The sequence below is a fragment of the Plecotus auritus genome, assembly GCF_963455305.1.
Source record: "Plecotus auritus genome assembly, chromosome: 6".
NCBI lineage: Eukaryota > Metazoa > Chordata > Mammalia > Chiroptera > Vespertilionidae > Plecotus > Plecotus auritus.
The window spans coordinates 101,169,463-101,240,086 of NC_137773.1; the positions used below are offsets into that span (position 1 = coordinate 101,169,463).

Genomic DNA, 70,624 nt, shown 5'->3' on the forward strand with positions numbered 1-70,624 from the left:
TCTTTCGGCCCAGCCTCTACTGACACAAATTCACCAAGATTCAGGAGACTTTCGTCCAAAGCCCTCATACCCATTTTCCAGAAGGACAGACTGACACCCAGAGAAGTGAAGTGATTTGCCCTTTCCTAGATATGACAAAGAAGTTTACCAGTCAGGCAGTTGGGACAGGGGTGGAGGGGGTTAGAATGATGAAAATAGAGAGGAAGCGAAGGAGGAGCAGGGGGAGGAAGGATGGAGAGGGGCCATCCAGTCTGAGCAGCAACCAGCGGGGTCTGGTGTCTAAACTCACAGCACAGTGCGCGTCGCTCTCCTACTTGGGTGGCTGTCCCTACGTAACCCCATATGCATAAGGCAATTTAAACTCAAGTGTTTCGGACTTGCAATTCCATTTCTGTAAAGAGCACACTCCTTTTCCCTCACAAATGGTGAGGCTCTTCATGGTCATGGCGGTCTGAAAAGGGAAACCAGGGCTTGAGGGGATTGATATAAAGTTTGGACAAAAAGCAGGAAGTTGACCTGTGGGGATGCGAGCTGGTAGCCACAGCATCAGCACCACCTCCTTAGGAAGCCATACCGCCTTGCTGATGCACTTGTGCATGAGTGCTTTATCATAAACTTGCTGATCTTGGACCAGCACTGCTCTGCTGTTCTGGCATCCTCCTTGCCATCCGGATGCTCCTGGACTTAAGAACTGACCCTCCTTCTCCGTGCCTCCTCACACTCCCCATCCCCCCGCCTGCGCTAGCATCTAAATTTGAGAAAGAAGTTCTACTGGCTAGTATGTTTTTCTTTCTCTCCTACAGCTGTGTCTGTGTTTGTATTTGGGGTTCGATCTGTTTTGTTCTTCAATTGATAAAACAGAAACTACAACCCAGATGATTCCTCCCAGCGCCAACACAGCCTCCCAGCTGCCTGCTTGAGTCCAGGAGCTGTCAAAGCAGGGTTCCTGGTCCTCGGCTTGGGAGGGAGGGAGGGAGGGAGGGAGAGCAGGGAGGAGGCGGCATGGTGGTTACCATAAAGGTTGCCCCCTGGGGAAGGTGAGGGTGGGGTGGAGAAGGGAGAGGAATGATGCAGTTACCCTGGAAACTGGGGAGGGGCCTGCATGGAGACCCTTGCTGTTCTGGGTCCAGATCCTGTAAAATTCCAAGGAGGAGGCACGTGTCTCATTGAGAAGTCCTTGCTGCACTTTTTGCTTAGGTCGCTGAGATGCATCCACTTGCGCAAATCCCAGTTGCCATCGTTACTTGGATATTTTGACTCCGCATTCCTGCATGCTGGCATCCAGTTACAGCCCGGCAGGAATGGCACTCCTGGGTGGCTGCTGGTGGCCTGGCGCTCGGACTGGGTGGCTCAGCAGTGAGGGCACCTGGACAGCCTCCAGACTCCTCTGAGCTCGGAAGGTTTTCTCCAAGTTGCTCCAGCCCCCAGCGGGTTTCATTCACACAGGGCGTGTGAGCAAGGGCAGACCAACGACACTGACCAAACAAAGGCCTGGTAGTAACGCCTCCAAATGATGCCTGCTTTGCCCCAGCTTCTGAGAGGGTGGTGCCAGCCGGGAGGCTGCCAGCGAAAGCCCCCTCAAGCCGCGGGCCCCCCCTGATGACAGCTTTTTAAACCCTGACATGACATGTGGATTATAGGGGTCCTTCTGTTTGTTCATTTGAGCCATCCCCTTCTGAGGGTGGACACACCTCGTCCTCTCTGCCCAACACAGGAGGAAACTGAAGCGAGCATTTGCCCAGAAACCCAGGCCCGTTTCTGACCCTGCACTCCCTCTCCCCAGCAGCCCCATAGCCCTTGCAGCCAATTTAGGGAGTCTCCTTCTATGAGTGTCAGGTGTCTGTTGGTGGGGGAGAGGGGCGGGCCTCCTAGTCTGAGAACCTCTCTCCCTAGGAATGGGAGGTGCAAAAGGGGGTGTAGCTTGCTCTTTAGGAGACTGGCTGGAGGATGTTTGCAGGGCAGGTCTGGATAGGGGATGGCAAGGCCCACTGGCCATGGAGTGTATCTTCATTGGCCCATGGTTACCCATTACCTCCATCTCAAAACTGGGCCTGCCGCTGAGTGAGCCAGCCACGCAGGCCACGTGATAGACCCACAGGAGGGACGGGAGGCCCGTGGGCTGCTCAGGTGCATCCAGAAGCCTCCCACCCAGACAGGTCGGGAGGGAAACTGGCATCGCCATAAAGGGAGCTGGGGGCTTAGAAACCCACAGAGAAGGAGAGAGGCGAGGGTGGAGGCCAGGGGAGCTGCCTCCCGGCTCTGACAAGTCCATTAAATTTTAAAGTGGCCCTGCCCTGGGGCGTGCTGGGAAGGGGTGGGCCCTGGCCCTGACTCCGCTTCCCTCAGCTGTTTGGTGCTCTGCTGGCGGAGGAGCGTGGACGATGAGTGAGCTTCCAGGGCAGGCTCTCCTCCCTCTGCGAGAGCTGGGACTGCTCCACCTGGGTTCTCTCCCGGGCCTCCTCCATGAGAAGCCCAGGTGGAGGATGGCGGCCACCAGAGGGAGACAAGTGGCTCCTCCGGTGGAAGGGCTCCTCTCAGCCTGAGTGGGCTCTGCTGCCCAGACAGCTGTTCACTCCTTCCTCCTCTCTGCTCAGCTGCTGGAAGAGGGGCGCCCTGGCCGGCCAGCCGAGGCAAGCTGCTGGCCCCGGCCCCGTGGGAACTGGTGTGCGAAGCCGTCTTGACCCCTCCTCTCCTCTCCCTCAGGTCCCAATTAATGGATTCTGACATGGATTATGAAAGGCCAAACGTAGAGACCATCAAGTGTGTTGTGGTGGGGGACAACGCCGTGGGCAAGACCAGGCTCATCTGCGCCCGGGCCTGCAATGCCACCCTCACCCAGTACCAGCTGCTTGCCACCCATGTGCCCACGGTTTGGGCCATCGACCAGTATCGGGTGTGCCAGGAGGTAAGGCTGCAAGGCCCCCGGGCTTCTTCCCAAGCCACTGCTTGGCGTCTCCAAACCTGGCCTGTGCTGAGCTCACGGAAGCCCCGTGGGGCAGGGTCGGGCAGCTGAAGAGGAAGGAGCCCTGGAGAGAGGGCTGAGGGCAGCCTACTCCAGTGTGGGTGGCCCTCCACCATTTGTGTTTAGCATAGCTGACCTGATGCCTAGGCACAGCATCTTGTGCAATCCCAGCCCCAGGAATGGGGAGCCCTAGAGGGTGGGGTGGGGTTTGCAGGGATGAGAGCTGAGAGTGCTGGCTGATACCAAAAGGTCAGAGGCTGGTAGACAGGTGATCTGCAGGTGGCGCTGGGAACCCCCATGACCCTCTGCCCGCTTAGACTCTCTTTCCTCCTGGGTGCATGGAGGGTGCCCTTGTTACTGAGTCTGTAGAGAAGGCATCTGGATAGAAAGGTTGTGTGGGGCACATGGGGCAGTGCTCACTGCCCTTCACCCCCCTCCCCATGCTGCCCAGGACCCTCCAGGGTGAGCTGGCACCACCCTGAGCTGACACGTGGGCCCCAAGAACTCCTGCCTTTGACGCCCATCGCACTTTCCCTCCCCCACAGGTTCTGGAACGCTCCCGAGATGTGGTAGATGATGTCAGCGTCTCCCTGCGCCTCTGGGACACCTTTGGAGACCACCACAAAGACCGCCGCTTCGCTTATGGGAGGTAGGAGGCCTCTGCTGCCTGAGGGAGCCCGGGGGCAGGCTTCCTTCCCTTCCCCCAAAGCAGAGCAGCTATGAGATACACTGAGTGGCCAGATTATTATGATCTCTGAATGCATAATAATCCGGCCACTCAGTGTATATCCTATATAATAAAAGGCTAATATGCAAATTGTCCCCTTGACCAGGAGTTCGACCAGCAGGCAGGCCGGCCAACCGCCCATGTCCCCTTCCCCTGGCCAGGCTGGCCGGACCCACCCATGCACGAATTCATGCACCAGACCTCTAATACACACACACACACACACACACACACACACACACACACACACACACACACACTGAGTGGCCAGATTATTATGCATTCAGAGATCATAACAATCTGGCCACTCAGTGTAGTCAAACTGGGAAGAAGGAGTAGTGCAGACAGGCCTGGCGGGTCCTCACGGGGAGCAGCCGAGAGGTGCGAGGAGCGGGTTTGGAGTCAGGAGGCCTGGTTTCAGTCCCGGCCCTGCTGCCAACTAGCTCTGTAACTTGGGGCAATTAGGGGAGCTGTTCGGAGATGGTTTTTCTCAGTCTCTAGATGCTAAAATCAAGAGAGCCAGTAGGTCAAAACGAAAGCTCTAAAACACTTAATTAGAGCTACATAAATTAGTGGTACTATTATTATACATTTTGGGTAAGCTCGTGTGCACAGGTCACATGACAGATGGGGGACTGCCGTGTAGGGCGGGGGTGGGTGTGCCTGTTCTCCCTGGTTCCAGGGGCAGGTACTCTGCCAGCTTTCTCTGCCCCAAACCTCACTCTCCCACCCCCAGGTCCGACGTGGTGGTTCTATGCTTCTCCATTGCCAACCCTAATTCCCTTCACCATGTCAAGACCATGTGGTACCCGGAGATCAAGCACTTCTGCCCCCGGGCACCTGTCATCTTGGTGGGCTGCCAGCTGGACCTGCGCTACGCCGACCTGGAGGCTGTCAACAGGGCCAGGCGACCCTTGGCTAGGTAGGGATGCTGGTGCCTAGGAAGGGGCAATGAGGAAGACAGAGTGAGGGGGGTGTCTCCATGGCTCCCTGCTGAGCCCTGAGGGAATCCACTTAGCCTTACATCTCTCCCTTCATTTGAAGCAAGTCCACGTAGGGAGCCAAGAGTGCTCTTTCATTCACTCCATCCGTCTATTCATTCACTCGTCTATCCGTTCATCTCTTACACACTATGTTTGCAATACTGAGCAGCATGAGGAGAGGAGAGAAGCAGTTTTTTCGTGAAAGGAGCTTATCTTGCTGGGAGATGGACTTAACACATTGCGGACGGATCACGAGAATTCTCGTGTTTTCTGTTCTAAGGCTTGTGGCCAATCACGAGACTTCTTTAAAAAGATATTAGCTTGTAAGAACATGTAATAAATAATTTCAAAATGCAGTGGGTATTTAATTTTAAAGCGTGCCTTTAATATTTATGTAAAACGTTCTTTGTACTCGTTCAATAGACACTTATCTGGCCACAGGGTAAAGCTAGCAATAAAACTACTGGTCCGCAATGTGTTAATATGAGAACACGTTAAAAACCAGTGTGGAATATTGCATGCTGACTGCCAGAGAGAGAGGTAGTGCTAACACTACTTTGAGCGGGAAAACACCGGGGCCTGACAGGTGCTGGAAAAGAGGGACCTGGAGGTAGGCCTTGAGGACCGGCAGAATTTGGTCAGACAAAGGAGAAAGGGCAGAGATTCATTAGGATTGAACAGGGCAGGGGTGAGGCCAGGGAGAGGCTCTCCTCCCTCCCCCCGTCCCCAAGCCTGGTAAAGAACAGGCAGGCCCTAGGGACCTGCCTCTCCCTGTCCGCCATCCTCCCCAACATGACTTTGCTTTACCCTCTTGAACGTCCAGGCCCATCAAGCCCAATGAGATTCTTCCCCCCGAGAAGGGAAGGGAGGTGGCCAAGGAGCTGGGCATCCCCTACTATGAGACCAGCGTGGTGGCCCAGTTCGGCATCAAGGACGTCTTTGACAACGCCATCCGCGCAGCCCTCATCTCCCGCCGCCACCTGCAGTTCTGGAAGTCCCACCTCCGCAACGTGCAGCGGCCTCTGCTGCAGGCACCCTTCTTGCCACCCAAGCCCCCTCCCCCCATCATCGTGGTGCCCGACCCCCCCTCCAGCAGTGAGGAGTGCCCCGCCCACCTCCTGGAGGACCCGCTGTGTGCGGACGTCATTCTGGTGCTGCAGGAGCGGGTGCGCATCTTTGCCCACAAGATCTACCTCTCCACGTCCTCCTCCAAGTTCTACGATCTGTTCCTCATGGACCTGAGTGATGGGGAGCTGGGGGGCCCCTCAGGGCCAGGGGGCCCCCGCCAAGAGGACCACCGGGCTCACCCTGATCCACACCACCACCATCACCACCACCACGGCCGAGACTTCCTGCTCCGGGCTGCCAGCTTTGATGTGTGCGAGAGCGTGGAGGACGGTGCGGGCTCGGGTCCCGCTGGGCTCCGGGCCTCAACCAGCGACGGGATCTTACGGGGCAACGGAACAGGGTACCTGCCTGGGAGAGGCCGCGTGCTATCTTCCTGGAGCCGAGCTTTTTTGAGCATCCAGGAGGAGATGGCAGAAGACCCACTGACCTACAAATCCAGACTGATGGTGGTGGTCAAAATGGACAGTTCCATCCAGCCGGGGCCTTTCCGGGCTGTTCTCAAGTACCTGTACACAGGGGAGCTGGACGAGAAGGAGCGGGACCTCATGCACATCGCCCACATTGCTGAGCTGCTTGAGGTCTTTGATCTGCGCATGATGGTGGCCAACATTCTCAACAACGAGGCCTTCATGAACCAGGAGATCACCAAGGCCTTCCACGTCCGCCGGACCAACCGGGTGAAGGAGTGCTTGGCCAAGGGCACCTTCTCAGGTAGGGAATGTGCTTAGGAACTCTTGCCCTCCCAGTAGCCTTCTGAGGAGCCCGGGCTCCGGTTAGCACTCAGCTGCTGATGCCCTGCGAGGTGCTGCTCTGCCTGGAGCCTGAGTGTGTGGCCACATAGCGCATCCCAGCTGTGGCTTCAGAAGGAAGCGTGTTGTCTGGGTGCAGGGTTGACCCTCGAGGTGGGTTGTCCCACATTCTTTCACCGCATCCTCATGTGATGCTTTGTCTCCTCCTGGGCAGATGTGACCTTCATCCTGGATGACGGCACCATCAGCGCCCACAAGCCCCTGTTGATTTCTAGCTGTGACTGGATGGCTGCCATGTTTGGGGGGCCATTTGTGGAGAGTTCCACCAGGGAGGTAAGGCTTCTTTGCATCTGAGATGTGCCATTTCGTGGTGCTTTCCTCAGCATTCACTGTGTGATGGGCCTGAGGGACGTTTTTGAGGTGGTTCCCATAGCCAAGAATTTACAATATGTCAGGATGGAATTATAGTAACATCTTGACTTTGTAGTTTAGAAAGCACTTTCAATACATTATCTCAGATCGCCTCACCCATGCCTCTTGTACATGGCTTAGCATTCCCACTTTATACATAAGGGAAGTGAGGGCCCGAGAAGTTAATGACTCGTGCAAAGTTGTCTAAGTAGAAAGGAGAGGCTAGAACTTGAAGGTAGAACCTCTGACTCCACATTGTACCTTGCTTTCTCCCTGACGCATATGAAACAACTAGAAAAAAAGTTCAATGTGTCCCCGGCTGAACCCATCACTGTTTTCAAATGTAAGTTTTATTCATTGAGGCATGGTGAACATAACAGATCAGGTCGAGACTGCCATTGAGAAGATACATTTTCACACTCACAGATCTAATCAGAGAACGCACACACATGGAGGGTGGGGGATGGAGCACACGTGGAGGCACCAGGGTTGGTCAGGAGACAGAGAGCAAGGGGAGCTGTGGGCAATGGCCTTTATTGTGGTTTCCTGGGAAGGAGGGAGAGGGAGAGGCAGGGTAAGCTCTCCGAGGGCTGGCTTGGTTAATTGGTTAATGTAGCGGGCTCCGGGGCATAGGGGCTGTCCTAGTCTTCTGGTGCCTGGCTCTGGGGCGATTAGGGCAGGTGGATAGTGGCTAGGAGTGCGAGCTGACTTAGGAGGTGGTGGGGGTATGGATTCTGGATTGGATGGTTTGCATACAAAAGGGATTCCCTTACTGTCTATAGGAGCTGGCTAGCCCTAGGAGGGGCAGGCCCTCCGGCTCAGCAAGGCGCCAGGTGCCACAGCATCCAAATACAGAAAATAAAAAAGGCTTCACATTGTCACCTTTCCCTTTGATCTTGGCCACTCCAGCTCACCTTAGGACAGAGAGTGTCAGCAGAGTTGGAAGGGGCCTATCAGGGTGTCCTTAGAGACACTCTCTCAAGTCAGTTCTTTGCATTCTCCCAGCTCAGCAGAGTAGCCTAGGCCGTGGCCTTGGTGTTCTCCATCTTCCCCGAACTTCTATTACATTAATTATTCATTAACGCAGCCTTGCAGTTAACAAAGTACTACTCTGTGCAGCTGCTTAAAGTGCTGAATGTGCACACATGGTTTCCCAACTGGTCTGGGATGTCTTGAGTGCAGGGACTGGGTCTCTGCTTCGGCCAGGCGCCCCCTCAGCCAGCGCTGCCCCTTAGTGAGTGCTCGCCAAGTACCTGGAGAGAAAACTGGACTGAGAGCAATGCAGCACAGTCCCTGCCACACGGAGTAGGAATTTCCTAGGATTTCCGGGAAGGAAGTCCTTTCGGAAGAGAAGCTAACCGGAGATTGAGATTTGAGTGAGTCTCTCTGATCCTTGAAGCGGGCGTGGGGTTGGGATTTGCTAAGTGAGAGACTAGGGACTCTGAAGCCCCAGGGCCAGCCAGTCCTGAGCACTTCTCAGTTACCATAGAAGCAGCTGCAAAGCTCTAGCCGGTTCCCAGCGCAGCCTAAGACTCCGTCTCAAGAGAAAGCAGTTGTTGAAGCAGCGCTGCTCTGAGCAGATCCCGGAGGCCCAAAGTAGCAGCTTTGAGAAGCCAGCTGATGTTGGCTTGCTTGTCCACACCCTACTTGCTCTGCTGCCTGCAGGGCTGGGAGGAGCCAGGGTGTGGGTGTAGGTGACCTGAGGACTGCTTCCCGCATCCTCTAAGTCAGGATGCTTTGGGAGGGTGCCAGTGAGAACCAGGTCCTTTTAAAAGCTGTTGCGGCCAGCAGATGGCCGTAGCACAGGTTGTCTCTCTGGGAGACAGGCCTTTGAGGGCTCCTCAGCAGGTACAGGGGCTGCACAGGGGTGGCTCCCTGTTTGGGGGAGACTGGCCGTGTGGGGTGGGGCCTTCTAAGTTTCTCAGAACTGAGTGACTCTTCCTGACGCCAACCTCACCTCACTGCAGCTGCTTCCTCCTGCCCAGGTAGTGTTTCCGCACACGAGCAGGAGCTGCATGCGGGCGGTGCTGGAGTACCTGTACACCGGCATGTTCACCTCCAGCCCCGACCTGGACGACATGAAGCTCATCATCCTGGCCAACCGCCTCTGCCTGCCGCACCTGGTTGCCCTCACAGGTGACTGACGAGGGGGCAGACCTCCCTGGGGGAGGAGGCGGGCACCCTCCAGCAGTGCTGGCCTCTCTCTCCTGTCTCCTCCTGGGGATACACCGCTAGCACCGAGGGACCCGCTTACCTAAAGGAAGCATGTTGACGTGTATGGGGGGTTGGGCGAGGACACAGATATAAAGAAGTGTGTGTGCGAAAGATGCTCGATGGAGTCATTGGTAGGTCGTATCCAAAGGCGATTCTTGTCCAACAAAACGGGTCTCCAATAGATGCCAGTGCCGGATGCTCCTCTCAGCGTGGCCCCCTCAGGCAAGCCTGAGGGGTCAGAGAGAACAGGACGCAGTGCCACGTTTCCACACTTCGGTCCTCCTCCTCCTCCTCCCTCTCCTTTGTCTCGTTTGGTCACATAAATCTGCTTGGTTTATTCTGTATTCTTTCCTTTTTCTCCTCCTCCCTTTTCTCTTCCTCCTCCTTTTCTCTTCCACCTTTATTTTCTCTTTCTTCTTCTAAAAACAGACAATGAGCATTGACCTGGCACTCCTAATCCACTGAAAAGATTGTGAGAGATGGAACTCAGCTTTTATTTTATTTGTTTGTTTGTTTATTGTTATTATTTAATCCTCACCCAAGAATATTTTTTTTTACTGATTTTAAAGAGAAAGAGAAACATCAATCGGTTGCCTCCCATATTCTTCCTAACTGTGGATCAAACCCACACCCCAGGTATGTGCCCTGACCGGGAATCAAACTTGCAACCTTTTGGTGTATGGGAAGACATTCCAACCAACTGAGCCACCCAGCCAGGGCTGGAGCTCAGCTTTTGGAAGGCATCAGCCTTAGAGGGCCCTCAGGGGGAACAGGGACTGAGGCAAGAGGGAAGCCAAGTGGCAGACCATGAGAGTCGGGGCCAGCAATGCAGGCAGATAGACAGCTCCTGATGATGTTGGAATTGAAATCTGTGTGGTATTGGTACCTAGACTGGTATTGATATCGGGGTTTTATTCTTGGCTGGTTGGCGGGCGGGCAGAGAGCAGGGCCTCTGACATTGGGTCGAGATTCAGGGAAGGCCCCAGTGTCAGAGCTGCTGGGGCCCGGGGCAGACGATCAAATCTGGGACTCAGATATAAGGGAAGCATCAATCTTATGATGAGAAATGGTCATAAGGTAGGGCTTGGTCATAGGAAGATGGCAGAAATCATTGATCAGAACCAGAATGGTAAGGGCTGAGCCTGCAGAGGGCGTCCAGGGGCCCCAGCTGGGGACACAGAGGGAGTAAGTGCAGGGAGCAAGAGGGAGGCTTCTGAAGATCACAGCTGTAGCAGTGTGGCATCCACGCTGCCCACGAAAAGTGGTGCGGTCTTCCCAGAGCACATAGGCTGTCCACATCCTTGGGCCAAGTAATTCAACTTTATTTTATTTACTTATTTAGTATTTTTATTGATTTCAGAGAGGAAGGGAGAGGGAGAGAGAGATAGAAACATCAATGATGAGAGAGAATCATTGATCAGCTGTCTCCTGCACACCCCCTCCTGGGGACCGAGCCTGCAACCCAGGCGTTTGCCCTGACCATGAATAGACCCATGACCTCCTGGTTCATAGGTCAATGCTCAACCACCGAGCCACACCAGCCGGGCAAGTAATTCAACTTTAGAAAGACTCTCTCCAAAGAAATGACTCAAAGGAAAAAAGTATATAAAGATGCTTCTATAAGTTTGTTTCATCATGGCAGACAATCAGAGACAAGTCAAATAGGCACTACTGGTTAAGCACACATGGGTAATTTTCATGAGGGAGCCATTAAAAATGTTAAATGGCAGTGATGCACGAAAAGATTCATAGAAAATAATCTTGAATGACTTTTCCCACGAAATGGTCTATGCACGCTAGAAATCATGTACAAAAATGTATTGTGTATACCTTGTCAAGGATCAGCAGAAAATGCTGGGTATGGTATAGCTGGTGACGCTTTATGTTTTGTGAGATATGCTTTCTCTGAAGTTATAAATTCAAACTTAAAATATTTTTATTAAATACTAGAGGCCTGATGCACGAAAATTCGTGCAAGAGTAGGCCTTCCTTTCCCCGGATGCCGGCACTGGCTTCTCTCCGGCACCCGGGACCCGGGCTGGCTTCCCTCAATCCACCCGCAGGCACCTGGGACCTGGGCTGGCTTCTCTTGGGCCACCCACAGGCACCTGGGACCCAGGCTGGCTTCCCTCTGGCCCCGGCTTCATCAGGAAGGATGTCGGGAGTGACGTCAGAAGACATCCGGTCTAATTAGCATATTACCCTTTTATCATTATAGATAACACAAATACACATATGTTCAGCTTAATGAATTATTATAAAGCAAAATTACCCATATCAGGAGCTAGAAGCTTCCAGCCACAACAGAAGTCTTCCACCCAACCCTCCCAATCACAGTCCTTCCCTCCTCCCCAGGAGTTACCTCTTTGCCTATTACTCTTTTGGGAGGTGCTTTTTTAAAAAATATATATATATATATATATTTTTTTTATTGACTTTTTACAGAGAGGAAGGGAGAGGGATAGAGAGTTAGAAACATCGATGAGAGGGAAACATCGATCAGCTGCCTCCTGCACACCTCCTATTGGGTATGTGCCCGCAACCAAGGTACATGCCCTTGACTGGAATCGAACCTGGGACCCTTCAGTCCGCAGGCCGACGCTCTATCCACTGAGCCAAACCGGTTAGGGCAGGAGGTTCTTTTTATGGCCTCACTTCCTTGGTCTTCTTCATAGTTTTATCATCCAAGTGTACATCCTTAATCACATGGTTTTATTTTTTATATAGTTTTAAGTTTTTTCTTCATCTATAGGTACCTTGTTCATTAAAAAAAAATTTTCCTGCCTTGGCCAGTGTGGCTCAGTTGGTTGGAGCATCGTCCCATGCCATAGGTTTGATTTCTAGTGAGGGCACATACTCAGGTTGCAGATTCCTTCCCCGGTCAGGGTGCACCTGGGAGGCAACCTATTGATGTTTCTCTCTTTCTCCCTCTCCCTTCCTTTCTCTCTAAAATCAACAAAAACATATCCTCAGGTGAGGATAAGAAAACAAGAGAGAAAAAGAGAAACATTTCCCCTTGCAATTATTTGTTGGAAAACATCCACTGACCTAGAAAATTTAGATTTTTAGTTGATTGTATTTCTATGTAGCACCGTTCTTTCCATAGACTGCTTATTAGACATAGAGGCCAGATCACATTCACATTCAGTTTTTTGGGGTAAGACAACTTCATAGGTTGTTTCTGTGCTTTTCTCTCTTGCCGTGATGTTACCAGCCATTGAGTATCATTGCCTGGACCCATTCGTTTATTAGATGTGAAATGGGTAGTGCTCCAATTCAATCATTCCTCCTTTGTTTATCTGTTGGAATATTTCTAAAAAGAGAAAAACTCCTCACCTACTCTTTGGTTAACCAGTGGCATAATTCAAATAGGAGAGGCAGGTGACTGCTTGATTCTTTCCTTTTATCCAGATTTCAAGATAAATTTGTTTCCTATCATTTCATCCTTTGAGGGTGACCAATTAGGTTTGTTTTTTTTTAAGTATTATTATGAACCCTTAGATTGAACATACTTGATTGGTTTCAAATGTTTGCATTTATCCTTATTGAAGCTCAAACACTGTCCTGAACCTTTAACTAGTACAAGTCTCTTCAAGTTGGCTCCAGAGTTGCTGTGCTTCTGGTTCTATGGAATGAGGTGTTCCAGGATCCGTGTGTTCATTTCCTGCCCCAGACCCCAAATTGGCCCTTTCTCTATGAGATCCTGGTTCCTGAGAGCCGGAAATGGCTTTCGGGGCTACAGCCTGAGCTCCTTGCTGCTGCGAGGGCTGTTGCCGCTAGGTCGTTTCCATGTCGCTAGGACTGAGCTGGGAAATATATTTTTAAAGATAAAATACCTCAGGAGTTTATACTGATACTGTTAAAATTCCGTATAAACTAAAAGTGTTTACTTCTTCAGTATAAACAGTAACTTAAAATGCAACATTAGTACACGTTTTGTTCTAAAATTTAAGTTAATACCAGCAGCTCGGTTTAATCTGGAGTTCTAACTCATAAATTCTCAGTGAACCTGACTTCATACCCTCCCCTGGCAGTGGCAATGGCTGATTCCATCAGGGGCTTTCATCCTACATGTATCAGACTGTTTGGAGCAGCATAGGTAGCTTGAAAAAATCCTCTTGGACAACACTAACATTCTCCTTCCATCCCACCCCACTCCGCTGGGCCAGCCTCGCTCTGATTCCGGTTACCTCGCGGGTGGGAGCTGACTCTAATCGCCTGTGGCCTTCCCTGGGCCTGCTGGGACTTGCCCTTGGCCTTGTTCTCTCTCTGCCCTGCAGTAGGCCTCCACTGGGGGGTATAAGGGAGCACATGGCCACTCATGTGCTTCTTCAGCTGATCCCCGGCTGTGTGTGTGTGTCACAGAGCAGTACACTGTGACCGGGCTGATGGAAGCAACTCAGATGATGGTGGACATCGATGGGGACGTCCTTGTGTTCCTGGAACTGGCTCAGGTATGATGGCCAGGGAAGGGGTCTCTCCAACAGGCTCAACCCTGGGCTCTGTCTGCCTATTGGCAGTGCAAGGGGAGGGGCTAGGGGGTGGTGGGTAGGAAGGGAACCCATTGTCAGACTCAGTTCCTTGACTGGGAGAATCCCTCTCCTCCTCCTGTCCAGAGGATGTACTCTGACCTGCCAAGAGGAGGGCTGGCATGGGAGCATAGGAGCATGGGGCTGAGACTTCAGGCAGCCATCGGGTAGGGGAGCGAACCCCAGCCTCCTGTGTAGACATGCCTGCTGACTGCCTGAGGCCAGTTAAGGGACACGCAGGACTCCATCTAAAATTAACTGCCCATCTCCTTATTCCCATACAAACTAGCAGAATCCCCAACACTGGCCCTTCTAGCACTAAAAATCAGTTCTGGAGTTAGAGCATGGCAGATTCGAGGCTTGCAGACACACCTGGGAAAGTCAGCTCTAAGCCTAGCCATCAACACCTTAGTGTAGACTGCTTTGGCCCTGGCCGGGGAAGAGAAGAACATCGCCCGGAGTAAGATCTGAGGAGGCGGACATAGTAGGAAGCCACAACGTAGGGCCAAGGATTTCCATGGATGCTGGCACAGGACAGAGGCGAGGTGGTGGAGGTGGTGGTGGTGGTGGTGGTGGTCATGGTGGTTCCAAGAGCGTGTGTGGGTGTGCCTCTCCAGGTGGGCTTTCCCACTCACTGCAAGGCCTTTGCCTCCTGCACTGAAGGTTCTGCTCTGACAGCAACCGGAGCTTCCCGTGCTGACCCCACCCTGGGTCCCAGCACGGCGCCCTTCTGTGTTTCCCCAGTTCCACTGCGCGTACCAGTTGGCAGACTGGTGTCTCCACCACATCTGCACCAACTACAACAACGTGTGCCGCAAGTTCCCCCGAGACATGAAGGCCATGTCCCCAGGTGAGCATCCCCGGCAGGACCTACTGATCCCCTACTTCACACTGAAGGGGCCTCAACCCTGGTCCAAATCTCTGACCGGAACCAGGGCACCCGGAAGCTGCCAAAGGTCTTTGGGCCTAACTTGACCTTGCAGGAGGGAAGTAGCCTGCAAAGTTGCATGCAGCCAAGCAGAGGGGGAAAGCGCTGGCCTGGTGGGCAGCGCCCTGGGGACCTGTGGCAGCTCACTCCACCTGTCTGGGCTTCTGTGTCTCACACGTATAAAGAGGCTGTGGGACTAGAGGTATTTTTTCAGACTTCCTCGACAGGACTCCACAATAAGAACTACATTTTACATGGTGACCCAGGACCCACATAGAAAAGACATAAATTGTTTGTAATTCTGCTCATGATACTACACTGATTTCACAAGGTAGGAATGGCTACAAACCACAGCTCGGGCAACATAGATTCGGATGGCCTCTGAGGCCCTGCGTCATGAATGTGTCAGGCCCTGGGGCCCAACAGGAACTGCACAGGCACCTCGGAGAAGTGTCCTTGACCTCCCCGAGTTCCTGCCACTCGGTGACCTTGAGGTCCACATTGGGCAACTCCACTCTGCTGGGCCCTCCTCCCTGCTACCAGGTTGTCTCTGCGCCCTACCCATCTCTCACCCCATGCTCTCCCTGTCACCCTTGGAGCGTTTTCTTTCTAAAGCCCAGCCCCAATCACATCATTCCCCTGATTCCAAACTTCCCGTGGCCCCTTACGCCTTTCGGAATCACTCCTTACCCCTCAGCCTCGCCTTCTCGGGCTGACCCTCCTGCGGCCCATGGCCCCTTCAGCTCAGAACCTCAGCTCTGCCGGATGCTGCTACGTCAGCCCCGCCGCGCTGCACCTGCTCCCTGCCTCGTTCTTCGTCCCAGCCTGTTTTATCCCCAAGACACACGAAGCACCCATTGAGTCCTTCCCATGGGACTTTCTTTAGGGAGCTCTGCAGCCAGGCGGGGGCTCTGTGAAGGCAGGGGCTTCCCCTTGTGGCCCAGGGCCTGGGATGTGCTCCTGGCTGACAGGTCCCCGAGGCATCAGGGTGGGAGTGCGGGTCCCTGGACACCTGTCACGTCCCAGGGCTCCTCTCACCCCTTCTGCCTTCCTTCTAACCGAGCCCTACTGCATTCTGCTCCAGAAAACCAGGAGTATTTTGAGAAGCACCGCTGGCCACCCGTGTGGTACCTGAAGGAGGAAGATCACTACCAGCGGGCCCGGAAAGAGCGTGAGAAGGAGGACTATCTCCACCTGAAACGGCAGCCCAAGCGGCGGTGGCTGTTCTGGAACAGTCCCTCCTCACCGTCCTCTCCTGCGGCCTCCTCGGCATCCCCATCTTCCTCCTCGGCCATGGTCTGAGATGCTGCCGCCCTCTTCTGACTCTGCTGCTCTTGTGCCCACCTGCCCTTGCCCCTCCGCTCTCTGCATCGCCCCCTCAACCTCCCAGGGACCAGGGGACCCACATAACCAGGACCCTAAGGGCGGGCTGTTCTCACCAGCCAAGAGCTCAGCCAGAGAGGAGCCGGGCCTCGTGGGTCAGAACAGGGACTCCCTTTGGTGTTCCCCAGTTCTGAAACAGGGCAGGGGACAGCTCCTGGGAGGTGGGAGCAGGGGACAGCTCCTCAGAGTGCTGGCATCCTGTCTCTGGGTTGGACAGCCCTAGAGTCAAGGGGGAAACGTCCAGCCATGAGAGTTGTGGTCTGTGGAGGCAGCCCCCTCCCGGCGAGCGCAGTGCACAGGGAGATCCTGCCTCTATTGGCCATATTTTTCTACCAGTGGATTTGGGGATTGCAAATGTTTTGTGGGCATTTCCACACGGAGCCTACTCAGATCCTCACTGGAGAAGTCAGGGTAGACAAGCCTTCAGGGCCCCGCTCAAGGCTTCCACTTCCTGGGTGCAGCTGCCGGAGGCCACACCTCTCGGGGAGCCGGCCTGCCTCCCAGGCCGCCAGCATCCAGGCCTGGTAAAGGGAAGTGGAGTTGTTCAGAGCTCCAGGCCTAGAAGCAGGGTCTCCTGGTGCAATGAGAAACTTCTCCCTCCACTCTCCTTCACACTCCAAGATGGGATCCAAAGCAAACAGCTAGAACGGAGAAAGAAGGAAGGGGGTGAAGGGGGTCTGGACGCAGCAATCCTGGGCTCCTCTAGTTAGCATGGCTTCTTACGGGGTGGGACAAAATTAGCAAAAAAAAAAAAAAAAAAAAAAAGAAAAAAGAAAAAGAAAAAGCAACAAACAAAATCACCACCAACAGAAACACTCTAGCCTCTATTCCCTCCAAGAAAGGACAGAAAAAGACCCTGTACGGCTTACATTTCATAAAACCAAACGGGCCCCCGCACTGATGAGACAAAGGCTTAGACTATAGAAGTGTTTCCAGTCCTATGAGGAAAGGGCGGTCGCCTGCTGTGACGGGATGCCTGGCTGCCGGAGGCTCTGGGGCAGCACCAATCCCAGGCCTCCAGCTGCAGGCATTGAGGGCCCGGGGCTGGGGGGTTGCGGGGGAGAGGGAAGGGTGGCCTCGGGGTTTGACCATGGCCTTGGATGGTTACTGTTGTCCATCATGAGCGGCAGGTTATCCTCCTCACCTTCAGAGGTGACCCCATAGAATGTGTTTTGGAGGGAGGGTTGGGGTAGGGGTCAAGGGCCAGGAAAAAGGTCACTGACTTGGGAACAGGAATCTCGGTGAAGAAGGATCCTAGGACAGGGCCTTACTTAGTGCTGGTTTGGGATAAAAGGGAAAGAGGAAGGGAGGATGGAGCAAGAGCAGCTCCAAAGTCGGTCCAGAGAAGAGGCGGGATGAGACGAGGATGACAGCGCTTGCAGCCCCACAGGGAGAAGCTGGGCCGCAATGATCCTATTTCACTCGCATATCCTTTCTAGACAGAAGACAGAGTCCCTCTGATGAGGGTGGGCCGAGGAGACACTGAGCTCCCAGGCTCAGAACTGCGGAGCCGCCTGGCCTGAAGAGGGACTGGCTTTAGGGCCACGCCCTGGAGTGGGTCCCACCACCAAGTCAGGCTTCAGGTCTGGGAGAGAACAAACTTGAAACAAAGGAGGCCTTTGTAACTAGTTAGTGATGCCAAGACCTAAAGATTGCAGGTTAAGTCTTTGTCAAAAGAAGAAGCAGGAGGTGGCTAGAGTGGCTGTGACCCATGCTGTCTGAGCCCCAGACTTCTCCAAGGCCCTGGCTGCTTCCCCTCCAAGTCCTCCAGGGTGGCTGCTGGGTATGCCGGTCGCGTGCTGCCCTCTGCTGGCCGGTCTGTGGCCTCAGGGGAGGCTGGGGAGCAATGGGAGGGGCAGGGCAGGTAGTGTCTGGTGGGAAGAGCTCTGCCCCCAGCACCTTTGCTCTGGGGAAGGAAAAAGGAGGAGCCACAGGGTCTCCCAGAAGCTGCAGGTGAAAATGAGAGCCAAGGCCTAAAGTCCACGAGGAGGGGAAATGGAGTCCATGAGCCTGCAGGGCAGAGCCCTGGCCAGTGCGGGGAGCAAGTGAAGGTGGCCCAGGAGGTGCAGGAAGCCCACAGGAGAGGTACCACGGATCCATCACAGCAACCAGGACCAGCTTACCCCTCAGGGACTCGCCACCGCTTCCCAACTGCTCTGTCAGAGCTGGTCTGCACCATGCGGGAGCCCAGGAGGCCCAGGTGTAACCCAGCGACACCACCTGGGGAGGCTGGGGGTGGGGAGGGCAGGCCGGGCCTGGGGGTCCCTCTCCCGGGGGGGGGGGGGGAAGGACATGGAGAAGAGGGAAGGAGGGGCTATAATTCCAGTCCCCCATGGCCCTGACACTTGAAAATTCACAGTCAGAGCAGGAACCCGGCCATGTGGGGCAAGTATGAAAGCATCTGGGGAAAGGAAGGAGCGAGTCCCACAGCAAGAACGGACAGCCCAGTACTCCTCATGTCACTCAGCTGTTCCAGAGAATAGGAGGACGGACGTGGAGAAAACAACAAACCCACACTCTTTTTATATAAGGTTTCATATTTAATTTGGTCATGGATTCATAAATACATGAATATTTTGTACTTAATGGTTTCCCTTGCATTATTATTATTTCCAACAAACTTCAAAGGGGGTACTTTTCACTGGAGAGACGCATAAAAAATTCCCAACCACTAATGAAACACTGAATGCCTAGGAAGTGCAAGGTGCTATTTGGACGACATAAAACAAAAAAGACAACTTCATGCTCTCATGAAGCTGACCTTTTAAATAAATAAACAGGACAATCAGACAACTAAGAAAGAGACAACCAAGCTGGATCCTGATTGAAACAAAGTTATTCACATCTGACGATGCACGGGCAGAGCGTCCTGCACAGTACAGCAAAGGCAGGAGGTACCTGGCCTATCTCATAGCACCAAGGACGAAATGACGGGTGCAGTTCATGTTTACAGACTAATAAAGGCTCGAATAAATAACCAAATAGGGGGGAGAAGGGAGAGAGCCTAGTTAATGCTAAGTTATCAAATATTAGCACCATCCACTTCTCTCTGAGACCAGGGCAGACAATGGGAGCAGAACCCTGTCCCCTGACGTTCAGCCCCAGAGCCAACTAGGGCTGAACGTCACCAATATGACTGGAAATGGCACATGACATGGAAGGTACCTGGCACATCTCCCACCCTCCTCACCCACGTCCAAAGATGAGGGAAAGGAGACCGAGGCATGGATGCTCAGTTCAGGAACAGCCAATACAGGGATGCACCACTTTCTCACTTGTTAAAATCTGTCTATAAATATTCAGACGCAACTATCACATGGAAAAGAGTGGTCCCTGTAGAGCAGGGGTGGGGAACCTTTTTTCTGCCAAGGGCCACGTGGATGTAACATCATTTGTGAGCCATACACAATTATCAACTTAAAAGTTAGCCTGCTATATTTGGTCATTTAATGAAGCTCCCAAATGTGATGGCAAGCTCTGCTTCTCTTTGGCGAGGCGTGTGAAGCATTTGGTGAGGTGTGTCGCTGCTCTTGATGATGTTGCTCCTCGCAACTGCTTTTTCAGGTTTCCATCCGTCAGTCTGGCGTGCAGTTGACTCTTGGCGATGGTAAGTTTTGAAAAGAACTGTTACAGGATCCAGGGCAGAGGAACAGGGAAACTGAGACAGGAAAGTTAAAATAAGTCCAAACAAGTGTGGGCAATTTGCAGCTTGTAACTACCAAGCAATTATCTTCCCCAGCCAAGGACAGGAGAGCAAATGGTTAAAAAACAAACAAACTTCCCTAACCAGAGAATGCAGAAAGGGAGGGGGGAAGAGGAAAGAAAAAAGGGCAGTTTTACTCCCTGAGCAGAGAAGCCACAACAGTCTCAAGGCTGGGCAAGATAAAGGTGCCAGGTGCTGCTCATGAATTCTGGGAAGGCCACAACTAAGTAAAAAGGGGCCTTGGGAATTAATCCGTACCAAAATAGTCAGCAGAGGAGCAGAGGAGTTCTGAGACCTATAGACAGGAGGGTATATAAAGCCCCGGACTCCCACCCAACTGGCTCTTCAGATTGGCTGAGAGCCCGTCTACGCTTCTTAAGCCAGATGCTTAGGTTTGCTTGCTTTGCTTCTTTAATAAAGGCACATGCTTTAATAAATTGGCTTTTCACAGCACAGTCAAGGTCTCTCGTATAAATTCATGTATATGAGAAGACAAGGATCAAGGCTGGGAACAGCCCTCTCCCACTGACTGAGGGGGCTGTCCCGTAACACCTCTTGTTAGTTACCAGCTTGGTGTCGGCGAGAGGTGCCTATAATAAAACTGCTCACAGCAGTAATTTGCTGCGAACACGGATGCACATTTCAATGTGTGCCTCCTCAAAGTGGGAAATTCATCACAGCCTATGGAACGTTCGTAGAACTCAGTGTGAGGTTGTTGTACCTAGCTTCCAGCTCATCATCGCTTTGCAGCTGAAAGATTTCCTGTTGTAGGTTATCGGGCACATCCGTTGGTTCCACATTGAATGGTGTAGCGAAGATGTTCAATTCCATGTGTTTACTTTTCACACCCTTGAATCTTCTTTTTTTTAATATATATATATATATATATTTTTTTTTTTTATTGATATTTTACAGAGAGGAAGGGAGCGGGATAGAGAGTTAGAAACATTGATGAGAGAGAAACATCGATCAGCTGCCTCCTGCACACTCCCCACTGGGGATGTGCCCGCAACCAAGGTACATGCCCTTGACCAGAATCGAACCTGGGACCTTTCAGTCCCCAGGCCGACGCTCTATCCACTGAGCAAAACCGGTTTCGGCACACCCTTAAATCTTGCATGAGATGCCTGTTAGTTTCACACGTTCTCCAGCAAAGTGTGTGGAGGGCTGTTGTCCTTCTAGAGTGGGAAATGTACCATGTTATTCCTTCCGAGTTGCCCATTCCACAGCCTGAATTTGGCTTCAAATGATTTCATGTTGAAAAGCAGGGAGCTGAGAAGCTGGTTGGGGCCCTGCAGCTTGTTGTTCAGCTCTGAGAGGTACTTGGCAATGTCCACTGTGGACGCTAAGTCACACAGCCTCCTGCTAGCTATCCTTGAGTTCCTGAGAGGTTTTCCCTTCATCTCCATGAACTGCTTGACTTTCCGCAGTTCATAAAACCTCATGGGACTCAGCCACCATACTTCACAGTGATAAACAAGGTCACCGTACTCAGAGTCAAGGTCATTCAGTAACTCCTTAAAACTGGCGGCTGTTTAACCCTCTGCTTTTTTTCTTTTTTAAATCCTCACCCATGGAGTGAATATATTTTTTTCCATTGATTTTTAGAGAGTGGAAGGGAGGGGTGAGGGGGAAAAGAGAGAGAGACACAACTTTTGGTTACCTCTCTCTCTCGCACCCTGACCGGGACCAGGAATTGAAACTGCAACTGAGGGCCTTAGCCAGTTTGGCTCAGTGGGTAGAATGACAGCCTGTGGACCAAAGGGTCCGGGTTCGATTCCGGTCAAGGGCACGCACCTAGTTGCAGGCTCCTCCCTGGCCCGGGCCTGGTTGGGGTGCATGCAGGAGGCAACCAACCAATGTGTTTCTCTCACATTGATATTTCTCTCTTGTCTCTCTCTCTCTTTCCCACTTTTTCTAAAAATCAATGGAAAAATATCCTCAAGTGAGGATTAAAGAAAAAAGAAAGAAACTGCAACTGAGGTACATGCTCTTGACTGGGAATCGAAACCTTGACCCTTCCCTCAGGGGGCCGAGGGTCTAATCATTGAGGAAAACTGGTCAGGGTTCAACCCTCTGCTTTTGACAAAACGTATGCATGACAATGCTGTTGACATATTGTTGTTGAGCCACACCCACTGTGCACAGAGACTCTTGGTGTCTGATGCAGTGGCTTATAGTTAAATCACTTGAATCAAGACTGAGACAGTTCAGTTCTTTCTTGACAGATGCAATTCACCCTTTTTGGGAGCCAACCATGGCTGCAGCTCCTACATCTATAGGGAGGCCACTTAACTTTTCAAATGTTAGCTCTAGTTTTTTCATTGCTAAAGCAGTCTCTCAAACAAGTCCTCCCCTCGTGTAGTACTCTGCACGGCTTCCACTGACAGCAGTTCCTCTCGCGTGTCCAACTCTGCAGTTATCCCACGAACGAAAACGGCCCGTTGGACAGTACCTGTTATGTCCTCTGTCTTGTCACAAGAGACAAAAATTGGAACTCTCCTGCAGAATCCTTCAGTGTTTTTTCATTATCTCGGGCTAAGTCAGTAATCTAATCTGAGAGGGTTCTTGGAGACAAACACTGAGACAGTTTCACTTTGGTGCTAACAACTCTGCAGCAGCCACCATGCACTCTCCCTCTACGAGCGGCCTCAGCTTTTTTGCGATTAGCTTGCTCACTACGTAACTTGTCTGACTCACGTTGTCTCTGTCCCAATGAGGCCTGGTGAAAGCGGCCTGTGATTCCAAATTCCGCTGAAGAGCACTGATTTTATCCAGATGCATCTGGCCTCCCAACTCACTGAGTTTAGCATGTTTTTTGTTGTTGTTTTTGGCTTCGGTTTTTTAGAGAGTGGAGAGAGAGAGAAACATCGATGTGAGAGAGGCACATTGGTTGCTGCTCCCGCACTGGCCTAGACCAGTCAGGGATGTAGCCTGCAACCGAGGCATGTGCCCTTGACTGGAATCAAAGTAGGACCCTTCAGTCTGAGGGCCGACGCTACCTGCTGAGCCAAACCAGCTAGGGCGAGTTTAGCGTGTTTTGAGCTGTAAGGATGCTCCAGATTGGCTTTTGTCATTACTGCTAATGCACACGAGTTTGCCTTTCACTTCGACAACAAAAAAAGAATTGTTTGTCCATTTCTCTTGGAAAGACTGACGCTCTGCATTAACTTTTCTTTTCTTTGTAGTCGCCATTTGTAGGACGTCACACCCTTAAGTTTTAATAACTATCCAGTGGGTGTGTTGCCGGCAACGCAATTATTTTGCTTTGATCGCTGTTCTAATCTGGCATCTTGGATTTGAAACATATCCAACATTTGTATCATCGGCTCTAGAGGTCTTTTCTTTGTACTGTAATGTCCTTAATCTTCACCTGAGATTCAGTTTTGTTTTTTTGAGAATTGTTGATGGTGGACGTCTGGATAAAGGTCGGACTGGAGTTATCATCTGTGTTAGCAAAGAAGTCGACAGCATCGTTGTCAATTATCGGAGGCAAGGTCATCCATGTTTCGAGGAATCATCTCATCGCACCGTCTCATCATCACTGGATCGCAGTAGTTTTGCCACAGTGTGTTATGTGTTAACACTTTCACAGCCCGTACACTCTCAGGGTGCCTGGCGCTGCCTGTCCTCAGAGTCACCTCAATACTGGCAGACGGGCCAGGGGCAGCTGACGAGAAGCATACATGTTTGTCCATCATGTACTGGATACTGCCCTGGACAAAGCTGCCAGTTCTTGAGGAAGTTCTATCATCCAAATGCCTACAGCACTTAAAATGTTCTAGAACCTTTGTGGTGTACTTAAAGTATATTTTATGAACGTCTGGTAATGGACATTCTTGCTTGTCCCTCAAAATTTACATTATTGTTATGATCCACTTAATATAAATTCATGCTGCTATGAAAAAAACTAGATTTCTTGAATTTCAAGTTCCACTTGTGGTTGCCTTTGGCAGGGCCAGACCAAATGGTTTTGCCAGCCTTACAGGGCCCGAGGGCCGGACGTTCCCCACCCCTGCTGTAGAAGTGGCCGGTCACCTAATGCTGGACAAGCTCAAAGTGCATCTGAGGGAGCTGGGAGCCACTAGCACCATCCCCAGAGGTGCGGTGATTCCTTTGCAATTCTGTTCCCTTCTCCCATTTAGGTTAACACATGTGATCAGCCTATTAAATACATTTCCAAAAAGTTTTCCATGCTCATAAACATACAAATACATACAGGGTGGGGCAAAAATAAGTTTACAGAAAATAATACAATAATAAACAATAATACAAGAATGAACTTTCAAAAATAAAAAGAGCCCTATCACAGTTAGGCAAATACCTGGACACATAACAACACAGGTGGATTATACAAAACATTAAATAACAAGTAAAAAAGTAGAAGTCTATTAGAACGAAAAAGTGCCAGGCCCAGCTGGTGTGGCTCAGAGGTTGAGCATTAGCCTCTGAACCAATATGAAGAGAAATTTTTCCAAGCTTATTGATTTCAGACAGGAAGGGAGAGGGATAGAGATAGAAACATCAATGGTAAGAGAGAATCATCAAGCAGCTGCCTCCCACACAGCCCCTGTTGGGGATCCAGCCTGCAACTCGGGCATGTGCCCTGACAGGGAATAGAACCATGACCTTCTGATTCATAGGTTGATGCTCAACCACTGAGCCGCACTGGCCAGGCATGTAGTGTCCAGTCTTATTTCCCTTTCAGGAGAAAAGGTAAACTAGGAAAGCTCTGGTCTCCAAAAGAGATCCTTTTCACTGGGAAACAGCAGAACCTGCTTCACCTCCTTCATAGACATACTTTCCAGACGTCACCAGGTGGTCCTGAATCATCTCCTTGGCATACCTTTCCCCCAGTTTTTCCAAGCTGTCCAGTAGGGTGTTGACTGAGGCAGCCTTCCCCTTGATGTTGAGCCAGGTGGTCAGCATTTGATACAAGCCATCCCGCAGGTCCGATGCTTGTGCTTTGGCCATGGAGATATCATTTTCCGTGAGGCCCACCAACCTCATGAACTGGTCCCAGCGAGTAAAGGGCACAAACCTTGAGAAGTCATGGAAGCACTCCCTCAGGGCTAGATGGGGGAAAGCCACAGAGACATTCAGGTGAGGTGGAGGAAACCCTGCAGAAAGGGCAGATGTAGACCTAGCCAGTTTGGCTGGTGGTTAGAGTGTCGGCCCACAAAGTGAAGGGTCTTGGGTGCGATTACAGTCAAGGACACGTATCTTGGTTGCGGGCTCAATCCCAGGCCCTGGTCAGGACGCATGCGGGAGGCAGCCAATTGATAGTCTCTCTCACATCAATGTTTCTCTCTCTCTGTCTTTCCCCTTCCTTCCACCTCTCTAAAATCAATGGGAAAAGACCTGGAGAGAATTATGTTAAGTGAAATAAGCCAGGCAATGAAAGAAAAATACCACATGATCTCACTCATTTATGGAAAATAAAGAACATTATAACCTGATGAACAAAAAGATAGACACAGAGGCAGTAGAGCACCAAACAGACTGTCAAATTACAGCGGGAAGGTTGGGGAGTGTTGAAGAGGGGGGGGGAAGAGATCAACCAAAAGACTTGTATGCATGCATATAAGCACACCAATGGACACAAGACACTGGGGGGGTGGGATGAGGGCATGCGACAGGGGGTAGGGGAGGCTGGGGAAAGGTCAATGGGGAAAAAAAGGAGATATATGTACTACTATATGTAATACTTTAAACAATAAAAAAATAATAAAAAAAAAGAATACAGTTAAAAAATAAATAAATAAAATCAATGGGAAAAATCCTCCAGTGAGGATTAACAACAAAAAGGGTAGATGTTGCCAAAACCGGTTTGGCTCAGTGGATAGAGCATCAGCCTGCGGACTGAAAGGTCCCGGGTTCGATTCCGGTCAAGGGCATGTAACTTGGTTGCGGGCACATCCCCAGTAGGAGGTGTGCAAGAGGCAGCTGATCGATGTTTCTCTCTCATCGATGTTTCTGACTATCTATCCCGCTCCCTTCCTCTCTGTAAAAAAATCAATAAAATATACTTAAAAAAAAAAAAAGGGTAGCTGTATACTGGAGCGCCCCCTGGTGGTTACCTGTTGCTCTTCATCCCTTACCTGCTTCCCATCAGCATACAGTACTAGAATCAGGCCTCACTTTGTGCCCCATGGCACTTCGGAGAGTCAAGATCAACAGAGAATTCTGCTTTAAGGGAAGGCTGATAGCCACCTGGGAGGGGAGATGGACGTTATGGATAGAGCGAGCGAGGAGTATGTGGTAGGAGACAGAGAGTGGACAGACTGTAGTGCAACAGGCCCTCAGAGGAGGGAGCCTGCACATATCCTGAGCGTAAGGTCCGGGGCTGCCACATCTGTACCTGTGCACAGCCCGAGGGCCTGGAGGGGGATGACCTCTGTCTCCACACCTAGCTTGGCCTCACCCACCAAACTGGCAGAGTGAGGCAGGGACAAACAGACTCTGAGCAAGAATTTAACCAGGAAGCAGAGCAAACCCCACCCATTTCATGGGATTGTACTGAAGATTCAATGAGAGTGTGGAATGCACCACACACCAATGACCCACAGAAATATAAGGTGAGCCAGGACCACTTATTTATATTTTTCTAATAGCTGAATTGAAGAAGCTAAAAAGGAACAGGTAATATTAACTTTAATACTATCTGGTACTAATTCAACACTTACAAAATATTGTATTTACAGGCAACCAATAAACAAAAAATTACCAATGGAATATTTTATATTCCTTTTTTGTACTAGTATTTAAAACCTGATCTGCAGTTTATAATTACAGCTCTTTAAATCTGGCCTCGCCAGGGTCAGGTGCTCGGTAGTCTCCTGGGCCTGCTGGACAGCACCCAGCTCCTTAGGTGCCCTCAGTGTGGTGAGCCTGGCCCTGAGCAACCAGGGAAGGGAGAAGGTGGTGGAGAGAAGGACAGGGCAGTACAGAACATCATTGTGACGAGATGGTATGGCACGCAGTGGGAGGAGGAGGGAGGAGGGGAGGAGATTTACTGTCCTAATGGCCCAGTGACAATCAGCATAGGCCCCCGGTTTCCAGCGTCCCTAGCTCTGTACTGCCATAACAACTACGGGGACAGCAGTTAGGACACTGCTCCACTGCCCCCAACAAATCACTCACTTTCTATGGGGTTCTCGTTGTTCACTGGAACCAGCAGCTTCCTTCTCATCTGAGACCCATCTGCGCCTGCCCGTCCCTGTAAAATAGAGTGGAAAACCCCCTGGGTTCAAGTCAGGAGTCCTGGATTCCAGAAGTGAGACTGACCATCAGCCAGCTATGTGACCTGGGGCAGCCACCTCCCTCCCAGTCTCTATAGAGACAAAGAGGAACCTCCCTGCTGTGCCTCTCAGACTGTGTCCTTGTGTGCTCCTGGAGGCCCCCATTCCCTGGGGTAGCGCTCACTCCTTAAGTGTCAGTTCCAGCTCTGACAACTGTACACACCTGAGCAACCATCACCCAATCAAGACATGGAAATTCTCACCGCCCTGCACAGCTGCCTCCTGCCCTTTCTAGTCCATTCCCACCCACCCCATCAGGAGACAATCACTCCCTTCCAGGCATGTATATGACTGAAATAAAGAATATAGCCCTAGCCAGTTTGGCTCAGTGGATAGAGTGTCAGCCTGCGGACTGAAAGGTCCTGGGTTCGATTCTGGTCAAGGGCACATGCCTGGGTTGTGGGCTTGATCCCCAGTAGGGGGCGTGCAGGAGGCAGCCTATCAATGATTCTCTCTCATCATTGATGTTTCTATCTCTCTCCCTCTCCACTCCTCTCTGAAATAAATGAAAATATATTTTTTAAAACAGAATATATATGAGGGCACTTTGCAAAATCTATGTAAGACTTCTTCCACGAAGCTGGAGATGCTTTGATCACTAATACTGTACCATACTGATAATCTAAATAAGGAAATGAAACTATTAGATTGTCTCCATGGAGACTGAAAAGGCATTTTGTAAAATTAAACATGAATTCTGATTTTTTAAAAACACCTCAAAAATAGGGGGCTGCATCCATAATAAGATTTTCTATATGAAAACAAGAGTCAACATCATTCCTTTAGGTGAAGTATTGAAGGCCTTCCCAATGAAATCCAGTCAAGATCGAACACGCGCCTTCTCTAAGCACCTGTGAACATTGTCAGTTCTGGAAACAAAGGAGGCAGGACTTGTGGAAGGGGCAGAAACAGTCATTATTTTAGACATGATTATAAATTTTTAAAACCCTAAGGTATAAGCTACAATACTTAAAAAAATAAATGTGTGCCCCGCTGGCGTGGCTCAGTGGCTCAGCATCTACCTATGAACCAGGAGGTCACAGTTCAATGCTCAGTCAGGGCACATGCCCGGATTGCGGGCTCGGTCCCCAGTGGGGGGCATGCAGGAGGCAGCAGATCAATGACTCTCTCATCATTGATATTTCTCTCTCTCTCCCTCTCCCTTCCTCTCTGAAATAAAAATAAGTAAATAAATAAATAAATGCATATCTTGGTGAATGTTAATAAACATACTAGAAACAATAAATTAGAAAACAGAATTGCAATGGGATCCAACCAGTAAGGGTCGAAAAACACATAAGATACAAAGAAAGAGCTTTTAGTAGAAATAGGAATTAATCGGAAGAAAAACACAAATCTTAACTGAGTCATAATAAAACCCCTAATCTGAAATGCTATCTTCCTTGATAAGAAAAATATTGAATGTTGAAAGATCTCAATTCTTCCTGAATTAATGTAAGGTAATATATTAAAAAAAAAAGTTCCAATGACTTCTATGGAGATGGGGTGGAGAAAATCTTATAATTCTAAATTTTATATGCGTAGAAATAACATATTTTGGCAAGGTAAGGAAGAGGTATGTGCACTCTCAGATACTAAAAAGTTTCATTTGGTAGAGTATTGTATATAGATGGCATATGCACAAAGATTTCAGCAAGGAATTCTCTCGCCAGTTGGAGAAAGATAAATATCACATGAGCTCACTCATTTGTGGAATATAATCAACATAAGCTGATGAACAAAAATAGATCCAGAGACATAGAAGTTCGAACAGACCGTCTAACCTCTGAGGGAAGGCGGGGGGAGGGGGTGTGGTGAGGAGGGGTAGGAGATCAACCAAAGGACTTGTATGCATGCATATAAGCATAACCCATGGACACAGTAGCGGGGGGTGAGGGCATGAGTGGGGGGTGGGAATGGCCAGGGAGAGGTCAATGGGGGGAAAGGGAGACATATGCAATACTTTAAACAATAAAAAATTTAAATTAAAAAAATAATAAAAATTTCAAAATAAAATCATTTAAAAAAAGAACTGTCTCTCATAATTACCTGAAATAAAAAGGTGAGGGGGTCGAAGAAAGACTGCAGGAGGCTTCTACCACTCCCTGAGAACGTTTCTGTACCATTTACTTTTTCTCACTGTGGATAGCACTACTTTAAAAAATGTGAAAAGTGATTAATCAGGATTGAGGGATTATTGGCCTTTTTGGTTTGTTTCCTTTTATACTTTATTTTGAAAGAGTATACTGTGCCCTGGCCGGTTTGGCTCAGTGGATAGAGCGTCGACCTGCGGACTGAAAGGTCCCAGGTTCGATTTCGGTCAAGGGCACATGCCTCGGTTGCAGGCTTGACCCCCAGTGGGGGGGCATGCAAGAGGCAGGCAATCTATGATTCTCTCTCATCATTGATGTTTCTATCTCTCTCTCCCTCTCCCTTCCTCTCTGAAATCAATAAAAATGTATTTAAAAATATATATTTTAAAAGAGCATACTGTAGCCCAGCAGGTGTGGCTTAGTGGTTGAGCGTTGATCCATGAACCAAGAGATCACGTGATGTAAAATTCACATGTCCGGGGTTGTGAACTTGATCCCCTCTAGGGGGCATGCAAGAGGCAACCTATCGATGTTTCTCTCATCATTGATGTTTCTGTCTCTCTATCCCTCTCCCTTCCTCTCTCTAAAATCAATTTTAAAAAAACATGTTAAAAAGAGCATACTGTAGATGGAGGAAAGAAACAAAGAAAACAGGAAAGTCTTTGTAAACATTTCACATCTGATAAAGGAGGAGCCAAAAGCCGAGGGAAATGAGAGAATCTGTTGCAAAATGGGGTTGGAGGAAAGGGACAGTGACTCAGAACAATTCAGACTCTGCATGTCACATCAGGTCACAAAATCGATTCCATTTGGATAACAATGCTATATGCTAAAAATCATCGTAAATTTAAAAACTCTAAAAAATTAGTGAATTTCATCTTATGTTAAGGGGAATGACTTTCTAAGCTTCTGAGGAATAAAAATTAAATATTTCTACAGGTTTACCACTCAATGTCATATTAAAACTCATGAACTGATATGAACCAAAACTGTTTGCACGTGTGTGTGCCCAGAAATTCTACTTCTAAATGCCACCATACAAATAGGATTAGGTATCCAGACTAAGATTTATTATCATACTAGAGGCCCAGTGCATGGATTCGTGCACCGGTTGGGTCCCTCAGCCTGGCCTGTGCCCTCTCGAAATCCGGGACCCCTCGGTGGATGTCAGAGAGCCAGTTTCAGCCCGATCCCCACAGGCCTGATCCAGACAGGAGAGAGCCCAATTCTGTGCATTGAGTGTCTGCCCCCTAGTGGTCAGTGCACATCATAGCAACCGGTCACTTAGGCTTTTATATAGAGAGAAAGGTTCAATGTAATAGGAATTTTGTAATAAGTTTGATATTCCTATTGTTACGAGGAATGGCTTACTAAATTATTTTACAACTACACAGTGGACTATCTGCAGTCCTCATTCAGTCAGTCAACAAAGATGGGGGCGCCCATCCTGTGCCTGCCTGTTCCAGACTCTGGGATATTGTGACATCTGGACAGATAAGAAGACCCAGCCATTCCAAAGAGCTAACAGCTCCCTGCAGTGCAGCCTCTTCCCCTCAGGTCCTGATCTCCCTGAACCATCCTTCCCCAGGACAGCAGTCCTGACCAGCACTGGCCTTTCCCTGCTTCTAACACAGTCCTGGACCAGCACAAAGGCCAGGCCTGGCATGGCCACCCCCACTCACCAGTAGATGCTGTGCTTCTCCTGCGGGCTGCACCAGGACACCTGCCAGCTCTTCCTGTTCCTGCTCAGAGGACAGCGAGTCTCTGTTGCTTATGGCCAGGTTGTGGGCATTGTCCAGAGCCTCAGACTCTCCTGGGGTTCGTGCGCAACAAAACCAGCCCTTGGGAAGGAAAAGAGCTGACTCAGGAGTCCGCACCCAGGCTCCCTAAAGGGTCTCAGGGGACACGTAAGTTCTGCTGCCCCGCCCCTCCCAGGTTTCCCTCCCCTCAGGTTGGCAGAGGCTCAGCACATCCAGGACTTTGCTGTTAGCACCAGCACCCTGGTGCCGTGCTAAGGGGGTTCAGCACACATGCCTGACACCCCCACAGCCCAGAGTGCAGTGCTGTGGGTCTGGGTGTCACAAGCAGCGGAAAGAACAGGGCCACTTTAGAGAGCCGAGGATAGCAGCACAGGACAAATTGGGGCCACTCCCACCCAGGGCCCTATTCTGGGCAGGAAGCAGTTCCTCAGGGCCTGATGCCCCAGGTCCTGGAGAAACCCACTCACTCTGCTCTTGCTCTTGGTGGCCGCTCCGGAACCTAGAAGAGAAGGGTGTCTGTCTTAGCATGAGGAGGCCCTCTCTGCAGGGTCTCCCTGCTGGGAAGGACATGGGCTGGAGCTCAGACACTGACAAGGTGCCTTGGGCCTGGTGACAGGGAAGGGCAATCCAACTCTGGGACACCCTCAGGAAGGGGAAGAAACGAGGGAAAGAAGTAAAAGTAAACACATATCAAATCTCTGTTGGGTTCTGCTCTGACCAAAGCTGTAAAACAACCCATCCCTGACCTTCTCCTCTTGACTCTTGTCACCCAGTTGAGGCTCTGACCACCCCTCTGCCTTGGCTGAGGGCCCTGCAGACGTGAAGAACTGGCCTGCTCTCCCAGACTTGTCAGGGAGAGGAGGTGACCATCAGCCCCAAGACAGGGGAACTGATATGATCCCGGCCCTCCAGAGGTACAGGTGAGGTGGGAGGTAGAGGGGTGATCCCAGGGAACAAGATCACAGCCAGGCCAGAAAGACCCAGAGATTTGGGAGGCGGAGGGGCGGGCCTTTCTGTCTGAAGAAACGAAGCAGGAAGTGAGGGAAGCAGCAGAGAATGCCAGCACCAGCCCATCGCTCCCGCCAACCTCACCTGGAAGGTTACGGCTCCTGTGACGATATACATATATCAGCACCAAGAATACAGGCAAGATGAAGGCAACTATGATCCACCACCATTGTATGCCTGAGGAGAGAGAGGGAGCAGTGGGTGCCTCCAGGCTGGCGGTCACTGGCTCTCCAGGAACTGGGGCCTCCCCATGGGCCTGGGTACCTGATTTTTGGTCCACACACTCGAGGTCGTTCAAGGGGCCACAGGCCTTGGCCTTGACCTTGCCATCAGGGCACCTAGGTTCAAACACAGGGAGGATGTGAAGGGGTTCTGTGTGGTAAGAGGAAGAGAAAGAAGGAGCAACCCCCCACCCAGTGTCCCCTGACGGGAGAGTGGAAAAAGAACAGCCTTCTCCTGTCTGCCCGATGGGCCCTCTCACCCCCTTGCCGGGTTCAGGAGGGATCTGATGCCACCTTCTGCCCTTGAGGGCTCCAGTTAAGTGTTCAGAGCTGTACCCACAGGAGCTGGACCTTCTCTATAAGGCCTGCACTGAGCTCCCCTGACCTGCAGGGGGAGCATGAGTGAGGAAGCAGCTCACTCCAGCCACAAGCTGAGCCTCATTCTCTAGTCAACCCTCAATACAAGGACCCTCTTGTCCTCCACCCGTTGACCGTCCCCACCAAGCACAGTCACACTGTAAAAGAGCACATTACTATTGGCCCCTAAATCCCAATAACAGGGAAAACACAGTCTTATCAAGGGAACAGGGCCCTGGGGGAAGGTGGCGGAGCTGGCGCAGGGGTTTGAGGAAAGCCTGAAGGAGCTACAGGTTCGGTTCATTATGACTTGGCTGTGGACACTTATGTGTTCATGGGCTCATGCTGGCACCAAAAAACAAAAAAATAAAAAAATAAAAACATTTTGTGATTGAATTGCTATAAAGATGATTGCAAGTGTGGCTGCATTGCACACAATTCCTTCCTTCTGATAGTAAGAAAACCTATAGCTTTGCATGGGCCACTGACAGGCTCATAGGCCCTGATTAGCGGCCTCCTGTGCCCAGTGGAAAGGTCAGCCTGGGCAAAGGGAAACCGAGCTGAGGAGGGGTGGGAAAGGGTCCTGCAGGGGGAGCGTGAAGTCACGCAGATGGCCAAGGCAGGCTCCCGTGTCTTACCGACGGCTGCACGCTAGGCAGTACTCAGGAGAATCCTTATCCTGGTAAGTGCCATTCTTGCACTGACACTGGGTGTCCCTCGTCCTGGTGCATGGAGCTGTTTCTACTTTATCTGAAGATAAAGGATAAGATTCGGGGGATAGGTTTCCGTCACGTGTCCCTCAAACCATTTTTCACCACCCAACCCCCCCCCACCCCACTCCCCCACACACACTCGGCTTCACTCCGCCATAGATTTGAGGGTTAGTTTCTGCAGCAATATCTGTGAGGTGCAAAAAGGACAGCCACTGGTCACCTGCCCGCCATAACCGCGTGCATAAAAAAGACCATGATGACCATGATTCTTTACTTATTACATCAGGATTAGGAGGAAATATCTATTGGCTCACAGGGTGATTAAGAAAGGTCGTGTATAACCTGAGAGACCCTGGGGAACGCTTGGGTGACTTCCGCAAACTTAACCCTGCAGAGGGGCCTTAGGCTGTGATGGCTGAGGAAGACGGAGCACCTGCCAGGGAGCACAGGGCGAAGAGGGGTCTGGCCAGGACAAGTCCCATATCCCGGCTCCAAACCAGCACTTTTCCACTCGGCCTCCCCTTCCATGATGTGGCCATAGAGTCCTCCCTTCAAGGGACAGGTTATTTTCCCACCACTTTCATCTGATGGTTTAAAAGATGTCCCTCCTGTGTGGCATGCATTATAAAAATAATTTCTGTTTTCATTTTATTTTATTGGCCTAAGTCTGTGGTCGGCAAACGGTGGCTCGAGAGCCACATGCAGCTCTTTGGCCCCTTGAGTGTGGCTCTTCCACAAAATACCACAGCCTGGGCGAGTCTATTTTGAAGAAGTGGCGTTAGAAGAAGTTTAAGTTTAAAAAATTTGGCTCTCAAAAGAAATTTCAATCATTGTACTGTTGATATTTGGCTCTGTTGACTAATGAGTTTGCCGACCACTGGCCTAAGTCATATCATGAAACAGGATATGATGAAGACCACGCTGGGCTGGCAATTAGGTTTCTGATCCCCCGTTTCATACAATTATCATCTCATTGCCCGGCGCCCTAACGGTAGGCATGAGGTCCACATCTCTACCTTTAGGGCATTCAGAGCAGGGTTGGCAAGAAGAGAAGCTGTTGGGTTTACTGGTGAAACCCTCTTTTTCAGTGCATGCTATACAAGCTCCACTGTGTTCCGATAGATAGGATCCTGGGAACAGAGAGAGAATCTGGTGAGTGAATGACCACAGGGCTTCTGGAGGCTGGCAGTGGTGGCTAAGGGATGCCTCTTTCGGCCATCAGTGGAATCCAAACAGGAAAATCCATTCACATACCTTAGACCAGCACTGCCAACAGGAATGTATTACTAGCCACACATGAAATTCAAATTCATAGTTGCCATGTTAAAAGAGTAAAAAGAGCCCGGTCGATGTGGTTCAGTGTTTGAGCGTTGAGCTATGAACCAGGAGGTCACGGTTCCATTCCTAGTGAGGGTACATGCCTCACTAGGCTGGATTCCTAATGTGGATATTTTAGGTTAAAAAATATACAGTGGAGCCCACCCCCTCGGTGGGAGCATGCGCGCACGGCTTGGCGCCAATTGCTGACCGCCACAGCCTGCACCATAACCGCCATAACCGCGTGCATAAAAAAGACCATGATGACCATGATTCTTTACTTATTACATCAGGATTAGGAGGAAATATTTATTGGCTCACAGGGTGATTAAGAAAGGTCGTGTACCAGGCTAGCGGTCCGGGGCGGCGCGCTTTCGCTTCTCCCAGCCTCGCGGGTCCCGGGGCTGCTTCGGGATGATCGGCAAGAAGACGCTCTATTCCTCCTCCCCGAGCCCCCGCCAGTAAGTGACGTGCCCGCAGCCGCGAGCCTGCCAACCCGGGACCCGGGACCCGGACGGCCGTAGTTGAGGAGAGGGGGGATGCAGCTGTCAGCACCGCCAAGAAGGCCCGGGCAGAGCAGGAGGAGCGGGGCACACCCACCGCCTCATCGCCGCTGAGCCCCGAGCAGTTGGTCCGCATCCAGAAGAACAGGCCGCGGCCCTGCTTAGACTCGCGGCTCGCAACCTCAGTGGGTTTCGGTGAGAGTTGGAAGAAGCACCTCAGCGGAGAGTTCGGAAAACTGTATTTTATAACGCTAATGGGACTTGTTGCAGAAGAAAGAAGACATTGCACTGTTTCTCCACCCCCACATCAAGTCTTCACATGGACCCAAATGTGCAACACAAGGGACGTGAAGGTTGTCACCCTGGGACAGGATCCATATCATGGACCCAACCAAGCTCATGGGCTCTGTTCCACCTCCACCCAGTTTGGAAAACATTTATAAAGAGCTGTCTACAGATATAGATGGTTTTGTGCATCCTGGCCATGGGGATTTATCTGGGTGGGCCAAGCAAGGTGTTCTCCTACTTAACGCTGTCCTCGCGGTCCGGGCGCAATCAGGCCAGTTCTCATAAGGAGAAAGGTTGGGAGCAATTGACCGATGCGGTTGTGTCCTGGTTAAATCAGAACTCGAGTGGCCTCGTCTACTTGCTCTGGGGCTCCTATGCGCAGAAGAAGGCCAGTGCCATTGATAGGAAGCACCACCACATGCTGCAGACTGCCCACCCTCCCCATTGTCTGTGTACAGAGGGTTCTTTGGGTGCAGACATTGCTCTAAAACCAAGGAGCTGCTGCAAAAGTCTGGCAAGGAGCCCATCAACTGGAAGGATCTGTGACACTGAACTGGGTGGAAGGGGATCCTCTGGGCAGTTTCTAGAAGCTGCTATTGAAGTATTTGTCAGTGACAAAGTCGAATTGAGAAAATAATTGTCCGAGTTATCGCTAAGCACTATGCACACCAGGGAGAAAGTTTCAGTAAAGTGGCCATGCGCCAGGCTGCCCAGGAGTGGCAGCTTTATCCGGCAGAGATTGTACCCTGCCACCACGTGTCTGTCTTTGCAACTTGGCTCTGGCCTAGAATATGCGTCCAAGTTTTTGGAAAGGAGAGGAGGTCAAATTCTCTGGACTCTGCTCCCCTCTGTTTCCTTTATGGTTAAAGATGGTGAGACACGCACCTTTTTAGTATCTAAGTCAGCTGCTACTCGCTTTTACCTGTAGGTTAAACGTTAGGTTATAAGGTGTTGGGTGTTTTTATATAGAAAGACTCCCTTTGCACATGGGCCAGGTCCACAGCCCTTTGATCCTTTACAGAGCCCTCAGGCCCCTCCTGGAAGGAAATGGGATTTTTTTTTTTTTTTTTTTTGCCAGTTCCCAGAAATTAGGTGTCAGTTTCCTGATCTTAGCAGAGGAGAAAATTCCCAAGGAACAATCCCTGCTGTGAGCCTTTAGACTGGAAGAGGCCAGGAGAGTGGGCTGGGCCTTGTTTATATTGTTCTCTGGGCTGTTTCTAGGAATAAGCAGTGGAAGTTGAACAGGAGGAAAAGGGTTTTGTTGTGTTTTTATTTTAAGAAGAGAACTGGCCGAAACCGGTTTGGCTCAGTGGATAGAGCGTCGGCCTGCGGACTGAAGGGTCCCGGGTTCGATTCCGGTCAAGGGCATGTACCTTGGTTGCGGGCACATCCTCAGAGGGAGGTGTGCAGGAGGCAGCTGATCGATGTTTCTCTCTCATCGATGTTTCTAGCTCTCTATCCCTCTCCCTTCCTCTCTGTGAAATATCAATAAAATATATTAAAAAAAAAGAAAAAAAGAAGAGAATTGTTTTTCTCCCATGTGTTTCCTAAACTGAGAGAAAAGGCAGCATAATGCCAAATGCTGTTTCTTCTTGACTGAGATAACTTTGGGATACTATTTTCTGCAACACTGGAGAATTTCGCTCTTTTAAAAAATACTTATATGCTGGCTGACATGGCTCAGTGGTTGAGGGTCAACTTATAAACAAGGAGGTCACAGTTCTATTTCTATGTGGATGTTTTGTATTTTTTTTAAATATTTTTATTGATTTCAGAGAGGAAGGGAGAGGAAGAGAGAGAGAGAAATATCAATGATGAGAGAGAATCATTGATTGGCTGCCTCCTGCATGCCCCCTACTGGGGATCGAGCCCACAACCTGGACATGTGCCCTTGACCGGAATTAAAACCGGGACCCTTCAGTCTGCAGGCTGACACTCTATCCACTGAGCCAAACCAACTAGGGCTGTTTTTTATTTTTTTAATCCTTTGTTTAAGAGACAATCTTTATTAGGTCTGAACCTCCTCTAGGTCCTGTTAGAGATGCTGTTAGCTGGGCTCAAAGTTAAACCTGCTGGAGTTTGGGAATAAAAGGTTGTGGAAGTTAAAAAAAACACAAAATATAATGGGGTGTGCAGGAGGCAGCCAATCAATGATTCTCTCTTTCTCATCATTGATGTTTCTCTCTCTCCCTCTCCCTTCTCTGAAATCAATAAAAATATATATTTCTTTTCTGCTGGGGACTAATTCCAGCAGGTCATAAATGCAAGAAGTTCATCAAAAGGTTGGTGGACCTTGAGGCTTCAGCAGGGCTGAAGATACATATTATTGCCTGCTGGAATACCTGGAAGCATTTCCCCAAACCTAAAAATTTGCATATGTTATTACCTGCTGCCTGACAGCGAAGGCAGTTCCCCCAACCTGACAATGCCTACTGTATACCAAACTTTACCTTTGATATGTATATCTGCTTTGCTTTAGGGCAATTTATGTTAATAAAAAAGCTAGGGGTCCAGAGTTTCGGAAAACTTGATTACTGAAGCTAGGTCTCCTCTGGCTCCCCCATGTATTCCAAATTTATATTTCTAGCCTCTTTATTAATTTATTAGCAGCCCCTTCTCCAGATTCCTGAACGCTTCTAGATGCTGAGAAAGACCCCAGCAGTTTTCAAAAAAGAGTAAAAAGAAAGGGGTCCCTGAATAGCCAAAGCAATCCTGAGGGGGGAAAAAAAAAAAACAAAGCTGGAGGTATTTCACTACCTGACTTCAAATTATACTGCAGAGCTATGATAATCAAAACAGCATGGTATTAGCAGAGAAACAGACACACAGATCAATGGAACAGAATAGAGAGCACAGCTATAAAAACACATGTATATTGACAGATAATTTTCGCAAAGGAGCCAGAAATACACAATGGAGTAAAGATAGTCTCTTCAATAAATGGTGCTGGGAAAACTGGAAAACCACATGCAAAAGAATGAAACTGGATTGCAGTTTCTCCCCGTGTGCAACAATTAATTCAAAATGGATCAAAGACCTAAATATAAGACCTGAAACAACAAGTTACATAGAAGAAAATATAAGTACCAAACTTATGGATTTTGGTCAAAGAGAACACTTTATGAACTTGACCCCAAAGACAAGGGAAGTAAAGGTAAAAATAAGGAATGGTATGATATCAAACTAAACAGTTCTGCACAGCAAAAGAAACTGGCAGCAAAACAAAGAGGCAACCAACCAGATGGGAGATGACATTTGCAAACAGTAGCTCCAACAAAGGTTTAATTTCCAAAATATATAAAGAACTCATAAAATGCAACACTAAACAACCCAATCAAAAAGTGGGCAGAAGACCTGAAAATACACCTCTCCTCAGAATACATATAGATAGCCAATAAATAGATATATGATAAGATGTTCAACCTCACTGGCAATTAGGGAAATGCAAGTCAAAACTGCAATGAGATACCACCTCACATCTGTTAAGAGTGTCCATTAGCAACAAGACAAGCAATAACAAGTGTTGGAGAGGTTGTGAAGTAAAGGGAACCCTTATTCACTGCTAGTGGGAATGTAGTCTGGTACAACCATTATGAAAAGCCATCTGGCGATTCCTCAAAAAATTAAAAATAGAGCTACCATATGACCCAGCAATCCCTCTTCTGGGTATATACCCCAAAACTCGAAAACATGTATTCGCAAAGGTATATGCACCTATATGTTCATTTTAGCATTACTCACAATGGCCAAGACAACCAGTGTCCCAAGACAGAGGACTGGTAAAGAAGATGTGGTACATATACACAATGGAATACTACTCAGTTATAGGAAAGGATGAAACCCTGCAATTTGCAACAACACAGATGGACCTTGAGAATATTATGCTAAATGAAATAAGTCAGTCAGAAAAAAAAGCTAAAAACCATATGATTTCACTCATATGTGGAATATAAAATTGAAACTCATGAACACAAATAGCAGTGTGGTAGTTTCCAGAGGGAAAGGGGGGTGGGGGTGAAAGGGGTCCTAATATATGGTGACGGGAGATGATTTGACTTTGGGTGGTGGACACAGTGCAATATACGGATCTTGTAACATAGAAACCCACACCTGAAACCTGTATGATCATATTAACCAATGTCACCTTGATAAATTTAATAAAAAAGGGGGGGGGGGGAGAAAGAGGTCCAATTCATTTTAACTATGTATTTTTTAACCTAGCATTCAACATAGTATCAATTCAACATTTAATCAATACAAAATATTGAGATATTTTACTTTCTTGAATACCTCACTCAAAAAGTGAAACCTATGCTCCCTCCAGAGTGTCCAAGCTTTGTGATCTGCTCTCACCTGCCCTTGTGACCTCTTTACCCCAAACTCACCCCACACTCACCCCAGCTGCCCCCCAGCTTTGCTCAAACAAGCTCCCCCCTGCCCCTGGGACCATAGCTCCTGGGGGGCCCTCTCAGGACCACTGTGCCTGGCTCTCTGTGTCAAGGTCACATCCTCAGACACCTCACCAACCCAATCTCTGTCCCACCCATCACTCAATTATCCTCATGGTTCCTATCTCGTCTCTCTGTCACCTTCAACTGTCTGTTTGATACCATCTCAGAAGAACAGCTCCAGGAGGGCAGGGGTCTCCTGCCTCCCAGCAGTACAGTGCCAGGCACACAGGAGCCATCTAATAAATAAATACCTGTAGTAAAGAACCAGGAACTTTGGAAATCAGAGGGCTGGGAACACCTGGAGACAAGTCGGGTAAGGGCTGGAGATCAATGTTAGCATGTACCTGGCGGACACTTCTCTGTGAGGCTGGCAGCCAGTTGCTGGTCAACTCTGTCCGGCTCTGTGATTGTGGGTGAGGCAACTGGGACCTGTGGGGACAAAGCAGGGATGGGCATTAGTGTCTTCCTGACTCTCCTCCTGCCCAGGACCCCTCTCACATTCTCTTCACCCCAACTACCTAAAGCAAAAAGAACTGGGACCTTTCTTCCAGCTCTACCATGATATACTCTCATTCTTCTGTTTCGTGTTTGTCCCTTAGCCTTTGAGACTAGCAAGTAACTCACGCCTGAAGAAGTTTCCAGTATTCTTTTATCTTATACTAAAACAAAATAAATTTATTCCACATGTGCAAACAAAATTAATCATAAATGGTAAGCATCATTGCAACCACATCAGTAAATCCTCAAAACACTTCAATTCAATGATAGAAATGGTTAGAACAGATGAAGAACAAGACCCAATTACATACTGTCTATTAGAGATGCCATTTAAGAAAGCAAGACACAGCCGAAACCGGTTTGGCTCAGTGGATAGAGCGTCGGCCTGCGGACTGAAGGGTCCCGGGTTCGATTCCGGTCAAGGGCATGTACCTTGGTTGCGGGCACATCTCCAGTGGGAGATGTGCAGGAGGCAGCTGATCGATGTTTCTCTCTCATCGATGTTTCTAGCTCTCTATCCCTCTCCTTTCCTCTCTGTAAAATATCAATAAAATATATTAAAAAAAAAAAGAAAGCAAGACACAGATATATTGAACACAAAGGGATGAAAAAAAGGTATATATCATACAAATAGTAAGCCTTAGAAAACTGCTGTGCTATCTTAATATCAGATGAAGTTGGTTTAAGAAGGACCTTTGGCTGTGTGAAAGGGTTAATTCATCAGAGAGTCATAATAATTATAAACGTATATGTGCCCAACAAAAAAGCTTCAAAACACATGAAGCAAAAATGGAAAGAGTTAAAATGAATGTATAACATCCTTTTCTCAGCAACTAATGGAATGATATGATGAAAACAGTAAAGTCATAAGAGATTTGAACACTGTCAGTCACCTTGACTTAACTGACATTCACATAACAGATGTGCAATGTCTACAAAAGACACATCCTTTTCTGGTGAACATGGTACTTTTTGAGTCCAAATAAACTTAAAAGAAGTTAAAGTATATCATGTATATTCTCTGATCTCAATGATAATACATTGGAAATCAATAACAATATCTACAAGACCTCCAATGTAATTAAAACCACAGTGAAATACCATCTCACACTTATTAGGGTGGCAACTATTAAAAAAGAAAAGAAAAGGTAAGAAAATAAGTGTTGGCAAGGATGTGGAGAAATTAGGAGACTTGTGCACTCTTGATGGGAATGTAAAAAGATGCAACTCCTATGGAAAATAGCAGGGTGGTTTCTCAAAAAATTAAAAATAAGATTATCATATGACCCAGCAATTCCACTTCAGGGTATATAAACACAAAAGAATGGTGGTTGCCAGGGGCTGGGTTGAGAGGAGGGAATTGAAAGTTGTTTAATGGATATAGTGTTTCAGTTTTGCAAAATAGAAGTAGTTCTCGAGATTGGTTTCACAGCAATGTGAATGTAGTTAATACTTAATTATGTGAGGAAAAATAATTAAGATGGTACATTTTATGTGTTATATTATTTTACCACAATTTTTTAAAAAGTAAATGTGCCTTATTACAAGTTGTCCTTAAAGGAACCTGTCAGAGTCCCACTAAACACCAAAGTCCTACAAAAGGGACAATGTAGTGATTTGCATCACAATTTCTGAGCTATAAATGACACAAGAATTGAAGGAATTTGCAAATGAGTAGTAAATTATTGATGGTAATGCTCTGACTTGAAGATTGTTTGTTTTTATGGGGGAGCATGTTCTTGTTTGTAGAGAGCATACAGTTAGCAACTGGTTTTCAGATGGTTCAAGGAAGATTTTTGTATAGTTTTTGCAACTTTTCTGTAATTTTGAGTCTTTTCGAATATAAAGTTAAGAAAAGAAAGTCAGAATAAAAACTATTGTTGATTGTTGAGCTCAGCACTACCGACTGTATCGAAACAAGATAAAACACAGCCCCCTTCGCAGAAAAGCCTGTCACTCATTTGATGACAGGTAAGCTCAAGTGTGTCCCTCAGCCCTTCCTTTCCCAGGCCCCGCCTTCCCCGGTGCAGGCTCCTTTCTCTGCTCTCACAGTGCTCTGCCCTCCTGTGTTTACTGGCTCTGTCTCTTTCCCTCATCATTTTATTATGAAAATGTTTATACACTCAGTAAAATTTACAGACGTGTACAATGAACACCCACAATGAAATGCGTATTTCTTAAGTGTACAATTCAATGAATTTATTAATTCATACACATATGTAACCCAAATCCTCTGTCTAGACCAGTGGTTCTCAACCTTCCTAATGCTGCAACCCTTTAATGCAGTTCCTCATGTTGTGGTGACCCCCAACCATAAAATTATTTTCGTTGCTACTTCATAACTGTAATTTTGCTACTGTTATGAATCGTAATGTAAATATCTCTGTTTTCCGATGGTCTTAGGCGACTCCTGTGAAAGGGTCATTCGACCCCCAAAGGGGTCGTGACCCACAGGTTGAGAACCGCTGGTCTAAGATCATAGAACATAGCAGGCTCACAGAACATCCCTTCGGGCCTTTTCCTAGGTAATCCTAATCTGCCACACCATCCCAAGAGGTGATCATTTTTTTTTCCAATATGGACTGAGCTTCAGAAGAGGTTGAGCCTCTTCTATAAATGACAATTAAGTCAAAGTGGTTGATAGTGTTCAGATTATATCTTTACTGAGTTGTATTCATCTAAACGTTTTTATCAACTACCGAAGAAGGTTTGTTATAATTTCCATTAAATCCTATAGATTTTTGCTTCATGTATTTTGAAGTTCTATTATTAGGTATATACACATTGATAATTATTCTGACTTCTTAATAAATTAATCCTTTAACACTACAAAAAGTCTCTATCTCTGGTAATATTCTTTGTCCTGTTAAGATAACTGGAGAAGTGTGTTTTTCTTTAATATATTTTATTGATTTCAAAGAAGGGAGAGGGAGAGAGAGAGAGAGAAACATCAATGATGAGAGAGAATCACATACAAGAGAAGCACAAACAAGAATCAACCAACGATTACATGAATGGATGGGGCAACAAATCTCTCTCTCTCTCTCTCTCTCTCTCTCTCTCTTTCAAATCAATTAAAAAGAAAAATAATTATTTTAAAATAATCTTTAAGTCCTAGCTGGTGTGGCTCATTTGGTTGGGCATCAGCCTATGCACCGAAAGGTTGCTGGTTTGATTCCCAGTCAGGACAGATGCCCAGTTGCAGGCTTGATCCCCAGTATGGGATGTACAGGAGAGGCAGCTGATCGATGTTTACTTTCACATGGATGTTTCTTTAAAAATCAATTTAAAAATCTAAAAAAAAAAATCTTCAAAATTTTGGAGACTTACAACAACATAAGTACATTCAACACCATCCCACCATTCTTGTTGCTATTGGATTAATATGTCCTAGGATTAACATGGATATAGTTTATAAACCTCCCAAATGATGTATAATTTTTGATAGTGTACAATTTCACAAAATTAAGGGGAAATAACAATCCTTTACATTGGCCACGTCTTTTTTATATTTCCAATGATCTTTCTTTTTTCTTAAGATACAAGCTTCTATGGTCTTCATCCTGAAATCTTCATTTAGCATTTTGTACAGTCCAGATCTACTTGTCACTGGGAAGGGATCAGGCAGGGACCACACATCTTGGAATGTGTGGGTTCTTGACTTTGTGCAGGAAAGAATTCAAGACATGAGTTGGGGTGATTTTGAGAGTATGTTTATTAAAGCTTGGGACAGTAAGACAAAGGAAGTGTTTAGGATAGAGGAAGCAAAATCATAGGAATAGTCTTGAGCCTAGGTGGAGCTGCTTTGTCTCTTTAGAAATGTGAGACAAGAGGAGGGCCCTCAGAGCTTATGAGAAAGTAAAAGTAGGTGCTCAAGGAAAGGGAGGTGCAGAGTGCTCACAGGAGAGCGCACACTGGGGTCTTTGTCCTAAGGGTTTTTATCTGTTTTCTACAGGTGGGAATTTTAGGGGAGGTCTCAATCAGAATATTCATCAGCTTTTCAGGTATATCTTTCAATTCTATATAATAAAAGCCTAAAATGCTAAGTGTCCAGTCGTCCGTTCAACCAATCAAAGCATAATATGCTAATGATATGCTAAGGCAACTCAACCGCTTGCTATGGCATGCACTGACCACTAGGGGGCAGACAGTCTACCAGTCGACCAGTTGCTGTGATGTGCACTGACCACCAGGGGGCAGATAGTCGACCAGTCACTATGATGTGCTCTGACCACCAGGGGGCAGATGCTCTGACCAGTAGGTTAGCTTGCTGCTGGGGTCTGGCCCATCGGGGCTGAGCAAGAAGGGCTGGACATGCCCTGGAGCCCTCCCACGGTCCCTCCCTGGCTGGCCAACCTCCTGTGTCCCTCCCTGGCTCCGATCACGCACCGGTAGGGTCCCTTGGCCTGGCCTGCATCCTCTCACAATCTGGGACTGCTCAGGCGATGTCAGAGAGCTGGTTTTGGCCCGATCCCCACAGGCCAGGCCAAGGGACCCCACTGGTACACCAATTGGTGCACCAGGCCTCAAGTATGTTGATAAATCAAAATGAGCTTATAGTGGGGTTTGGGATCATTTTCTGGTCAGCTTCACCTCTACCTTGGATTTTTCTGGCTCTAATTGTTTTTCTTTATTATTTATTCCCCTGACTTTGTCCATTCTTTTTTTTTTTAATGTATTTTATTGATTTCAGAGAGGAAGGGAGAGGGAGAGAGAGATAGAAACATCAATGATGAGAGAGAATTATCCATCAGCTGCCTCCTGCATGCCCCCTACTGGGGATTGAGCCCACAACCTGGCCATGTACCTTTGACTGGAATTAAACTCAGGACTCTTTAGTCTCCAAGCCAATGCTCTATCCACTGAGCCAAACCAGCTAGGGCGACTTTGTCCGTTCTTGGGTTTGCCTGGCACTAATAGCACCAACTGGGTCTCTGTTATAACTCCCTGAACAAGGTAATTTAAGCTACTGGCTCTCTGTTTGTTGAGGACAGATGTAAACTGTCTGCTCCGAAGTGCCTTTGATTAGGGAGGATGGAGTCTTATTTATTTCCTAAATGGTAAGCTCTCTTCTCCCCATTTACTCTTTGATTTTGTTTAATGACTCTGCCAGCTCTCAGGTCAGGAAACCTAGACTCCACATTAAATGCCTTTCCCTCCTCTTACCACCACGTCCATCTAATCATCTGCCAGTGTTATTGTGATCCTCAGAGCTACACTTTCCTCTTTCAGGCTGATGCAACCTAATCACACATGCTAAATGCTGTTCAGGCCATGTCTGTCCAAGCTCACACATATAGTCCACATTTCCCTGGGAAAACAATTATCTTTAAAAGTGTTGGTTTGCCCTGGGCAGTTTGCTAAGTGGTTATAGCATTGGCTCAGGGACTGAAGCATCATGGGTTCAATTCTTGGTCAAGGGCACATACCTCAGTTGCAGGCTTAATCCCATGCCCTGGTCAGAATGCATGCAGGAGGCAATCAGTTGATGTGTGTCTCTCTCTCTCAAATCGATGTTTCTCTCTCCCCCTACCCCTGCTCTCTCCTCCTTCTCTTCTTTCTTTTGACTCACCCAGCATCCTAAATCACCTGCCACCTTCTCCCTTGCATGTCTACTCCCTAAATCATTAAGTTCTCAGGACAGTGAGGTTCTGATCAGCATGAAATAATCGTAGGAACAAAGCCTCGGGTCTGTGCACCCCAGAGACAGAGTTTCCTTCAAACTAGAGATAACATCTAGGCCTCAGTTGTGTTTCACCTCCAGGCCCAGAAAAGCAGCAAAACCAGATGAAGCAACATCATGGCTGACATCAGGACCAGATGCACTGATCAACGACTGCCTCCCCTGCACCAATCAATTAGTAGACACCAGGACCCCAACTCCCTTAGTCACCATGACTAATGATTTTCCCTCATACAACCCATCCCCTGGAAGCCATTGGAGAGCCAGGTCTTTGAACATTAGCTCATCTGTGTCTCCAGGTCTTGAAAATAAACCTTTACTTTCTTTGCTGTAAACCAGTGGTTCTCAACCTTTTCTTTTCCTTTTTTTTTTTTTTTCTTTTTTTGTCCATGCCCCACCTAAGCATCTCTAAAATCCTGGTGACATATAATTCTTATTATTCAAAAAGTAAACTCCTATTCACGTGGAGGAAGCCTAAAAGGACATTAACTTAGTCTAAACAAGCTTCCAAAGAACATGGCATCCATGAAAGAGAAAAATAAAAGAATGAAAGGACAGTTGAAATACTGAGAAAGAAACCACTAAGAAACTGTTTAAAAATAATAATAATATGAAGGGATATGAAAAAATAGCAAAGAAAGTTTCAAAACATATAATAGGGTACTGAAATGCATAAATATGTCACTATACTGTATATTTATATACTGTATATGAGGCCCCTAGAACCACAAGAAATGTAAAAAAAAATCAGTTAATAACTCATTCTTGAATTGCCTCCCTTAAAAATCAAATTGCCCCCCTGGGAGGCATGTGCCCCATGTTGGAAACCACTGCTGGAAACTCTTGTTCGTGTCTTATTGGGCTTTGATGCAAGCAGGCAAATAGACCCCTTTAATGCGGTAACATAACCAGCCTTTTCAAGATCCTGCCAGTGATGGCGCTCTGAGGTACTACAGGGACTTTCCCAATCCTTCCTCTTAATCAGCTTGGAGAAATTTCTCTTCAAATTGGCATTGGTGCTGCACTTGTTGCTCAACCCACTGTCATAAAACAGCCCTGCCTTGAAGTAATAAAACAGTTCAAACAGTGGAGATTTCAAATAAACTCAACAGGCTCATATCTCCGAACCTATTCCTTTTTGTTTAGGTCCCTTAAGAGGCTCTCATTGTTGATCCTTTTGTAGTTTGTAAGCGTGATGATTGAGTGTTCACGCTCTTGTGTGGAATGTGCCTCACACAAAACCTGTGACAACTTACAGTAAGCCCCACACTGACTCACTCTGCCATCGTATTTTTACTTCCTGGTGAGTAATGGCCAGGAAGAGTCATTAAACATTTACTTCCTGGCAGCCTAGTGGGCCTACTTCTTCTCTATAATGTTTCTAAGAAAACAAAGCAGCCCCACCTAGGCTCTCTCCTGTTGCTTCTTCTATCCTCAGCCCTTCCTTCGTTTCACTGTCCCCAGCTGCAATAAATGTACTCCCCAAATCACCTGGACTCAAATTGTGAAATCTTCCCTGTACAAAGTCAGGAACCCACACACTACCAGCGCTGGAGGAAGACCAGCTCCGGGCCTGGTCCCGGTTTGGTAACATTATTATTCTGTGCACTAGTCCTTGTAACACTCCTATCTTACCTGTGAAAAAGCCAAGGGGATGAGGATGGACATCTGTCCAGGACCTCTGAGCAATAAACCACATTGTTATCCCTTGACACCCTGTTGTTCTTAACCCTCAATGCTGCTAGCATCTATCCCAACTGGAACTAAGTTCTTTACAATTGATGTATGTAGTGCATTCTTTACTATGCCAGCTGATGAAGATGGTCAATACCTTTCTGCCTCTACTTGGGAAGGAAAACACTTTACCTGGGCAGTCTTGCCTCAGGGTTTTACTGATAGCCCTTCTTATTGCTCATAAATTCTGAAGACTGATTTAAATGATATCATTTTCCCTAAAGGTTTCATCTTATTGCAATATGTGAATGAGTTACTTCTTTGCTCCTCTTCTCAGGTCTCCTCACAGGAAGATAGCATCCATCTGTTAGAACTTTTGGGCTGAAAGGAACATAAGGTCTCTAAAGAAAAATGACAATTCGTCCCAAGTCAGGTTCAATATTTGAGACATCTGATATTGGATCAAGGACTACACCTGCATCCAGATAAGCATCATGGTGTCCCAAGTTTCCCAAGGCCCAAAATTAATTGTCAATTGCAAGGTTTTCTCAGGCTAGTAAGCTATTGCTGAAATTAGATCCCAAATCTCTCTCTTATGACAAAACCTCTAAATGTCTTACTAAAGAACGACAATCCCAATCCAATTTTATGGGAGAAACAGGGTGACAGCCTTTAAAGGCTTAAAGGAGAGCTTAATAAACCCCCTTGCTCTTGGGCATCCTAACTATCAGATTCCCTTTTTAATTTTTTTTAAAATCCTCATCCAAGGATATATTTTTATTGATTTTTAGGGAGAGGGAGGGGAGAGGGAGGGAGGGAAGAAGGGAGGGGGAGGGAGAGAGGGAGAGAGAGAGAGAGAGAGAGAGAGAGAGAGAGAGAGAGAGAGAGAGAGAGAGAGAGAAACATCCATGTGAGAGCGAAACATCAATCAGTTGCCTCCTGTACATGCACTGATTGGGGATCGAACCTACAACCCAGGTATGTGCCCTGACCAGGAATCGAACCCATAACTTTTTTTGGTGCATGGGACGATGTTCCAATCAACTAAACTACCCAGCCAGGGCCCCTTTTCAGTTTTGTGCATGAGAAGGATGGGGATGCCCTTGGGTTACTCACTCAAAAACATGGGGATACCATAGACCCCTAGGATACCATATAGTCAGCAGTGACCATAGTATGGCCCCAGTGGCTCAGGGAAATATTATTAAGATTCTATGGCATTCTAAACTTGACGTTCTGGAAGCTAAACGAAACCACCTTGCTGACATTTCTGCTAAGAATGCTGCCCTTAAAGGTGTCAGCAGCAGTCAAACCTCTGTCATGGTCCAAAGAGATGTTTCCCCAGTTGATAACTTAGAAAAACTGGCCAGAGAATCCCAACAATTGGCTTCAAAAAAGGTAAAACAAGATTGGAAATCCAACAATTGCTGGTTTAACAAGAGAAAGCTCTGGTTCGCACTAAGTAACAACCCAGTCCTACCATAAACTCTAAAATGTATGCTCCTAACTACTCTACATGCATTAAACCATTGGTCCACCGACAAAATGATAGCATTCATGAACAAATATTGGTGGGGAGATATTAACAAGGCAGCAAAAAGTGCCTACCTTCAGTGTCAAAGCACAGCCCAGAGAAGCCTATTAAAATGGCCGAATGGACCTTTTGAGGTTTGGCAAATAGATTTCATACAGCTTCCCCATCTCATGGATATAAATGAGTTTTAGTCATGATATGTATGTTTTCTTACTGGACTGAAGCTTTCCCTTGCAGACAAGCAAATGCCTTTGCAGTGGCTAAAGTCCTGTTGAGGAAGAGTATTCCTACTTGGGGGACTCCTCTTGAACTTCAATGATCAAAGAACCCATTTTATTGGTCAAGTGCTACAACAAGTCTGTGCTCTTTGGCTGGTTCCACAACATTTTCACTGTGCTTACCATCCTCAATTCTCAGGCTTAGTTGAACGCACTAACGGCATTATTAAGATTCAATTAATTGGTAGCCCTGAAGGTGTGGCTCAGTTGGTTGAGTGTCGTCCCATACACTGAGAGATCGCATGTTCAATTCGAGATCAGGGCACATGCCCAGATTGTAGGCTCAATCCCCATTAAAAAAACAACTACTCCTATCTTAAAAAAAAAAAAAAAAAGATTCAATTGGCAGAACTTGTAGAAACTCTTCAAATACCTTAACCAAAAGCATTGCCACTAGTCATTTTAAATCTCGGGTCTACCCCTTTTGGGACTCATAAGCTTTCTCTTTTAGAGATAATTACAGGACACCCCATGCATTTGGCTCCTACTTCTTTGGATCCACAGTTGGTAAAGGAAATATATTTCAATATAAAGGAAACATATTTCAATATAAAGGAAACATATTCCAATGTTGTAAAGACTTAATTGCTTCTATTGAAAATAATCATTTCCTTGTAGGGCAATCTTTTCACAGTACCCTCCAAGGAAATGAAAAACTCAAAATCCACACTCTACAACCTGGAGATTTTTTTTTTTTTTACTGAAAAAGACACCTCAAAAAGGATTCCCTCCAGCCTTGCTGATAGGGCCCTTGCCAAGTACTATTGACTAAGCTGTGTGCCGCTAAACTCTATGTTAATAACTGGGTAGAGTCAGGCCTAAAGAAGGCACCAGACTCTGACGGGAACGTCCCTCAGTCTGATGACCTGAAACTGAAGCTGTCAAACTACACTGAGTGGCCAGATTATTATGATCTCTGAACGCATAATAATCTGGCCACTCAGCATATAACTTATATAATAAAAGGCTAATATGCAAATTGTCCCCTCGACCAGGAGTTCGACCAGCAGGCAGGCCAGCCAACCGCCCATGTCCCCTCCCCCTGGCTAGGCTGGCCGGACCCCACCCATGCATGAATTCATGTACTAGGCCTCCAATATATATATATATATATATATATATATATATATATATATATATATATATATGAAAGAGGGAATATGCTAATTAACCATCACTCCTTCACAAAGATGGCTACACCCACAGCTGAGGCCAAGTTCCCATAAGGAGCCTTAATAAGCAATCAGCAGGGACCTGAGGCTATGCCCTCCCCCACCCCCATGGGGCTTGACAGGGGACCTCAGGCCGCACCTCCCGCCTTGGCACCAGGCTGGGGGACCTCAGGCCACGCCCCCCACCCGGTGGGCTTGATGGGGGACCTCAAGGTGTGCTTCCTATCCTGGTGCTGGGCTAGGGGACCTCAGGCTGCTCCTCCCACCCCAGTGCCAGGCCCGGGGGCCTCAGGCCGCACCCCCCACCCCAACACCGGGCCAGGGGACCTGAGGCTGCGCCCTCCTGCCTGGCGGGGCTTGACAGGGGACCTCAGGCCGTGCTCCCCACCCAGCGGGGCTTGACAGGGGACCTGAGACTGCACCCCCCTGCTGGTGGGGCTTGACAGGGGACCTGAGGCTGTGCCCCCCTCCCTGTGCTGGGCCGGGGGACCTGAGGCTGCACACCCCCGCCTGGCAGGGCTTGACGGGGGACCTCAGGCCATGCCCCCCACCCAGCAGGGCTTGCCAGGGGATCTCAGGCCATGTCCCACACCTGGCAGGGCTTGATGGGGGACCTCAGGCCACGCCCCCCATCCTGGTGCCGGGCCAAGGGACCTGAGGCTATGTCCCCTTCCCAATGGGGCTTGACAAGGGTGGGAATGGCCAGGTCTGGATCTAGCCCAATAGGGGGGTGGGCGGCTGGGTCTGGATCTCACGTGATTTTGAGGTGAATGTGGGTGGGTGGGGACTTGACTCTGGGTCCCGTGGTGTGCCCCAGACTCTGACAGGAGGAAGGTTTTCATATACATTTTACTAATTTTCTTTCATCTCTGACACTTCTATTATAGAGAAAGGGCAAAGAGCAATATTAAATTATTTCCTCTAATTAATCCCCTTTTGATGTGCACGAATTTCGTGCACCGGGCCACTAGTATATGTGTGTGTGTGTGTGTGTATACACACACACACACACACACACACACACACACACACACACACACATACTGAGTGGCCAGATTATTATGCATTCAGAGATCATAATAATCTAGCCACTCAGTGTATTACCAGAATGACCAAATCTGGCCTGGACAACGCTTTTCTTACTATTAATTCTTACTAAATGTTTCTCTTTTCCTTGGAAGAAATATGAACTTGTTTACATTTCCTAAGCTATTGTGCAATGGAAGGGGGGAATTTAAAAAAAAAAGACCCAGCCAGCTTGGCTCAGTGGTTCATAGCTCAGTGGTTGAGTGTTGACCTATGAACCAGGAGGTCATGGTTTGATTCCCCATCAAGGCACATGTCTGGGTTATGGGCTCGATCCCCGGTGTGGGGGGTGCAGGAGGCAGCCGTCCTTTAAACCAAAAGCTGGTGGGTTTGATCCCCAGTCGGACGTGAACGGGAGGCAAGGAATCAATGTTTTTCTTTCAGATTGGTGTTTCTCTCTCCCCCTTCCTTTCTAAAAATCAATTAAAAAAAAAAAAACTTTGATCAATCCAAGATAATAATGGCCTTTGTTTCATTATCTACAAGTTTGAGCTCCTAGTTTAAGTTCATGTAGACTCGGTTGTTATGTTGTCCTAATTCTCTTTTGAATTCTTGTTACTATGTTCTGCACCTGTTGCCTGTTACCCCTGGACGGAACCCACGCACTTCCTCTCTGACGGAAGAGGCAACACCCAGGAGAGGTCCTTCCCGACACTGAGGGACAAAAAAGCTGCTAAAGTTGGAAGACCTGACTGTTGATCAGTGATGCTTTCAGTGAATGTTCTCCATCAACACAGGGGAACTGATAAAATCTGACTGGAACCTTAAGAAAACCTAATCAGTCCGATAGGTCCAGGGAGGAGGTAGGGCTTAAGAAAGTTCTCGCACTCTTCAGTAATCGCGAGAAGAGGCGGGGACCCCACAGGAAAAACTCTATGTTAATAACAGAGCTCTATGGTTCTCACTTCCCTTTCCCTTAACTTCCTTGTCCCATCTTGGCACAAGCCAGAGTGTGCACTTGACTTGCAGCCATTTTATTTTTTTCCAAATACGCCTAGTCAAAAGTAGTTAATGAATTTAGCTCTCAAATAAGGCAAATGTAGCCTAGGCATAAAATTTAAAAGCAAAATATCAGGAGATCATATGAATAAGCAGTTTCTTAACTGTGACCAGAACACAACAAAAGCAAATATTGCCCAAAAAGTAAAGGTCCAAGGTGGCTGATTATAAAGGAAATCAGGCCAAAGAATAATAAAAATTTTTCCTTCCGACTCATTTCCTTCCTGTGTACACTAGGGAAAACCGTCCCTATCTCCCAGGTTGTTAGGAAAATTATAGGGAATAATGGAAGCACAGTGCCCAGCTGAGTGCAGGACACAAGCTGCCCAAAGCTATTCAGTGCCTGTTCCTGCCGCCCACCCCCCACCCTTACCTGGAAGGTGTTGCCAGGCTTCTCTTCCAGCCCTGGCAAAGGGAATGTGGTCCAAGACAGGGACTGAGGCCTCGGTGTTCCCCAAGAGGGACGGCTAAAAGCATTTGGAAGCACCAGGCTTGAGCCCCTGCGGGGCCACCACTACATCACTTGATCTCTGGGCCCCTCTGCACTCCTCGGGCCCCTGCAGCACAGCTCCCCGCTGTGCTTCAGGTGCTCCTGCCCCCCGCCCTCTCAAGGAGCTGATGCCAATACAAACAGGTGGCAGCCACTGCTGGGTGGAAACCATGTGCCCTGTGGCCCTCCCAGCACCAGAATGCTGACACCAACCCTGAGAACGTGGTTTGAGCTCCCACACAGTCTCCCACAGAAAGGTGGCCCTTCCAGCAAGTGCAGAGCAAGGACCTGGAGGCAGGAAAGCGCTCAGCACTGGACCTCATCTGATGTAATTCTTCCAACAGACCAAGGACATGGGCTCGTCTCACTACAGGCAGGGCTGGGAGCATAACTGGCCCAGGTGACACAGTTGCCACCCTCCCCTGCTGTGCAATCTGGGTCTCCTGGTCATCATTCCCAGGCTCAGATATCTCCTGGATCCTTGAAAATCTCTACTAGCAATGAGGAATCAAAAACCACAATAGGAGGGTCCAAGCAGCTTGGGCAGTGGGAGAAGCGGCACCAGGCCTGGAAGCCCAGGCTCTAGGCAAGCTGCAGGCTCAGGCATCCAACAAGCGAATGCCCTGAGCCCCAGCAAGCACCCACCTCCTCCTATTCCCTCCCCCATGCCCTACTATGACCACGCCCCCCCCTCCTACCACAATGCCCAAGAGGAAGGCCAGCTCTGCCTAGGGGGCTGCGAAGGGGGAGCCCAAGAGGTTGGGGAGGTTGTCAGCCTAACCAGCTCCTGGAAAGGATAAATCTGCAGACAAAAAGTGCAAATAGAAGGGAAAGGGGCGCAAAGATAAAACAGGCCTAAGCGGCCAACCAGGAACCTAAAGATCTACCTGCGGAAAACGAGGAGGGGCCAGCTTCCTTTGAAGCAGGAGAAAGAGCAGCCAAGTCTGATTAATGTCATATACCATGTCTATCAGTGGTCCCTGTCTCTCTGCTTGCACAATCCAGAGCAGGGGTCCTCAAACTACGGCCCGCGGGCCACATGCGGCCCGCCAAGGACATTTATCCGGCCCACCGGGTGCCGCTGCCTGTCCTGCTTAGCAGCCGTCTCTTCCCGGGCCTGCAGTGCGCATAGGAATTTGTTCATAGTTTTTTTAAAAAACTAGAGTACGGCCCTCCAACGGTCTGAGGGACAGTGAACTGGCCCCCTGTTTAAAAAGTTTGAGGACCCCTGATCCAGAGGAATGTTTTTATCAACTATTTTGTAAATGCAAGCTTTTTAGTTGCTCTAGAAAGATTTTTTAGGAACGAGGGAATTTCACCTCATCCCATTTTTCTTAAGTGGAAATGCTTTTTTTTTTTTTTAAAGAGTTGAAATCATTTGCTGGTTATTTAATTTTTTTGTTACAACCAAAAAATAGTGGGATATTGAATATGGGAGGCGTTGGTTATCCTGCATGTCAGCTGAACATTCCATAGATGGAAGGTGTTTTTATATCCTATAATACAAAACATACTAAATGGCAATTTGGAGTCAGTCGTGCATTTACTATGTATTGAACATTTTCAATTACCTCTGTTCCCGTGTTATTGGTAGAAGAGTTTCCTAAAGAAAACCACTCCTGCCAAAACCGGTTTGGCTCAGTGGATAGAGCATCAGCCTGCGGACTGAGAGGTCCCAGGTTCGATTCCGGTCAAGGGCACGTAACTTGGTTGCAGGCACATCCCCAGTGGGAGGTGTGCAAGAGGCAGCTGATCGATGTTTCTAACTCTCTATCCCTCTTCCTTCCTCTCTGTAAAAAAATCAATAAAATATATTAAAAAAAAAGAAAAAGAAAAGAAAACCACTCCTTGATCTTGGCTCTCCCTGTCAAAATTTTGTGCATCTGTGACATCTTTGGTGCATTACTCCAGTTTTCCTAGTAACTTTATATGCAGTGAAAGAATGAAAATTTGATTATGTGGCATAGATGATATTACGTTGTGAATTAGTGGGACTGATATAATAGGGAATCAACATTTGAAGATCTTGGTACTTGATACTCTACTAAGGAAAATTAGCCCCACATTTGAAGCTGGAAGTCACTGGAATAACTTCAGAAAACAATCACAACTACATGACTTTACATTTGTGGTACGTAAGTTAAGAATTGTGTATGAATTGAAATGTCTGTGTACTCATCCTAAAACAAACTAACATCTCAATTATGAAAGAAAAAACAAACACACACAACAATATGGTATCCCGTTTTCTACAAAGAACTGAAATTCAGTGTAGCAAGGCTGTAGGGAAACAGAAAAACTGTGGACTCTTGGTTTGAGTGAAAAATGTATCAGCCCTTCTGGAGAACAATTTGTCATTATCTAAACAAAAGTATAAAATTAACCCCCTGACAAAGCAAATTCACTTCTAAGGATTTATGCCATACAAGGTGCACCGGGGCATGCCGGCCAGACAACGGTATAGACTACCAAGCTGTTGGAATTAGCAAAATCATAAACAGGGTATAAAGAGATACTCTTAAGAGTCAAGAGCAAAATGCACTGGTCCACCCATGTCTGCTTTACCCCACAATCAAATGCGATGCTGGTGTTAAAAGGAGTAAGAGAAGTCTGCATGGACTGACATAAGACTTCTAACTCTTATGCTTCCTGAGCTTCGCAACATAACAAAAGTGATCATTCCTCATGAGCTTCACAATGTCACAAAAGCGCAGCAAAAGGCAAAACTTGAGACAGATCAGAAAAGGAGCTTGGGATGCCAGAGGCCTAGGTCTTCCATTCCCCAAACCGACACGTTCAGATTTTTTTTTACTTTGTCTAACGCAGGTTATGCTCACAATCACCAGGAAACGGAGATTACTTTGTGCTTATAGATATCGCTTCTCTGAATTTTGGGTTACTTTTTAAAATAAAAGCTAAACTTTCGTGATACCTGTAATCAATGGTTTGGCGTTTGTGTTTATTTTTTTTAACCGAAGGAACCGGGACGTGCCCTGGGGTGGAGTTTTTCGGGCCGCAGAACCGCGCTGCGCGGAAGGACTGGAAGCAAGTGAAGTGTCGGGATTTAGAGCCAAAACTCGTTCAAGTCTGAAGAAAAGCGGCATTTGACCGGCTGTCGGCTAACCGATCCACAACAGGTAAGTCTTACAAGGTGAACATAAAAAAAAAAAAAAAAAGGAAAGGAAGCTCCGGGACTTTCCAACTTTAGAGTACTTTCGAATTTCCCCCTGAAATCACTCATCCTTCCGGGCGACCGGGAGCAGCGCAGGTTCTCCCACTCCGCTCGGCCGCTTTTGCGGGGCCGCCCGCCCCCCCCGGGGCCGCCCCCCGCCCCCCCACGCCCTCTTCTCCAGACTCTGCCCAGGGTTGGTCCGGCCCGGGCATGCCCCTCAAGGACCCCGTTGTCTCCTTGGCCCCCCGCCCCCCACCCGCCAGGAGAGGCGGCGGGCACTCACCAGCACCAGGAGACATGACAGGACAAGGATCAGGGTGAGGGGTGCCCAGGGCCGGGGCCGGACTCCCCGCTGGGACTTCTGGGCTGCGGCGGCGCGCCCCACCGCGCGGCGGGAAGCGATCTGTACTTTGACTCCCCGCGGCCACGTGCTGTCGGTGAGCGCTCCTGGTCTCCGCCGCAAAGCCATCGCGGGTTTTCTGTGTATTTCAGGGGAGGGGGCGAAGGTGCGGGGGATGCGGGGTGCTCAACCTGAAAAGGCTCCCCGACTTAGCTTAAGTAAGCAATAAAATGGGGAGAGAAGGAGCTGGGCTTGGCAATGACTCACTTCCTAGATTAGTCACGGGGGCGGAGCGGGGGGAGAGGGGGGAAAGGGGGTGCAGAAGGCCACGCCCTCCTTCCTGATCCTGTGCCCTGGGTTCTGACTAAGGTATTGCCTTTCAACAAGAATCCAGGATCTGTGCTGACCCCGCCCCCTGCCCAGGGCTAATGCCCCCTATCTTCCTGACTGTGGCCTTCTGCCCACTCTCAGCTTCTACTCCGCCTTTCCGGCTCACTCACAGACGGGGACTCGGACGCCACGCACCCAGAGTCACTTTGCAGCTCAGTCCAGCAGGAGGTTTTGGGGTCAGGGGCTTGATCTTAGCATCTCAGTAGCCAGGTGCCTGGCTCAGAGCAAAACCCCAGTGAACAAGAGTGGACAGAATGAAGGGCACAGAGGTCACGACCAGTGGATCTGAATTCAGGTCACCAGGAGGCTTCCACACCTCCCCCATCACAACCTCACCTGTCCTGGAAGTCCAGGTCCATCCTGTGGCTTGTGGTCTCAGGTGCTCACGCTCTCTCATCTCTACCCTACTGTTCCCTCCTGCTGTGCGGCAAGCTGGAGGAACCCACTGCAGCCTCTCTTCTGGATTTTCTTTTCCTGTTAGATTCTTTTTTTTTAATCTTTATTGTTGAAAGTATTACATATGTCCCTTCTCCCCCCTCCCCCGCCCCGCCACTGACCCCTTCTAGCAGCCCCCACCCCCTCCCAGGCCTTCACCACCCTATTGCCTGTGTCTTTTGTTGATCCCTTCCCACCTTCCCCTGCAGTCTGTTCTATTCTTCTATGTCTCGGGATCTATTTTGTCCATCAGTTTATTTTGTTCATTAGATTCCACATATGATTTAGATCATATGATACTTGTCTTCCTCTGACTGGCTTATTTCAATTAGCATAATGCTCTCCAGGTCTCTACCAGGCTGGCTCAAAGGGTAAGAGATCCTTCTTTTTTACTGCAGCATAGCATTCCATGATGTAAATGTACCACAGCTTTTTTATCCACTTATCTGCTGATGGGTGCTTGGGCTGTTTCCAGATTTTAGCTATTGTAAATTTTGCTGCTATGAACATAGGGGTGCAAACATTTTTTCTGATTGGTGTTTAGGGTTTCTTAGGATATATTCCTAGAAGCGGAATCACTGGGTCAAATAGCAGTTCCATATTTAATTTTTTGAGGAAACTCCATACTGTTTTCCATAATGGCTGCACCAGTCTGCATTCCTGCCAGCAGTGTACTAGGGTTCCCTTTTCTCCACATCTTCACCAGCATTTGTCATTTGTTGATTTGTTGATAGTAGCCATTCTGACAGGTGTGAGGTGGCTTATTGCATGGGGTACTGGTTTATTAAAGGTCCATCAAGACATTAACCACACAGATCCAAATCCCTGTTGGTATGAAGGATGGCATCTAAGACATCTTGTCAACTGTCTGCAGTGATAAGGTGACTGTACCCTCTCCCTTCCTTCCTTTCTTCCGTCTTTGTTTCCTGCCTCCCTCATTTCCTCCCTTTCTTCCTATCTTTCTTTTACGTTGTAAATTTTTTCAGACATACCAACAGCTGTAGCAAATAATACAGTGGACTTTAATGTCTTATTAATTTTGCCTAAAACATAAAATAAAATAATTACAAATGCAGTCAAGGGCCCCCCCCCGGCCCCCCGTTGTGGGGTCGAACCCCGGAGTCAGAATAAGACCACCGGAGGCTGCTAATTGATTAAAAAAGCAAGCAAGGATTTATTGAGCTGGCCAGGACGGCCGCTAGAGCACCACACGCAGGTGGAGTCCACCCTCACCACCGCGTCATTTCAGGTGTAGGCAGTCCTTTTAAAGGTCTAAACCACAAAAATTTTCCTTTGTTCTAAACGAGCCCCCAGCCACATCCTGCTGGACATCGGATTGGAATGTGGACCTATCTTGCGAAAGCAGATTGTACAGAAGCAGAATTGAGCAAAGTTAATAATCTCTAAAAGTTGTCTGCAGTTTCAACTCCTGGAGCTACTGAGTCAGTGGGAATCAGTCTCCTGTGGTTCTGGTCCACAGGCACAGGAAAATAACCTTTGTGATGTGGGATGGATTTATGTGAGTTTCCAGGTCTCAATCTGGAAGCTGAGGTAACTACCCTATTGTTTAAGCAAGTAAGTGTGTGCAGAAGCCAGAATAGCAGGGTTAAAATTCAAACAGCAGTTTTTACCTGCGATGAATGTATGAATGTTCTTAAAGACCCTACTGGTCTTTTGGGAATGAATCTAAACCTTAGATTCATTAGTAGTATCTACTAGTTGGGAATACTGAGTATGTAAGACCATTAGTTTCACTGCCTGTATTCTATCTTGTACCAAATTAACTAAGCATCTTATGAGGCATGACCCAAAGATTAAGCCCATAAGTAATAGTAATAGTGAGCCTGCTATGGCAGTCAGTAGGGTGGTGAACCAAGGGGACCACGAGAACAAGTTCTCGTACCAGTTTCCTGCAGTCTTTCGAGCTTCCTCTCTGTCAGCTAGCCTCTTTCGCAATTGACTTAGGCTTTCCCTTACGACCCCGGAATGATTGGTGTAGAAACAGCAGGTTTCTCCTAGAGCAAGGCAAAGTCCCCCTTGCTTTAGGAACAACAAATCTAAGCCTCTTCTGTTCTGTAAGACTACTTCCGCAAGGGACCCGACAGATTCTTCCAATTTTCCTATAGATTTCTCTAGGGTACTTAGATCCTGATCTATTTGCTGAGCTAATTCCTTATAGTTTTGTTGTCCCCTGACTAGGGCTGCCGTGCCTACTGCAGTGGAGCCCGCTAACCCCAAACCTACCAGCAGAGGGATTAGTACTGGGGCTCTCTTGACCCTCCGGGGCTCTGTTAGGAGGTGCTCACGTCCCCCTTCTCCTGAATAGTAGTACACTTGGGGCAGGATATGGGCGAGTATGCACAGTCCAGGTTCCTTGCCTACCTGTAGGCCTAAGGACCCCATGCACGGGGTGACACCGGTGGTGCATGCCCACCAAGCTTTTTTTAGAGCGACCAGGTACCAAGGGGTCCCCTCACCCAGATTTTCGGGTAGGCGGATTGTTTGGTTACAATTTCCTGCATACGGGGACGCTTTGAGATATTTCCAAGAGTGTACACAAAGTCCCTCCCCCGAAATGTCCCCCAGAGTCATTCCTTGTTTTCTGCGTCCCCAAGGGCACAACTGATCAGTCTCCCCGTCGTCCGTGGACATGTTCCGGACTGAACCCGAGTCTGCTCCAATTTCAGCTATGGCTCCAATTCCCACGTAGTACGGGGGCTCAGGGTTCAAGCATAGCCAGCAGTCCGCAGTGAGGTTTGGGGAGCTAGCATTTAGCAGGTGGAAAGAGGTGTCCAAAGGGGAGAAAATATCAAAACAGGACATTACTTGATCCGCCTCCAGTTTAGGAACAGGAGCGGGGGGGTCTCCCTTCAGTGGTTTGCCTGTTGTCGAGGTCGCTGGGCCCGGCGTCGGAGTCTTCGTCGTGGGTGCAAGGGGTGCCAGGGGTCCAATGGGCTTGGGTGGCCTGGGGGTCTCCTTCCACTGGACCGTGAACAACACTCCTGGGTCGTACCCTGAAACATATAATCTCAGGCCCCACATCTTCCCTCCTGCCCAATCTCTGGACCAGTAATTGATGGGTTGAATCATTAGGGGATTGCATCCCCCAACCTGGCAGTCTCCTGGCTGAGTCCGGGTAAACCTAGCATCTCTGTTCTGCATCTTGGGGGCCCACCCTTGGGCATAGGTCTCACAACCCCATTGCCCGCAGTAGAGGTCTTCGTGGTCACCACACTTGAGGAAGGCTATCCGAGGCTGTCTGGGGCAGATGTAGAGTTGAGTCTTCCCTAGTTGTTGTTCTGCTCCCCTGGTTCCACACCCGTAAGAGATGGAAGCCTGTTGGTCGGTATGCCCCCCCTGAAACCCACCGTTTGGGCCGGGTCTCTGGGAGATGGGGGCGATTCCAGGTCTCCCCAAAGAGTTGGCACAGGTCGAAAGTCAGGGTGGGGGGCCCTGTTCCCTCTGTCCGGGCCAATACGGTCCCGTCGATGGTGTGGGTCGCTTCCCAGGTGTAATGGGGTACCCAGTGGGGCTGACTTACTGCGAGACTGAACACACAGATAGTAACACTAGTCCCTTCATTCTGCTGGCACCAATTTCACCTTCAGCGGATCCTGGGTCGGCTTAACTTTCCACCGCCTGGGTCCCGGTTCCTCCCCAGCTATTTTTACTTGGAACCGATGAATCCAGTATTTCTTCCCGGCTACCTTTACGGCAGTGGGGGTGCTTAGGACGACGGTGTAGGGGCCACTCCACCGAGGCTCAAGTCCTCCTGGCTGGTGTCTCTTTACTCAGACCAGGTCTCCCGGAGCAAACAGGTTGCCTTTTCCGCCTGCTGCAGCACCGGCACCCCCAGTCTCTTCGTAAGCTGCCTTTACAATTTCCCGTGCTGACGTGGTGGCTTTCTGGAGTGCCTGCTGTCAGTGTATATGTTGATTTTCTTCCCTTTTCCCCACCGTAGAGCCTGAGTCAGGGCGATGAGCTCAGCCCTCTGGGCTGAGGTCCTGTGTCCTAGGGCTTGGGCCCAGACAACTTTCTCCTCCGTGATTACGGCGGCTCCCGCATAGCGCACCCCATCCTCTATGAAACTGCTCCCGTTCGTATAGAGTCTCGTCTGGGTTTTCTACAGGGATGTCCTTCAGGTCGGAACGGAGGGAGGTCAGGGTAGTCAGGATCTCCCCGCAGTCATGTAGGGGGCTGTTTTCCCCATCAGGCAGAAGGGTGGCAGGATTCAGTGCCGCAGTCTTCAAGAAGCTTACTCGGGGTGGGTCTAAAAGGAGAACTTGGTACTGCGTGGTGCGAGCATTGGACATCCACCTTTCAGGGGGGCTTCGTAGGAGTGCCTCAACCGCGTGTGGGCCCACTACTTGGAGGTCCTGGCCGAGGGTTAACTTTTTGGCCTCCTTTACCAGTTCTGCGTGGCCGCTATCATTCGCAGGCAACTCGGCCATCCTGCTGCTCCCGGGTCTAGCCTTTTGGAAAGGTAGGCTACGGGCCGTCTCCAGGGTCCCAAGGTTTGGGTCAGCACTCCTTTGGCCACCCCTTTTGCTTCAGCCGCAAACAGGAGAAAGGGCTTCTCTAGGTCTGGTAGGGCCAAAGCGGGGTCGCTGACCAATGCCTGCTTTAGTTTCTCTAAAGCCTCCTCAGCCTCCTGTGTCCATTCTAAATCGGGGTTCTTTCCCCCTGTACAGGCATAGAGCGGTTTAGCAATCTCAGCAAATCCTAATATCCACAGTCGGCAATATCCTACGGCTCCGAGGAACTCCCGCACTTGCCTCTTGGTGGTGGGAGGGGGCATAGTTAAGATTGCTTGTATCCGGCTCGGGGGTAAAGTTCTCTTCCCCTCCTGTATGTGGTATCCTAGGTAAGTTACTTTGGTTTCACATATCTGGGCTTTCTTGGCTGATACCCGGTACCCTAAATCCGCCAGTACCTGCAGCAAGTCCCTGGTTGCCTCAAGGCACTCCTCTTGAGTTTTCTGCTGCTACTAGGAGGTCATCTACGTACTGGAGGAGGGTCACCCGGGGGTGGTTCAACCGGTAGACTACGAGGTCTTGGCTTAAGCCTTCGCCAAATAAAGTTGGGGAATTCTTAAATCCTTGGGGGAGCCTGGTCCAGGTTAGCTGACCAGAGCTGCCTTCCTCGGGATCTGTCCATTCAAAGGCAAAGATGGAGCGGCTCTGTGGGGCCAGGGGAGGCTGAAAAAGGCATCCTTTAAGTCTAGGAAAGTGTAGTACCTACACTCCGGCCGTAGACGGCTCAGGAGGGTGTATGGGTTGGGCACAGTTGGATGAATAGTCTCTACCCGTTTGTTTACCTCCCTCAAATCTTATACAGGCCGGTAGTCATCAGTGCCAGGCTTCTGTACTGGAAGCAAGGGGGTATTCCAAGGGGACTGGCAGGGGACGAGTATTCCCGCCTCCCGAAGCCTCTGGATGTGCTTGGCAATGCCCACCCGGGGCCTTCTGGCTCATAGGGTATTGCTTTACCCGAATCGGCTTGGCATTACTCACGAGTTGGACTATTATAGGTGGTCGGTGAGCAGCCAGTCCGGCAGGGTTGTCTTCGGCCCACACTTGCGGTATCTCCGCCCATAGAACTGGGAGCCAAGAGCTGGGTGGCCAGTTGGACTCCTCATGCAGCCGGTATTCTTCCTCCTGTGGCAACGTTAGTAGGAACACACCCGCCGTCCCCAGTCTTACCTCAGGATGGCCTTCTTCAAAAGTAATGGTGGCCCTTAATTTTGTTAGGAGGTCTCGGCCCAGCAAGGGGTAAGGGCACTCTGGCATCACCAGGAAGGAGTGTGTAATCAGTCCGGGTCCCAAATTTGAGATCCTGCCCCGCGTCCATGGGTAGGTCCGGATCTTCCCATTTGCCCCCTGGACTGGTACCCATTCCTTGGACGTGGGGTCAATTGGCGTCTTGAGCACTGAAAATGTAGCTCCGGTGTCCACCAAGAAGTCTACAGGTTGCCCCCCTACTGTAAGGGTTACCCGGGGCTCCAGAGCCCTGACTTCCCTAATCCACCTCCTCCACCAAGATCGGGGCGACTCGTCGTCCTCCTTTCTTCGGGCATTCGTTTTTCCAGGGCCCTCTTTCCTTGCAAATGGCACACTGGTCTCTGCTTAGCCTACCTTGAGGGGGGCCTTTCCCACCGGGGCGCCCTTCCTTCTTAATTCCTTTTCCCTCATTCATTGCTAGGAGGACCTTAGCCATCCTTTGATTTAAGTCTGCGGATGGGTCTTCTCGATTACTGAAAACTTTCTGGGCTACTTCGACCAGCTCAGACAGTGACTTCCCCTCAAAGCCTTCTAACTTCGGTAGTTTCTTCCTAATGTCTGGGGCTGACTGGAACAGGAACGCTACATTTATGGCCCGCCTGTTTTCTGGAGCGTCTGGATCTATGGGCGTGTATATCCGATAAGCCTCACACAGTCGCTCCAGAAAAGAGGCAGGGCTCTCCTTCGGCCCCTGAGTAGTCTCTGACACCTTGGAAAGGTTAGTGGGTTTCCGAGCCGCCGCCCGGATTTCCCTCAATAGAGTCTGGCGATACCAGTCTAAAGCCTCCCTTCCCCCGGGGGTCATTAAAATCCCACCCCGGTCTGGCGCTGGGGAAGACCGCTTCCACCCGCCCAGGGTCCCTGCTAGGCTGCCCGTCGGGATCGAGGACCAGTTTCCTCCCCTCTATCCTCACTCTCTCTCTCTCTTCCGAGGTAAAAAGGGTATGTAAGAGCTGCTGACAGTCATCCCAAGTAGGTTGATGGGTAAAAAAGACAGACTCCAGTAGGGAGATCAACCCCTGAGGATTCTGCGAAAAGGATGGGTTCTGATTCTTCCAGTTGTAGAGATCACTGGTGGAGAACGGGACATAGATCATACATGGCTGTCCGAAGGTCCAGTGTATGGGGGCCCTGCCTGTCTCAGGGGCAGGATGGTAATGGCCTGAGAGCCCATCCCTCCGTCCCTCCGGTACTCTCCCCGTAAGTAGTCCCCTGCCTGGTATGGGAGGGGCTAAAGGGGTTTGAAGGGGAGTAGGGCGGATCGGGAGGGAGGGAGGACGATGGCAACACGGGGAGAATGGAGTTCTGGCGGAGGAGGTGCGGGCGCCTGCTTCAGAGTCGCCGGGTCTACAGTGGAATCAGCGGCCGGGGCTGGAGGAGCTGCAGCAACGGTAGCGGCAGCAGCTGCAGTGGCGGCAGCAGCAGCGGCGGCCTCCTGAACGGAGGCGAGAACCGGGAGCAAACCCACCTGAAGGGGCTCGGCCGCCGGGGCCTGGGCCGGAAATGCCGCTGATTGACTTACTTGGGGGTCCTGGACAGCTGGGGCGGTTTGTCCCGGGCCAGGGGGTACATATGGAGGTGGCCTGGGGACGGGAGGCTCTTCCTCCTCCCCCTGTAGGACCCGGGGTGGCTTCCCCTTTTGAGGGGCGGCCAATAAGATGTTCTGTCTCTGTTCCGAATTTCCCCTCGGGAGGCAGGCCCGGAGCCACCGGGGTTTTTCAGCTAAAATGTCAACCCAAACTTGGATATATGGGATCTGATCAGGGTGACCAGGCCGTCCGTAGACTACATGGTGGACCCGATATGCAGAGGGAAGATCAAAGGAACCTTCCGATGGCCAGCCAACCCCGAAAGTAGGCCATTCCCGTTCACAAAGTTTCTGTAAATCAAAAGCATTAACATCAGAGCCGTCGTCCGCCCGCTTTCTGAAGTCCTGGAAATTTTTCAAAAAACATTGTAGAGGGGAACACGGAGACACAGACGAACCTTGACCCATTTTGACGAAGACCAAAACACAAAACAAATAGTCCCGACACCAACACGACAAAACACAAGACGGGACACCTGTACCGGGCCGAGGACACCATCGTGTCCTCCGGCCAGAGTCTGGAGGTTATGCTGCGTCCAGCCCTCGGACAGACTCTTACCCTTGAGATCTCAACCTAGGCGCCTTACCTCCTGTGAGACCGATCTCCCTGTTTTCAATAAATCCTTGCGGCTCCCGTCTCAGGCTAAGGTCCCCGGGAGGAGGGAGAGCCTCCAGCCCCTTCTGGGGGGTCCCTCTCACCTCTCTTGGGAGGGAGAGCCTCCTGCCCCTTTCTGGGGGGTCCCTCTCTCTCGGGTATCTTCCTGGGGCCTCCAAATGTTGTGGGTTCGAACCCTGGAGTCAGAATAAGACCACCGGAGGCTGCTGATTGATTTAAAAAGCAAGCAAGGATTTATTGAGCTGGCCAGGACAGCCGCTAGAGCACCACACGCAGGTGGAGTCCACCCTCACGACCGGGCCGTTTCAGGTGTAGGCAGTCCTTTTAAAGGTCTAAACCACAAAAATTTTCCTTTGTTCTAAACGAGCCCCAGCCACATCCTGCTGGACATCGGATTGGAATGTGGACCTATCTTGCGAAAGCAGATTGTACAGAAGCAGAATTGAGCAAAGTTAATAATCTCTAAAAGTTGTCTGCAGTTTCAACTCCTGGAGCTACTGAGTCAGTGGGAATCAGTCTCCTGTGGTTCTGGTCCACAGGCACAGGAAAATAACCTTTGTGATGTGGGATGGATTTATGTGAGTTTCCAGGTCTCAATCTGGAAGCTGAGGTAACTACCCTATTGTTAAGCAAGTAAGTGTGTGCAGAAGCCAGAATAGCAGGGTTAAAATTCAAACAGCAGTTTTTACCTGCGATGAATGTATGAATGTTCTTAAAGTCTTATTTCACCCTCAAATTTTGTCAACCACCTTTTCCTCCCTGTAGCAAATTCTTTTCTAGTGGTTGCATCTCTAGTTTCAGGAGACACACAGGAATGGTTTCTTGCGCAAATGTAGCAACATATGGAAAGAGAGTTTAAAACTATGAAGTACATTACATATTTCTAACACATTATTTATATTACAACAGAGGAAAGCCTTCACTTTCTGGTCTTTGCCTCCTATAGCCTCACCTCTACCAGCCTCTCCATCCTTAGCTTTTACTCTCCTTTTATATGAAAGACTCTTTCCCTGCCCTCCAATCCAGCTATTTTGGGCTCATTCCTTGTGTCCCAGGCCTCACCTTGAAGGGAATGTCCTCTTTTACCTTCTCTACCATCCTTATTGCAATTATATTAGAGTTTTTCTTTTATTCCATCTCATCCCCAAAGTTTTGTCCTTCCTTGGTGTTGGAGACCGGGTGTAAGCTGACACAGTCCTTGCACCTGAAGGGACTAGCAAGGCTAGGTCCCCTACCCACACAGTTTTCCCAGGCTTGTTTGGATGGCAGTTATCAGTAGAATGAGAGCAACCTTTCATAGCTTACCAAGAAGTCTGTAACTATTTACTGAGATTTGCTGTACTGAGAATTTGTCCTGCTCTGTCTCTCCCTTAGAGATTAAGAAGAACAAAGAATACATTCCTCTTGATAGACCTCCTATTCAGTGTTTTGTGTATAAAAGGCATTACGCAGTTAATAAACTTGCTGCAGTCTCTCGATGACCTGTAGTCCTCCCGATCCCTCTTTCCTGTCTCTCTTTCTTTTCTCAATTCCCACCTCCCTGTCAGGCCGGCCCTGGCAATTGGCGCCTGAACACTGACCTGAGGACTTGGGAAGCAGACGGTGAGGAACTCCTCCAGATAAAGAGTGCACTCGTTAAGGTAAGGGAGGAGCAATTTTTTGATAGTCGGGAGTAAAGCATGGGACAGCTAGAGTCTAGGGAAAGTACCCTTTATAGGCAAATGTTGAAGTCTATACGATCACAAAATAATGTGGTTTCTTGATCAAATTAAAATCTTAGTTTGTATTTGGAATTTAAAATCTGTAATAAGTGAAACTCCGCTGCTAAAACCGCCTCTGGTACAGAGAAATTCAAAGGTGGCAGGAGAGGGCAGAGCTATCTGCTCTCCAGCAATAAGATTACTTAAGGTTTCATTTAAAAATTATAGAAGAACTCGCAGGGAAATACAAATCTTGGCCAAATTGGGTATTTGTTATTACTTCAGAAAGCGAAAAAGAAAGAAAAAATTTAAGATCTGTCTATCTTTTGAGCATGAAAAGAAATTCGGCCAGATCTGTTACTGAAACTTCTCCGAAGTAAGCAGGATGTGGGGGAAGGGAGACGGGTAGAGAGCCAATATAGAAGCCCACTCTCCCAGTATGCTAATTTAAAGTTTCCTTTCTCTCCATGAAAAAGTAAAGATGGCATAAAGGAACCAAAAGGAGAAGACACAGGCTAGGTTCCTAGCAGCAGGATTGGCATTTCCATAATAAAGAGTTTTTAAAATGCTAATAAACCTTGTTAAAAAGTTAACTTTTAAGGCCTTCAAGAAAATAAGTAAATTTGTCTCTGTTATAGAATCTATCCATAGTAATACTTTAAAATAATTATAATTAACTCTAGAATCTCAAAGAAATTGTTAAAATATAGATAATATATTAATTATAAAAATCTAAATAGCCCAGGTGAGGGCTGGCTATGCCTTTTGTAAATAGAGGAAGAAGGGTGGATGCCCTTCCCGCAGCAGGACAGGTAGACCAGTTCCTGCCAGTAGTCGTTCTTTAAGGACAATTTTTGCATTTGAATACTTGCAGGCTTGCTACTCAATTTCCCCGGTCATAGCCGTTTTAAAAGGTCAAGCGGCTAGGCTAGGCCTGTTAATCAAAAGATAAAAACTTGTTTAATAATCTGAGTTTATTTCCTCATAAAAAACCTAGAGGACAGAATTAAAGCTATTAATTGATTAAGAAAATAAAAGTGTTATTAATCTAGGAACTACTGTTTAATTTGCCAGCTTTAAAAGTTGAAAGTGCAAATTAAATTAGGAGAAATTATATAGTTATAGTAATTAAATATCTAAAGTATAAAAATTATTAAGAAAATAAAATATTATGTTTTCTCTAAAAATAATTAGGAATTTAAAATAAGTTACTTATTAGTCTAATTAAAAAAGAGGATTAATTCTATGATCCCAACCAAAATTTTTCTATACAAAAACTAGTTTAAAATCTAATTAATATCTTAAAGTAATTATAAAAGGTATTATAATCTTTAAATCATATATAGATATAAATATAGATATATATTTGATAGTTTTTTCCATGTTAAAATTTCAAGGCTTTAACAGAGATAATTCTTGGAAAGCTCCAAGGGCCCGGAATAATAAAAGAAATTTATCCTCTCTTCTTAAAGGAAAACTTTTTAAATTTAACAGATCTAATATACTTGAAATTACATAGAAAGTCTTATCAAATAAAAATTAATAACTATATTTTAAATATTATAAAGGTTTTAGCCTCTAAGGAGGGCAAAATATTTCTTAAAATTCAATAGCAAAATTTTAAGACAGAATTTAAAGTAACAAAAAACCCTCCATTAATCAAAAAAAAAGGGGGGATAGTGGAAGAATATCATGTAAGGAAAAATATCCTGTAAGTAAATTACATCTAGAAAATTTTTACTTTAAAAAATTAATTTTCATTTGTAATGCTAACAGCAAGACACCAATGAAAAATATACATGGTGTCAAAACAGGCCAAAGGAAAATTGTTTGGGCAAAAATAAAAAATAAAATCCCAAGTAAAATTTATAGAAAAGATTCCTTTATTAACTTTTGGTCGAGAATATGTTTGTATATTTTCAGAAAACAACTCCAAGACCATGTAGATTCCTACAACAGACAGGAATTGACAGGTCTGCTCCAACCACGAAGACAAGAGGAGAAACAGTCCAGAGATAGAAGATGCTGATGACGCCTTGCCATGCTAGCAGTCAGCAGCTGCGCGTCGCTGCAGGTTACCCAGGACCAAACCAGAGAGGGTCGGACCTACATTGCCACCATTTGTCCACCATCCAGATATCAACTATTGTCTGTTTGCTTCCAATTTGCTTCCAAACCATCGGATCTAGCATCCGATCCCTACAAATAAGACTGCATGAACTCCGCCTAAAAAACAAAGAAGGGGGATCTGTTGGAGACCGGGTGTAAGCTGACACGGTCCCTGCACCTGAAGGGACTAGTAAGGCTAGGTCCCCTACCCACACAGTTTTCCCAGGCTTGTTTGGATGGCGGTTATCAGTAGAATGAGAGCAACCTTTCATAGCTTACCAAGAAGTCTGTAACTATTTACTGAGATTTGCTTTACTGAGAATTTGTCCTTCTGCTCTGTCTCTCCCTTAGAGATTAAGAAGAACAAAGAATACATTCCTCTTGATAGACCTCCTATTCAGTGTTTTGTGTATAAAAGGCATTACGCAGTTAATAAACTTGCTGCAGTCTCTCGATGACCTGCAGTCCTCCTGATCCCGCTTTCCTGTCTTTCTTTCTTTTCTCAATTCCCACCTCCCTACCTCAGCTCGGTTCAACCTGTCAGGCCGGCCCTGGCACCTTGGAAATATACTAGTCACTTGACACAAACATTTATGGCTTTCTATTTTCATTTTTTCCTTTGCAGATTGTATATGGTTTGCAGGCTGGACAATTCTGTTAACATTCTTAAACCACCCTCACCCCAGTTTTTTGTTTGTTTGTTTTTTTTCATATGTCTTTTTGTTTTTATTTATTTATTTTGATCGTCACCCAAGGATATTTTTCCATTGCTTTTAGATAGAGTGGAAGGGAGGTGGAGAGAGAGAGAGATAGAGAGAAAGAGAGAAACACTGATTAGTTGCCTCCCACATGTGCCCCTGCCCTGGCCAGGGATCAAGCCCATAACTGAGGTACATGCCCTTGATCGGGAATTGAACCTGTGACCCTTTGGTGTGGGCCAATGCTCTAACCACTGAGCAACTGGGCAGGGCTCTCTTTGTTTTTTTTAATACAAAGAGTGTGCACAACAATTTTTTTTATAAATCTTGATCTTATGGAGACATAAGTTTGTCCCAATGTATTTTTTCTTCACTGGATCCATTTAGGCTTCCCAAGTGCTGTTATTTCTAATTATGAAGGCCCTTGATGAAGGTGGCCAGAGTTGGGGGCTGCAAATGGGAGGCAAGGGCTAGGCAAGATTACCAGAATTGTCAACTTCCTACTTGTGTCTTACTCTGAATCTATTTTCTGCTGCTGCTTCCTGCTTTAGGCCATTTGTATTTAAATATTTGCCGTGCAAAAAGTGAGACATTTGACATTACCTATATTCAAAGTTCCCCCAACTTTTCTCATCCTGTCCAAGAAAAGTCTT

General features: G+C 48.2%; 2 protein-coding genes and 1 pseudogene across 3 annotated transcripts in view; 2 read left to right on the plus strand and 1 right to left on the minus strand.

Moving 5' to 3' along the window:
- The window catches only part of RHOBTB2 (Rho related BTB domain containing 2), an 18,848-nt gene extending 2,039 nt beyond the window's left edge, over window positions 1-16,809 (plus strand). Inside the window, exons 2-10 of the mRNA XM_080674226.1 lie at window positions 2,704-2,905; window positions 3,508-3,611; window positions 4,426-4,611; window positions 5,496-6,511; window positions 6,764-6,882; window positions 8,946-9,096; window positions 13,540-13,628; window positions 14,448-14,553; window positions 15,716-16,809. Coding sequence (XP_080530352.1) covers window positions 2,714-2,905; window positions 3,508-3,611; window positions 4,426-4,611; window positions 5,496-6,511; window positions 6,764-6,882; window positions 8,946-9,096; window positions 13,540-13,628; window positions 14,448-14,553; window positions 15,716-15,933 — 2,181 coding nt within the window. The 5' untranslated portion in view covers window positions 2,704-2,713 and the 3' untranslated portion in view covers window positions 15,934-16,809. The remainder of the gene's footprint in view (window positions 1-2,703; window positions 2,906-3,507; window positions 3,612-4,425; window positions 4,612-5,495; window positions 6,512-6,763; window positions 6,883-8,945; window positions 9,097-13,539; window positions 13,629-14,447; window positions 14,554-15,715) is intronic.
- Window positions 16,810-22,549: 5,740 nt separating this feature from the next.
- On the minus strand, window positions 22,550-56,890 carry LOC308251781 (tumor necrosis factor receptor superfamily member 10B-like). Its single transcript, XM_080675477.1, has 9 exons — window positions 56,599-56,890; window positions 40,074-40,158; window positions 34,187-34,300; window positions 33,096-33,207; window positions 31,964-32,217; window positions 31,339-31,370; window positions 30,794-30,952; window positions 26,861-26,936; window positions 22,550-24,789 (listed from the first exon to the last, which is right to left on the minus strand). Exons 1-9 carry the CDS (start codon window positions 56,782-56,784, stop codon window positions 24,473-24,475), a joined length of 1,335 nt encoding a protein of 444 aa, XP_080531603.1. The 5' UTR covers window positions 56,785-56,890; the 3' UTR covers window positions 22,550-24,472.
- Window positions 34,902-35,824, plus strand: LOC308251132 (uracil-DNA glycosylase-like; annotated as a pseudogene). The gene has a single exon. The product of its transcript is annotated as a uracil-DNA glycosylase-like (transcript).
- Window positions 56,891-70,624: the final 13,734 nt, after the last annotated feature.

Bases quoted from the DNA above. Each gene is read 5' to 3' on its own strand.
- LOC308251781 (XM_080675477.1), bottom strand. From the start codon at position 56,784: ATGGCTTTGCGGCGGAGACCAGGAGCGCTCACCGACAGCACGTGGCCG. The intron at 32,218-33,095 runs GTAAGACACGGG...GTTTGAACCTAG, and splicing joins TGCCTAGCGTGCAGCCGTCG to GTGCCCTGATGGCAAGGTCA. The intron at 30,953-31,338 runs GTGAGTGGGTTT...TTCCTTCCCAAG, and splicing joins CCACCAAGAGCAAGAGCAGA to GGCTGGTTTTGTTGCGCACG.